Raw genomic sequence first — 72089 nt, forward strand, 5'->3', positions numbered from 1 at the left:
CACCTGCATTCCAAGGGGCAAGGTCTTGGCCCCAGTAAAGATAGTGATCAAAGCAACGGGGTATGATGGCAGACAAGACAAAATTTAGAGAGGGCCTGTGCATTTCAAAGGTGGCCTTTTGAACTGAATGGATCTTCAAAGTCCAATGTGGGAATAACTACTGGGGTTCTGTCTACAAAAGCAGAGATGCTTTTGGATTAGGAACCATACTGTGAATTGGAATTTTATTTGTTTCAATTTAAAACAATTGTTACAAAAACCATATGCAATCTGTCCTTTCAAAGAACTTATTTGACATTACTTAAAACATTGACGTAAAATTTTATTTATTCAGTTTAAAATTAATGCAATTATAAAATAGAAAGCATAAACCCTTAAGACTGTGGGTATATATTCCACCTGAAAACAGTAGTTACATTTTCATCAATATTGCCTTAGCCCATGGCTTGCCTTTTACTTAGAAACCTTTGGAGTTGCCTTGCAAATTTTGCTTGCCTTGTCAGTTCCATTGGGGGTTCCAGATTAAAAAGGAGTTCCATTGCGTCTGTACAAGTGTGAGTGCCGTATTTTTTAAAAAGTGGTTTTAGTAAAGTGTGAAGTGCATACATCCGATATGAACAAATGCAGAGAAAGTGGGCCAAAGATTCTTCATGTTGATTGCACAGTCTGCCTGAGTAAACATTCGCAAGGAATTTCCAGTGGACATTTATATCTTTTATTGGCAAGGACATGAGTGTGACTAAGAAGATCTGTTTTAAAATTGATTTATACAGTGCACAATTTAGATATGGCTGACTTGATTTGTCCCTATGAGAGCTGATTACAACCCGAATGTTGCTTTCAGAGGTTTCGATTGCGCCCAGATTTTCTTGCCTTGATAAAAGTCTTACTTGTTTCCATAGCACTGATTTTTGTATTCCAGGCTAATGGATAACTGTTCCCCAGTTAGCCATATCAAGATTTAGTTTAGTGCACGCAGTCGACAGAAAGTCAGAACAGGGATTTTTGCCTTTTGTGAAAAATTCCTTCAAGAACTCTTTAATAGTATTAGGAGGAGCTGTGCAAATTCCACTGTAGTATCGGATAATAAATGTCCACTTTTCATAAGATTGTTTGTTTAAGCTGAACTCTAACCGTACCAAGGCATTTTTTTAAGATCTGTTTAAAAGCACGGCAATCGGCGGTCTTCATGATATTCACTAGTGCTCCAAGGAAGACTAATTGCCTGTAAGAAATTGAAGGCAGTAGCTTAGTTTTTATTACCTTTTGAATTGGCTCAGTGGATGGACTGTACAATTTAGCATTCAGTTTACACATGTCATACGTAACCGCCTTCGCCTTTGCTTCTATGGAAGAAATGTGTTGATTGGGCTTACCATTACTCATAAACCAAATCCCCAGATAGTTGTACTTGGAGATGAACAAGACTACCAAGCAGGTAGGGTATTTACTTTTGCCCGCAAATTTGATTACTTATTCCCTAAAGGGCAAGGAAAATCTAGAAATACTACTCCCTTAAGCTCGGCAATTAATACCTCTACTAGTAGTCTATCAACGAATGATGACAATACTGAAGCTCCCACTGTACCTACTGGAGAAACCCTCACTTCTACAAAAAAAATTTTAGTGGAAGTTCAAAGAATCAGAAAGAGCAATCGGAATATAGGAGAGAGATTTGGTACCAACCAAACAGGAAGACCAGAAGGGGTAAACGGGGTAAACGCAGAAGAAACAGCCCCGGGGATGAGAGAGAGACTGAGATCTTGGAGGAAGTGACCACAGGTACCAGTGAAATTGAGGTAATTAACCTTTCCTCTATAGAGTTGTCAGAAAGCATGAATAATGTTCTTAGAAAAGGTTTTGGATTTTGCCCTACTAAAAATATAGATTGGTATAACACTAAGATTGATCTGTATAAATTTGTCCGTCTACTGAAACTTAAAAAATTATTTTCTAATAAGGAAGATACTGTGGTTAAAAGTTTGAATAAACCAGTTTTTAGTGATCTTACTATTCGAGAATTGCATGATACAAAACTTTTGTTATCCCTAACGGAGTCAGAAGAAGACCCTATTACTATGCACTCTTTACTACAAGATCTTGAAATTAACCCAGGATTATCATCTAAAAGTGGTTTTAAAGAAAAATCTAAATGGACACCCCAGTTAACTTCAGGTAATGTGGTAGACGCTTTCTACAGATCTGTAAATCTAGAGATAGATAATTTGATTAGAAGAGAACATCACCACAAAAAGTACTTTCTTGACAACCTAAAAATAGACGAAAGGGAAGCGCTACGTGAACTGACTGATCACCCACAACTTATGATTCGTAGAGCTGATAAAGGAGGCAACATTGTTGTTATGAATCGAAAAGATTATAATGACGAAGTTTTATCACAACTAAGAGATGGTAGATATTATGAGAAGATCGATTCTAATCCTCTAGAAATGATTAAGAATCAAATAAATATGAGACTGAAAGGATGGTATGATGAATGTCTTTTAGATCTTGATGAATATACTTTTTTGAAGATTGACTCCCCGAAAGCCCCTTGTATGTACTGTCTTCCAAAGATACACAAAAATAGAGAAAAACCTCCAGGAAGACCGATAATTTCGGGCATAGGGGGGCCGACAGAAAAACTCTCACAATTTATAGACTCATACCTTAGACCATATGTACAAAACCTGCCATCTCATATTGAAGATACGAAACATATTTTGAATATCATGAATGATATAAAATGGGAGAATGACATGATTTTAGCAACTTTGGATGTTGTATCTCTCTATTCTAACATAGAACATGAAAAAGGAATAAGAGCTGTTGAGACCTTTCTGAATAATAGACCAGTGGAGCTCTTCAATCATACTAACATGTTATTAGAGATGACTAAAATAGTGCTTGAAAATAATTACTTTCTTTTCGAATCTACCTGGTTTAAACAAAAGATTGGGACTGCTATGGGTTCTAAATTTGCTCCGTCCTTCGCTAACCTCTTCATGGGGAAACTGGAGGCGGAGCTTATTTGGGGCCCAAAAGGCAGCCGATGGATCGATCACATATACTACTGGGGTAGGTTCATCGATGATTGTTTATTATTTTGGAGAGGTACAACAGATGAATTAGACCAGTTTTTTCGATATCTGAATGCGAACGATATGAACATGTCATTTACTACCCATTACAGTAAAGAAAAACTGACTTTTTTGGATATAGAACTTTATGTAGAAAATCATAAATTGGAAAGTCGAATGTTTCGTAAAGAAACTAGTTGCAATGCTCTACTTAGAGCAGATAGTTGCCATCCCAAAAGCCAAATTAACCCAATCCCCTATGGGGAAATGATCCGAGCAAGAAGAAACTGCTCTAAAGATGAAGATTTTCAGTCTAATGTTAAAAATATGATGAAAAGATTCAAAAACAGAGGATATACTAACACTGTTATTTCTGCAGCTGCCTGCAAAGTAAAGAAATTGAAGAGAAATGATACTCTGAAACCTAAAAACAAATCAGAGGTTTCTAAAGATAAACAAAAAATTCGAATGGTTACTAATTTTGGGATAGGAAGTCATAAACTTTTCAGTATAATGCATAAATATTGGCAAATGTTAACCACAGATAAAGACTTGAAACCTTTTTTAACAGAACGCCCAAGCATTACTTACCGAAAAGGGAGATCTTTGGCTAATATTGTGAGTCCAAGCTACCCAAAATTACCAATATCGACAAGTCAGAGTGACTGGCTTCGATCATGCCCTAAGGGCTTCTACTACTGTGGAAATTGCAGCTCATGTAGATGGGCAATGAGGAAAGTAACGACATTCAATTATAATAATACTGGGACATTCCATATTGATTCATTTATTAATTGTGAAACCTCATATGTCATTTATGTTATTGCTTGTTTATGTGGTAAAATTTATGTGGGCAGCACAGTAAGAAAACTTAAGGAACGTATGATTGAGCACTACAGGGCACTTAAGAATGGGGATACAAGGTATCCTATCTCCTCACATCTAATACAGAACGAAAATACCGAGTCTGTAAAAGCATATGTAGGTAGCACATCTTTGAGTGCCGCAGGCCTTTCAGATTCGGTATTTTACCACCCAATCCAATTGGGTGGTAAAATACCGAATCCAGGTGTGCATGCACATGTGTGCATGCACACCTGTGCCATGTGACACACAGACATGCCCTTAGGGCATCTCTGTGTGCCACATGGCGCACATGCCTATTTTTGGGGTGCCAGAGGGTGTCAAAGTGACACCCCCTGCACCCTTGCAAAAATCGGTATTTACCGATTCTGTAATTACAGAATCGGTATTGCCCATTGATTTCTATGGGCTGCAAGGCCCATAGGAATCAATGGGCAATACCGATTCGGTATTTACAGAATCGGTAAATACCGAATCTTAACGATTCGGTATTTACCGACCCTGAAATACCTACATCTCCCCCCCTCTATTTTACCACCTCTTAAATACCGATTCGGTATGAATCGGTATTTAAGAGGTGGTAAATTAAAATTACCTACATCTGGCCCCTAGTGCTGTAATTCCTGTAAAGAAGACATGCATATGCCTTAGCCACAATATCCAGCTGAGTTATCATCCTATAGTTAGTAGGATCTGAGGTGTCACCTTTTTATGCCTTTCCAATCTTAAGGGATTATTGCATTGATAGCGCAGAACTGGTATAACGGGGTAAGTAAAGTCGCCCAAAAGTCATAGTCCTCTTTGAATAATTGGCCTGGTAGACCGTTTGGGCCTGGGGCTCCATTGCTTCTAATGTTCTTTAGTGTGGTTAGCACGCGGCTGTACACATCTGTGAGGTCATGTACTTCTTCATTGGTTGTTTGTCTTGCCCCGGTTTCAGTTCCGGTAGTGTTCTGTTGACTGCTACTTCCTAAGAATGGTTGGTTCTTTACACAGGCTCTGACGCTTGACTTGCAGTAAAATGTTGTCATACGGTTAATCCATGTGTAACTTGAGACTCCATTTTGTCTATTGTGGCGATGCCCTTCAATTGTATTAATGTATTGCAAAAGTTCTGAGTGCCTGCTTTGTTTCAAGACACTATAGATGTGTAGCCATTTAGATTCTTTGTGTTATTTTTTAAAATGCCATACGGTTCTCTTGTGCACGTTTCTAGCTAAAATCCACTTACAGTGCAACACTTCTCGCCCGGACCATTTATAACAGTGGCTTGCTCCACTCAGTGTTCTTTTACTTTGTAACATCTTTGTACAGTGCGGTTGACGCCAGCAGCACACCTTTTCTTTACATGCGGGCTGAAAATTAGGTGTTCTGACGAGTAACAGATGGTACAAGTCTGTCACCATGCGTGGCCATTTTAAAAATATGTTTGTCACCAAACCTGATGACTGGCCCGGAAGTCAGGCAAAAGGGAGGGTTTACGCCATCACGTCTGGCCCCAAACAAAAGGAAGACGAGGGGTTGCTCCAGTCATCGAGAGAAGAAGAAGGAGGCCAGTAACGAAAGGCGGGAGAGCTCAGGACAGACGGAGAAACTGATTGCATCACCTGGAAAGGAGCATGTGAAGAAAGGGCACATTGGGAGCCTGATTCATCCAAGGAGGAGAGTTATGCAATGAAGGAGTCTCCTCCCGCCGGTTGACAACAAATTCCCGCTGCATCCCAGGAGGGGCGTGGCTCTCTCAGGTGCATGCCCATTTGTTTGTTAAAAGCCAAAATTAGTAAGAAGGTACAAAGGGAGTCAGAGGGGAGGAAGGAAGGGGTAAAGCAAGAAACAAAAAAGAAACAAAAGGCAAAGTCAAGGAGAGGAAATAAAAGTGAATAAAAAGAGAAAGATCAGAGTAAAGATTAAAAAAAGAAAGAAAAGGGAAGAGATTATTATTAATCCCTTTTGTATAAAGAAAAGAAAATAAGGGCAATAAACAGTTTAGTAGTTATTTTAGGGCTGCCCAATTCTGTTTGTTTATTAGCTATTTTTATTTGCTAAAGGGCACCCTCCCTAAGTAGTAGCACAACAAGTCATCATTTCCACAAAACAAGGGCCGACACTTACCTGCTTCTTTGTTTCTATCAAGGGTGCTGGGGGAGAGGAATTCCAAAGGACCTGGAAGAGAAGAAGACGCTTTGAATAACATGAGCAAAACTGCATTAATTTGACAATAAGATAATTGTACATCTCTAAATAAAAGAGTGATAAAGATCCTTATAACTATCCTAAGTAATCCTTAGGGCAACGAAAACTCGAGTGGAGTTTAGAATGCCAGATGACTTCCACTCAAGCCAACCGAGAGTTGCTCCTTGACACATTAAAAACCTAGACCGGACAATTGGCCAAAATGGCTCATGAACAAGTACAAGTGACCTCGGAATAGTGAACTATAAAACAATCCTACCCAATGCCCCGATGGTGACTTTGCAGAAACTAATACCTGGTGACGATCTTGGCGCCTGTCTGACAAATTTCTAACGTACAGCATGTGCATGGCCCATTGAAAGATGGCCTTTTTATCTAGCCCCCATGTTGTCTGGAGATGCCCAGGCAACGTATCAAACTGCCAATTCCCATGGAACTGCCACCTACGAAGAAGTGAAGATAGTAATACTAGACAGGGCAGGCCTAGACGAAGAAGCACATAGACTATGATTCAGGTAAAAGAGGGGTAAGCCAGGTGACACCCCTAAGGTGTTATATTTCAAGTTGAAAACGGCTGTTGACAAATGGCTAAAACCCTATGACCATACCAAGGAAGAAATAGTGGACAAGATTTATCCTGAACAGTTTATAAAAGTTCTTTCTCGCCAAACTCAATGGTGACTATGCCAACATTAAGGACTCAGTAGCGAGCAAGCTGTTGAAATGGCCACTTAATTTTCACGGGTTCAGCCCCGGTTTTCCTCCCATGGGGTAGAAAGACCCCACAGGAATACCTCCAGAGCTGCTAACCCTAATTCCAAAAGAGAAACAAAACAGAACAACGAATGAGGGTAGAAGAGTCAACCAAAATAAACCTGACCTCCAGCTCCCGTCTAGTCCCCAATGTTTTGAATGAGGCGAATGAGGCCATATTACCCGTTTTTGTAAAAACAAAAAAGGGTCAGAAGAACCAATGGGGATTAACTATGCCCCAAGCTACATTTACTATACCCAGGAGATGGGCCCGTGTTTCTTGTAAATGTACAGATCAACAAGAAGTCGACAATTGCCTTGTTGGACTCCGGCTGTAAGCAATCTGTCAGATCCTGTCCGAGAGATATAAACATATCAGATGTGTGCATGGAGATGTTAAACAGTATCCTGTTGCTAGACTGGAGCTTTCCGCGTCTAGCAGAACCACCGACGTAGAAGTAGGAGTATTCCCTAATCGACCCGAAGACCTCATTATAGGAACTGATAATCCACATTTCATAGGAATTTTTACACCTGGCTTACCCAAATGAAAAAAAAACAAGACTCCATCCCCAAAAATACACTTCTGACTCCCGAACTATGGATGATTGATCGTAATTTTCATTTTACTCAGATAACCGACGTGCTCCTGCAACCTATTTGGGATAAGGCCCGACAGAATAGTACCCAGGTGTTTCCCCATTTACAAATAAGGAATGGACTTTAATATAGAATCCCTGGACCCACTGATTCCGCTCAATTATTAGTACCAAAGGAATTTCAGGACAAGATCATGTTTTAGGCCCATTAACATTTACTGGCTGGACATTTAGGCCCAGAGAAAACAACCAAGGAAATATTTACACATTTTTACTGGCCTCGTATTTTCACCCGTGTTAGACCTGGCACCATTGGTGTGGGTCTCCCTTCCGTTTTTTTGCTGTTGCCTCATGTATTTTTGCTATCCATTGCCACAGTGCAAGTGCTCCCTATTGTAAATTGATGTATTAATCAGTGGTTCCACGTTTGGCTATTTGGTTTACTTGTCAGACCCCAGTCTAGTGCATTGAGTGTGCCCGGGGCGTGTAAATCCAAATGCTGCTGGTGGGCCTGCAGCACTGGTTGTGCCACCCACAGAAGCAGCCGTGTAAAATGCGTCTAAGGTCTGCCATTGCAGAGCCTGAGTGCAGTTTGGTAATGTCATGCTGACTGGGCAAGTGCACCCACTTCCCAGTCCCTAAACCTTCCCTTTTCTTCATATCAGTCACCCCTATGATAGGCCCAAGGGCAGGGTGCATTGTAAGTATAAGGTAGGACAAGGCCTGATATGTGTGGCATGTCCTAATAGTGAATTACAGCCATTTTCTTTTTTCACTATTGCAAGGCTACCTGTTCTCCATAGGCCAGAATGAGCTGTTAGAGTTATTACATTTTATAATCCTAACGGTCTCAGAGAACATGGTAGAAATTCAAGCTTAGTATGCCTGAACTCAGAATAATAAATACATATTTTAGTAAAGTTTATTTTAATATTCGGTGTTTGCAAATACCACTTTTAGAAAGTAGGTATTTGCTTGTCTAACCATTCAAACCTGCCTCTCCTAGGTTGTGTATTCCTATGTCTGTTTTTGTGAGTGACAGGGCTGGGGAATACCAGGAGACAGGCTGAGTCACACAGTGGTGAATAGAGAGATCTGCATCTAGATGGGAGGGAGGAGTTGCACCTGAACCTTGAATAGGGCTGTGCCTGCCTTCCACAATGCTGGCTCCACCCCCTGTGGAGCGGCTGATGTCTCTGTCCTGCACACTGAAAGAAGAGAAGGAGTCCTGTAAACAAAGTGCTCCAGGACTGTACTTGCCTTCCACAATGCCGGCTCCACCTCCTGTGGGGCGTCTGATGTACCTGCCCTGCACTGTGAAAGGAAAGGAGAAGTCTGGTAAACAGAGTGCTTCAGATCTGGTTTAGACTGGGCAAAGGGCCCTCTCCCCTCAGAGAACAAAGGATTTTGGGGTATAAATATTGGGACCCTGATCCCATGAAATTAGATCACTTTGGACTACAAGAAGAAACCTTTACTGAGGAGAGGAACCTGAAGAAACTGAGGAGAGACTATTCCCAAGCTGAAGTGCTGCTTGGCGGATTGGCCTGCAGTGGTTGCCTTACTGCCAAAGGAAGGAGATAGGAACTTTGTTTACTTTGCTTTCAACTTGTGAAGGATCTCCAAGGGCTTGGAAAAGTGCTTGCCTCCTGCTGAAGTCTCAGGGACAACAGACTTCACCCCCCAGCTCCCCAGCTCCCCAGAATTCTTTTGGAAGTGCCTGCTGCTGTTTTGGGCCTTCTGAGGAACTGTGTGTCACAAGGAGCTGGAAGCGCGACTCAATGCGAAGAAGCATGTCGCCGTCGTTGTGCCTGCCGTCGCAACTCCGAAGGAGGGTGTCACCGCTGGAACTGTCGCATTGCACCGCATCGACCAAGAGCACCTCGCATCCCCGAGAAGCGCACCGCCGTCGGAGCTGCTGCCGTCGAATCTTGGATGTCACCACTGTAGTTGTCGCATTGAGCGGAAGCTTCACGCATCATGGAGAAGAGCGTTGCCGCTGGAGCTGTTGCCGTCACATCGTAAGGGTGTCGCCGCTGCAGTCCACACATCGAACCGAGGACTTTTCGCATCCCCGAGAAGTGTGCCGCATCTGGAAGATCTTCACGTCTTTATTTATTTGTATCTGAACTTTGCCGCAGTTCCCATCGCTGCGACATTGCTTGTTGTGGAAGCGCAACGCAACCTAAGGTACATTGACGCAGATTGTCACATCTAAGAACGGAACTGAACTAAGCTTAAATCTACCATCTTAAAGTAATCATAGTGTGTATTTTTGTCGTTTATGGTCTTGTGGTAACTCTATATAAAGTCTTCTTATTTTTTATATAAAACCTGTGTGGTGTCCATTTGTAGTGTTGTCACTGGATTACTGTATGTGGTCACAACTGCTTAACTTACAATAACTCTGAAATAGGCTTTGATTGCTCCGCCACGCTACCTAGAGGGTGAGATGGGGTTATTTTAGGAGTGTAATCCCCTTATCCTGACTAGAGGAGAGGGTCCCTATTTGTCACAAGTACCTACCTGTGCCAACTAGAGACCCCATCTAACATTGGTGGTCAGCAGAAGGGATTCTGGATTTGCATTTGTGACTCATGTACAGTGACTGGCACTACTTAGTGAGTGCAGACCATAACGATACCGCATACTTTTTGGTAGATTCCTTTTTGGATTTTTTGTTCTATTTTTGAAAAATGCCTGATTCAGTTGAAGTAGAGAGAGTAGAATCTGTAGCCTCTATTAATTGTGAATGGGAAGAAGAGAGGCTGGAATGCTACACAGTAAAGCAGCTGAAGTACTTTTGCAAGAAATTCAAGGTTTCCACTGTTGGGTGCACCAAGAAAGAAGAATTCTACAAGGCGCTGAGGGCCTGGGTAGAAGCAAGGAAAACCCCTGAATTGAGGAAGGGGATGACTTGGCAATTGTGCAACAGAAAGGGCCATTGGGCCCAGGAGGAAGGAAGGCACCTTCCCCCGCAGGTAGCATTGGGTCTAACAAAAGTCTGTCTCAAAAGGAGTTGGAGGACAGAGAGAGGTCAAGAAGGCATGAAATGGAGATGACCAAGTTCAAGGTGAATAGGCAACTGGAATTAGAAAATAGAAGATTAGATATTGAGGAAAAGAAGATGCAGTTTGAGCATGAAAATGTTTTGAGGGAGTTGGAGTTTAAAAGCAAACGTTTAGAAGTTACTCCCTCTGCTGGTAGCGTACCGTCAGTACATTCAGAACGTTGAGTGTATATTCCCAAGGATGTGGTGAAGGAGTTTTACAAAAATTATGATATTGGTCAGTGGTTCGGAGCCTATGAGGTCCCTGAGAGAGATTGGGTAGCGGGGTTGTGGGGAAGGTTCTGTAGTGAGGGGCGGGACACATTTTTTGACTTGCCTTCTGAAGTCCACAATTCATACAGCCACATGAAAGGTTTATTGATGTCTAGATATGGTTTGACACCTGAGCTCCGTAGGCAGAGGTTCAGGAAATGCAAAAAGTTAGAAAACAGTACTTCGGTTGAATATGTCACTTTCTTTTGCAGAGCATTGGATGGTTGGGTAAAAGGCAACAAGGTTAATGATTTTCAAGGTCTCTTTGATTTGATTGCATGGGAGCACTTGTCTGATAATTGTTTTCCAGAGCTGCACCAGCATCTGATAGATAGCAAGCTGACTAACCCTAGGAAGATTGCTGAGGAGGCAGACCGCTGGATGTGCACCCGGGTCCACAAGGATCACGTGGGAGACTCAGCCAAAGGTGGGCAAGGTCCCCAGCGAAGAGTGGGGGAGACAAGGGCAAACAGAAGGAGTTCCGCAAAGGGCTCCAAAGTAATCCCCAAGGGAACTCCGTGTAAGGTTCCCAGCCTCCCCCTGAGAGAAAGCAAGGGGCCCGACAGGTAGTCATGTTCCCAAGGGGCCCCTGGGTCATAAGGCGAATGATACCCAGTGCAGCCTGTTTGGTAAACCAGCACCCACTGGTGCTCCGTCCTGGCAGATGGCTAGTGTAGCCTTGGGGGAGGAGATTGAAGTCCAAGGTGGGTGGGGTCCCGCACAGATGACCTTAGTCTCTTTAGGAGACAGTGAGATGGTCTCAGAGGCTCAGCTGCCCAGGAACACTACGAAATATGGGCAGTGAGTGACCGTCAATGGCCAAAAGGTGGAGGCTCTGGGAGATACAGGAGCCAGTCAGTGTGACAGCTGTCACCTGGTGTCTCAAGAGCAGATTGTCCCTCATGCATTTTGCCGAGTTGTTAATGCCGACAACACAGAGAGTCATTGTCCAATAGCTCAGGTTCCTTTGAGTGGGGGGGTCTCTGGTACTCTTCAGGTAGGTGTGAGGCCCGCCATGCCTGTTGACTGTTTGTTGGGAAATGATTTGGAGAGCTCCCTTTGGGAAAAGGTGGAGAAAACAACTCACTTGAAGATGATTGGACTGCCTGACTGGGCGTGCGTGACCACCTGGTCAATGTCAGCCAATATGTGTTCTCAAGAGGACCTGGAGCCTGAGAGGGAGGCCCAGGAACCTGCCGAAGACAGAAGTGGCGAAGGGCGCGGAAAAACAGCCCCGAATTTCCCACGGCCCAGGAGGAGGTAGACCCTGAGGGGGATGCCCCAGAGCCTACCGGGAAGAAAGTAGCTGAACTGGGGGACCTGCCTGAGCCGACCCATTGACAGCAAGAAGGAGGCCCCTCCAATGAGGAATTTTGCAAGGAGCAGAGAGAGTGCCCTTCTCTTGTGGGCTTGCGGCAACAGGCTGCAAGCCAGGCAGCAGGTGATCAGTCAGGGTCACACTTGACTTACTGGGAGAATGGTCTCCTGTATAGTGAGCCTAAGGTTGCTGAACTTGGGTCAGCCCGTGTGCTGGTGGTACCCCAGAAGTTCAGAGCCTTCCTACTGGGGCTGGCTCATGATGTGCCGTAAGCAGGACATTTGGGGCAGGACAAAACCTTTGAAAGGCTTGTCACCCACTTTCATTGGCCCCAAATGCGTAAGAGTTCTGATACCCATTGCAGAACTTGTCAGACTTGCCAGGCAAGTTGAAAAAGTGGGAGGAAGTACAAGGCTCCTCTCCAGCCATTCCCTGTGGTCAGTACCCCCTTTGAGCGGGTGGGGGTTGACATTGTGGGGCCACTGGACTCCCAGACAGCCATGGACAACAGGTTCATCCTGGTCTTGGTGGACCATGCCACCCGGTCACCCGAAAGCCATACCTCTGAGGACAGTGACGGCCCCCGTGGTGGGACAAGCACTGATGGGAATTTTCTCACGAGTAGGATTCCTTCACGAGGTAGTGTCTGACCGGGGAGCAAACTTCATTTCCAAGTATAAGAAGTCCCTGCAGCAGGAGTGTGGTGTGACTTACAAGTTCACAACTCTTTACAACCCCCAAGGAAATAGGTTGGTTGAAAGGTTCAACCGAACCCTAAAAGTCATGATTATGGGTCTTGAGGAACCTATGAGGCATAAGTGGGCGTCCTCTTACCATGCCTGTTGTTTGCATACCGTGAGGTGCCACAGAAATCTCTAGGGTTCAGCCGCTTTGAGCTTCTCTATGGACACCCAGTCAGAGGACCTCTGAGTTTGGTTAAAGAAGGCTGGGAGCAATCTCCCAGGAAACCTCTCCAGGATGTATATAGCTAATGCTGGCCTTCAGGAACCAGACTAGGCGTTTCAGGCAACTCACTGAGGCGAATCTGGAAGCCAGCCAGGAGCAGACGAAGCACTGGTATGACCAGAATGCCACTATGGTAGAGCTTCAACCTGGCCAGAAAGTGTGGGTCATGGCCCCAGTGGAGCCCTGCGTGCTCCAAGATAAGTGGACCGGACCATTTGAGGTTGTGGAGTGCAAGAGTCCAGTTACCTACTTGATAGACTTGCGGTCTTCTAGGAACCCCTTGAGAGTCCTACATGTCAACCGCCTTAAACCCCACTTAGAGAGGTCCGAAGTGGGCATGCTCTTGGTAACAGATGCTGGGATGGAGGAGGAGACTGAGCCTCTTCCTGACCTCCTGTCAGCCTCCGAGCAAGATGGGTCAGTGGATGGTGTTAACCTCTCTTCCACCCTGACCCATGAGCAACAGAATGACTGCCGCCAGTTGCTGGGACAGTTTTCTGATCTGTTCTCCCTGGTTCCTGGTGTCAAAGATTGGTGCGTCCATGATGTGGACACAGGAGACAGCTTACCTATGAAGCACAAGTCTTACAGGGTAATTGACAGGGTAAGGGCTGGCATTAAAGAGGAGGTCTCAAAGATGCTTGCACTTGGGGTGATTGAGTCATCTAGCAGTCCTTGGGCCAGCCCAGTGGTCTTGGTCCTGAAGGCTGCAGCGCCGGGTCCCACACCCGAACTAGGGTTCTGTGTGGACTACAGAGGGCTCAATTCAGTCACGAAGACTGATGCGCACCCCATCCCCAGAGCTGATGAGCTCATAGATCAGCTAGGGGCTGCATGGTACCTCAGCACGTTTGACTTAACGTCTGGGTACTGGCAGATCACCTTGACTGAGGGGGCAAAGGAGAGGTCAGCATTCTCCACACCAGATGGGCATTTCCAGTTCCGTGTTATGCCCTTCGGTATGAAGAATGCCCCTGCCACCTTTCAGGGGTTGGACTGGAGGATTTCAGTGCCACCTACCTGGATGACATTGCAGTGTTCCGTGCCAGTTGGGAGGAACATCTGCGCAACCTCTGGGAAGTGTTGATGGCGCTGCGGAATGCAGACCTCGGGATCAAGGCGAGTAAGTGCCAGATCAGGCAGGGTTCAGTGGTGTACTTGGGACACCAAGTTGGGAGCGGCCAGGTGGCGCCCCTACAACCCAAGATTGAAACCATCCTGACTTGGGAGCCACCCAAAACCCATACAGAGGTGAGAGCCTTCTTAAGTCCCACCAGGTATTACAGGAGGTTTGTCAAGGGGTATGGCAACATTGTTGCACCCTTGACAGAGCTGACTTCCAGGAAGCAGCCCAAGAAGGTGATTGGGACTGACACCTGTCAGAAAGCTTTTGAGGCCCTGAAAGCTGCCATGTGCACGGCACCCATGCTCAGGGCACCCAACTTTTCAAGTGAGTTTATTGCTCAGACAGACGCTTCAAAGCATGGTGTGGGGGCTGTTCTGTCACAGCTGAATGAGGAGGGCCTAGATCAACCTGTAGCCTTTATCAGTAGAAGGTGGAGTGCTATTGAGCGCGAGGCATTTGCTGTGGTATGGGCCCTAAAGAAGCTGAGACCATACCTGTTTGGGACTCACTTTTGGGTTCAGACAGACCACAGGCCCCTCAGATGGTTGATGCAAATGAGGGGTGAGAATCCAAAGCTGATGAGGTGGTCTATTTCCCTACAGGGTATGGACTTTACGGTGGAACACCACCCTGGTACAGAACACGCCAACGCTGATGGTCTGTCCAGATGTTTCCGTCTTAGTGAAGAGAACTCCCAGGAGTTAGGGTAGTTCTCCCCACTTTTCAGCTGGAGGGGACACGTGTTAGACCTGGCACCATTGGCGTGGGTCTCCCTTCCATTTTTTTGCTGATGCCTCATGTATTTTTGCTGGTGTTAGATGCTTTGGGCACTGTGCCATTGCTATCCAGTGCCACAGTGCAAGTGCTCCCTATTGTAAATTGATGTATTAATCAGGGGTTCCATGTTTGGCTATTTGGTTTACTTGTCAGACCCCAGTCTAGTGCATTGAGTGTGCCCGGGGCTTGTAAATCCAAATGCTGCTGGTGGGCCTGCAGCACTGGTTGTGCCACCCACAGAAGCAGCATTGTAAAATGTGTCTAAGTTCTGCCATTGCAGAGCCTGCGTGCAGTCTGGTACTGTCATGCTGACTGGGCAAGTGCACCCACTTCCCATTCCCTAAACCTTCCCTTTTCTTCATATCAGTCACCCCTATGGTAGGCCCACGGGCAGTGTGCATTGTAAAAATAAGGTAGGACAAGGCCTGCTGTGTGTGGCATGTGAATTACAGCCATTTTCGTTTTTCACTATTGCAAGGCTACCTGTTCTCCATAGGCCAGAATGGGCTGTTAGAGTTATTCATTTTTATAATCTTAACTGTCTCAGAGAACATGGAAGAAATTCGGGTTTAGTAAGCCTGAACTTTGAATAATAAAACACATCTTTTAGTAAAGTTTATTTTAATATTCTGTTTTTGCAAATACCACTTTTAGAAAGTAGGTATTTGTTTGTCTAACCATTCAAAACTGCCTCTGCTAGGTTGTGTTTTGCTATGTCTAGTTTTGTGAGTGACAGGGCTGGAGAATTCCAGGAGAGAGGCTGAGTCACACAGTGGTGAATAGAGAGATCTGCATCTAGATGGGAGGGAGGAGTTGCACCTGAACCTGGAATAGGGCTGTTCCTGCCTTCCACAATGCTGGATCCACCCCCTGGGGAGCGGCTGATGTCTCTGCCCTACACACTGAACGAAGAGAAGGAGTCCTGTAAACAAAGTGCTCCAGGACTGTACTTGCCTTCCACAATGCTGACTCCACCTCCCGTGGGGCATCTGATGTGCCTGCCCTGCACTGTGAAAGGAAAGGAGAAGTCTGGTATACAGAGTGCTTCAGAACTGGCTTGGACTGGGCAAAGGCCCCTCTCCCCTCAGAGAACAAAGGATTTTGGGGTATAAATATTGGGACCCTGATCCCATGAAATTAGATCACTTTGGACTACAAAAAGAAACCATGAGGAGAGTAACCTGAAGAAACTGAGGAGAGACTATTCCCAAGCTGAAGTGCTGCTTGGGGGATTGGCCTGCAGTGGTTGCCTTTCTGCCAAACGAAGGAGAAAGGAACTTTGTGTACTTTGCTTTCAACTTGTGAAGGATCTCCAAGGGCTTGGAAAAGAGCTTGCCTCCTGCTGAAGTCAAAGGGACAACAGACTTCACCCCCCAGCTCCCCAGAGTTTTTTTGGAAGTGCCTGCTGCTGTTTTGGGCCTTCTGAGGAACTGCGTGTCGCAAGGAGCTGGAAACGCGACTCAATGAGAACAAGCGTGTCGCCGTCGCTGTGCCTGCCGTCGCAACTCAGAAGGAGGGTGTCGCCACTGGAACTGTTGCACTGCACCGCAACGGAGAGAAGCGCGCCGCAACGAAGAGGAAGCGTGTCGCCGTCGCTGCTGCTGCCGTCGCAACTCTGAAGGAGGGTGTCGCCGCTGTAGTTGTCGCACTGCACCGCATCAGGAGAAGAATCCTGCAACGAGGTTGCAGCGTGTTGCCGTCGCTGTGCCTGCCGTCCCAACTCTGAAGGAGGGTGTCGCTGCTGGAACTGTCGCATTGCACCGCATCGACCAAGAGCACCTCGCAACCCCGAGAAGCGCGCCGCCGTCGGAGCTGCTGCCGTCGCATCTTGGATGTCGCCGCTGTAATTGTCTCATCGAGCGGAAGCTTCAGGAATCGCGGAGAAGAGCGTCGCCGCTGGAGCTGTTGCCGTCGTATCGTAAGGGTGTCGCCTCTGCAGTCCACACATCAAACCGAGTACTTCGCGCATCCCCGAGAAGCGTGCCGCATCTGGAAGATCTTCACGTCTTCTCTTTGCATCTGAACTTTGCCGCTTTTCCCATCGCTGCGACATTGCTTGTCATGGAAGCACAACGCAACCTAAGGTACATTGACGCAGAGTGTCGCATCTAAGAACTGAACTGAACTAAGCTTAAATCTACCATCTAAAAGTAATCATAGTGTGTATTTTTGTCGTTTATGTTCTTGTGGTAACTCTATATAAAGTCTACTTATTTTTTATATAAAACCTGTGTGGTGTCCATTTGTAGTGTTGTCACTGGGTTACTGTATGTGGTCATACCTGCTTAACTTACAACGCCTCTGAAATAAGCCTTGACTGCTCACGCCATGCTACCTAGAGGGTGAGCAGGGGTTATTTTAGGAGTATAATCCCCTTATCCTGACTAGAGGAGAGGGTCCCTATTTGTCACAAGTACCTACCTGTGCCAACTAGAGACCCCCAAATCTAACAGCCCATATAAAACAAATACTGCCTAGAATGTGAGGTGTGTCAACAGAAAAACCCCTACTTACCTCCTAAGGCACCCCTTGGACCCTTACCGATAATAGTTACTCCATTTGAGAGAATTGGGATGGACCTAATTGGTCCCTTACCAGAAACCAATAAAGGATGTCAATATGTTCTCGCTATAGTCGATTATGCCACCCGTTATCCAGAGGTTTCCCTCTACGTAGTCCTGATACCAAGTCCATTGCAAGACACCTGATCGAGCAGTTTTCCCATGTTGGGTTTCCTAAAGAAATTCTAACCGATCGATGCACCCCCTTTGTGTCTCAACTCATGGGCCAAATATGTAAAGAGTTGAATATTAAGCATCTAAAAACCATGGTATATTATCCACAAACCAATAGGTTAGTTGAAAGGTATAATGGCTCCCTTAAACTTCCTCTAAAGAAAATGCTATCTAGGGAAGGAAGACATTGGGACCGAATGATTCCATTTGCCCTCTTCATGTTACGAAGCCAAGTTCAAAGTAGTGTGGGCTGGTCCTCCTTTAAATTGCTCTATGGCCGAAAAACCCGAACCCTTCTAGAAATCACTCAAGAGGCATGGGAGAATGATATAAAACCCAAAGCAGACAACTTATTAGATACACACAACAATTGAAAGCCTGTATTGGAAAACTCTGTGAATTAGCAACAAAGAACCTAGAGGAAAGCCAAAACAAACAAAAACAATTGTACTACAAAGGTAAAAGGTTATGGGTATATCAACCAGGTTCTAGCACTGTTGCCAACCTCCTCACATTAAAAAAGTCTGAATGGAGGGGCCCTTTAAGATCATAACAAAAGTCGGTAACCTCTCATACAAGTTACAAATGGGGAAAAATAGGGAACAGAAGTTTCATATAAATCTCTTTAAAAAGTGTATTGGTCCCTTGCCCCCAAAACATCAACCTAGGGCACCTAGAACATGGTTTTCCATCCACTCTAGAACAGCTTGGTATTACTGAAGACCTATCTGGGGAACAAAAGGAAGAACTAAATAGATTTTTGCAAACGTTTGCCTCGGTCTTTTCCAATGTATCCAGAAAAACACATCTAGCTCAACATTCTATCTTCACTCTTGAAGGAAGTGTGATAAAACATAGTCCCTATCGAATCCCCACAGCCAGAAGAAAAGCAGTACTGGCAGAAATAGAACAGGTGTTACATATGAAGGTGATAGAACCCTCCCAGTGCAACTGGTCTTCTCCCATTGTTTTAATTCCCAAACCTGATGAGAGTATAAGATTTTACATAGATTTTTGGGCGGTCAACAAAATCTCTAAACTAGATGCTTACCCTCTCCCCAGGGTCAATGAATTAAATGAAGGGATAAGAGATGCCAAATACATCACCACAATAGACCTCACAAAAAATACAGGAAGACAAAGAGAAAAACAGCTTTCTCCACACCCTTTGGCCTGTTTCATTTTACAGTGTTCCCTTTTGGACTCCATGGGGACAACACTACTTTTCAAAGGCTAATGAACGTAGTCCTTAAAAACCATCTTGAATACTCCTCTGCCTATTTAGATGATATTATCATATTCAGCCGTTCATGAGACGACCATTTGAGACATTTACACTCAATCCTAACTGACTTCACATAAATGCAAAGAAATCCAAAGTAGGGTTCAACAAAATTAAATACCTGGATTATTTATTGGGAATGGGCTGATCGAACCCCAAGCCGAAAAAATTAAGGCCATCACTGAGATCCCTTTTCCAAACAATAAAAGGGCACTCCGATCCTTCCTAGGATTAATAGGATATTATCGTAGGTTCATTCCAAAATACTACATCATAGCAGCACTCCTGACTGATCTTCTAAAGAAAGGGGCATCTACTGCTGGCTTCCGAAAAACCAAAAAAGTAGTGTAATCTTCCATGCCCTGAAAAGAAGCATCACATCTGCCCCGGTTCTCACCGCCCCAGACTTTACCAAGGTCTTTATCCTACAAACAGATGCCTCCAAAGTAGGTATAGGAGCTGTGCTCACACAGAAAGATAATGAAGGAGTTGAAAAAACAATCTTATATATCAGCAGAAAACTATTCCCCCGTGAGACTCCCTACTCTACAATAGAAAAAGATTGCTTGGCCATTAAGTGGACAATTGAAAAAATCCGATTTTATCTTGAGAGTAGACGTTTTGTTTTGTATACGGACCACGCACCTCACAGTTGGCTAAGTAAAAACAAAGGGAATAACCCCAGGGTACTTAGGTGGTTTCTCTCGCTACAACCCTTTCAGTTTGATGTGTTCCATAAATCGGGGAAATACCTTATAGGACCGGATTTCCTGTCACGTTTTCCCTTTTTCCCGATCAGGAAAATCCAGGGATGGGGATCTGTCACCAATCTGATGACTGCAGTACAGTGGCCAGCCTGTTTTTCCATTCCTGGCACGAAAGTCAGCAAAAGGGAGGGGTTATGCGTTCATGTCCGACTCCGAACAAAAGGAAGACGAGGCGTTGTGCCAGTCGTCAAGAGAGGAAGAAGGAGGCCAGCGATGAAAGGCGAGAGAGCGCAGAACAGTTGGAGAAACTGAGGGCGTCACCTGGGAAATAGAGTGTGAAACAAGGACACATCGGGAGCCCGATTTGTCCAAGTAGGAGAGGGAAACCCGCGCCGTGAAGGAGTCTACTCCTCGCCAGTTGACAACAGATTTCCAAAACGTCCCAGGAAGACCGTGGCTCCGTCAGGTGAGTGCCCGTTTATTTGTTAAAAGCCAAAATTGGTAAGAATGTACAAAGGAAGTATGAAGGGGAGGAAGGAAGGGGTATAGCAAGAAAGGAAAAATAAATGAAAGGTAAATTCAAGGAGAGGAAATTAAAGTGAATAAAAAGAGGGAGATCAGAGTAAAGATTAAAACAAAGAAAGAAAAGGGAAGATTTGTTTATTAATCCCTTTTGTATAAAGAAGAGGACATAAGGGCAATAAACAGTTTAGTAGTTGTTTTGGGGATGCCCAGTTCTTTTTGTTTATTAGCTATTTTGATATGCTAACATGCACCCTCACTAAGTAGTAGCAAAACTAGCCATCCTTTCCACAAAACAAGGGCAGACACTTACCTGCTTCTTTGTTTTTAACGAGGATGCTGGCGGAGAGGAACTCCAAAGGACCTGGAAGAGAAGAAGACGCTTTGAATAACATGAGCAAAACTACAATAAGATAATTGTACATCTCTAAATAGAAGCGTGATAAAGATCCTTATAACTATCCTGAGTTATTCTTAAGCTTTGAATTCCAGCAGTCAATCACAATGTTCTCCCCAGAACAGTTATTATCTTAAAAGGCCATTGTGGGTATAACTGCTGGGGCTCTTGCCTCCGAAAGTAGAGATGCTTTTGTATTTGGAACCATACTACGCTGGTTAGATGCTGGGACATCAACACAAGGAATCATTAGGGCAGGAGGGACTGAAACTGGGCTATCCTCAGACGTGTGGTGGCCTGGAGCTTGTTGTGCTTCAGGAAGGGGACTATCATTTGGTGGATTTTGCCTGGACGTTGCTGTCCTGCAGCTAAGTGCCTACTGTTGTGGTCTGGGTCCCTAAGTACTCTCCAAGGGCCAGTTGGCTGGTCTTCTGTTCACAAGATCCCAGGGACACAAAGGATCTCACTGTTTCCATTGCATCATAAAGGACCGCACCGGGTGCGGCAAAAATGGGTGGAAGTGATCGCTGGTGAGGTAAGGACTGCCCTGATGTACAACGTCATCACAATGTGCAGAGGAGTGTGCTCGTAAAGATTAGCAGCCACCTGAGGTGCTAGGATATGAAGATTTCAAGGAGTGCGGGAGAAGCGTGCAGAGTCCAAGAGACCTGTGCTTGCAACCAAGGGGACCTGTGCTAGCTTGCACTCTGGAGCGTGTGGTGTTCTAGGGTTGTTGGGAACCTGATCTGGGAGCTTAGACTGCTTTCGAACTCCAAATCAGAAGAACGACAGTGCTTGACATCATGAACTCTGTCCGAGGTAGCTGGCTCCCTTTCCCTGGACCCACGCCACAAGGTACTCTGTTGTGGAGAACATCGTGATGAGGCCTGAGTGGTTTCATGTGCCTTGTGGGCACCTACAGCTGAAAGTCAGCACCCACAGCAGTTCACACCTTTGCTTGAGAGGAAAACATTTCTCCAGACTTGGAATCCTGCCAGCGTCCTAGGTCACAATTTTTGGTCTATGGGGGATATCGATCCTGCACTCGTGCAGGTGCATGGAGGTCCAATACAGATGGACGAAACTAAGTAACTGTTTCTTTCAATGTTAGGTGGTTCTAACTGTCTAGTTAAAGGGGTGCCAGCAGGGGCAACATGTATAGTTGGCTGGTGTAGTTGAGTGACTGAGGGGCTGGGTCACGCGGTGTAGTCAAAGACCTGTGACTGTTTAACATTCCTGCTTATGGGAAATTTTGACAATTGAATATAATTGTAAAGTGTATATCCATTGTGTATCTCATTTTGCTTTCACTGGGGAAGTATGACAATTGCATAGAACTGTGAAGAGTATATACAGTACGTACCTCATTTTGATTTCAGTGTGTGCAATACAAAGATCAGTGTTTTTATACATACGGTGCGGAGTCTTATTGAGGCGTATACAGTGTGTTGCGAGGGTGGTGTTGTGCCAATTCTTTGCACTTAAACCCTGAGGATAAGCCTAACTGCTCGTTGCAAGCAATCCAAGGGTCAGCACAGGTTATCGGACACATGTATCATACTCATTCTATCTGGAAAGGTGGATTCTAACTAGCTTTGATGCGACCCAGCCAGCCCAAAACCACTGGGTCTAACAGAGCATTCCCTATTGCTACAGAGAAGTAAGCAGGTTCATCATGGGCTTATCGGTGTCATGTCCTCAAAAGGAAAGTGCTGGGTGACAGAGAATCCTGGGATTTGATTGCTGAGATAGAGACCAAGAAAGGCAGAAGGACAGCTAAAGGAGTGGAGAGGTTGCAGATGTTTTTTGTAATGGACATGGAGGATCACTAGTGTCCTGATGACCTGTAGATCGCAGTGAGTAAGACCTAATCAAGGGTTTGGGTGGCATCTCACACACAGGTTTGTTTAAAAAGGGGGGGGGGTGTTCCCTTTGGCAGAGACAAGCTCAGGTATCAGACGAGATTAATAAAACACAAGCATTTGCATGCAATAGATCTTGCACTTATGGGAGTTTAACAACTGGCATTGTAAATGACAATGCCTCTTATTTATTTGTTGTTTTAACAGATAAATATAAGGTATTGTCATTTACAATGCCAATAGTTTAAACTCTTGTAAATGCGAGACCTATTGCATTGCAAATACGTTTGGCGTCCGTGCTATAAACATTTTAAAAAAGCAATAGGGGAGCATGTCCTGCCTGCAACAGCAGGTAGGACAAAGCTATTTGAGAAAATAGTGCTTGGAGGTTGTAATTAAAGCCTACCGAATAACAACACAAGTAACAGGGGGTGTACCATGGGAGGTTACAAAATGAGACAAGGCGGTACTAAGGAGGGACTACTGAGCCCATTGACCAATGAATAATCACAGTTTACAGTGCATAATGACACAAGCCAATAAACCTGCTGCTCATCCTACCAAAAACCAGAAGGAAGAGAACTGCGGACTGCTCTTTCTCAGGAAATGCCCCCAAAATATGGAACGCCATCCCCCCGCACATCAGAACTCTACATTCCTATGCAGAATTCAAGAGCCAACTTAAATCCTTGTGCCTGATCCGCTCCCTTGGTTATGGATAACTTGCTGCAAACGTCTCAGAATCCATGCGGTATTGTTGAATCCAGTACTGAGAAGCCCTGCAGTCCGAACTTTTCTTCTTTCCAAATTGTCTCTCACCGATTGCTTTTATTGGGTTTGTTTCATGTTGTTCTCTTTTTCATGCCCACTACTGTGAAGCGCTCTGATACCTTCGGGTCTTGTTAGCGCTATAGAAAACCTCTAAATAAATAAATAATAAATAAAAATAATAAAAATAAAAAATATGGGTGGAGAATGGGCGGAGCTTCACGTCCCTACCTGAATACAGCACATGAGGTGCCCAGGCTCGTCCTAAAAAACGTGGGACCTCGACTAGACTGACAGCTCTAACTGATAAGCAGGGGGTAGGAAGTGGTCCTGAGTGCAGAGATGAGGGAAAGAAGTAGGGAGATGTTCTATGGGAAGAGTGAAGATAACCAGAACAGGCTCTTTGAAATTTTCTCTTTGGTGCCAACATTTGAAATGCAATGTAAAATGGGCTGAGCCGTGACCAAGAGCCAGCACGCTCTTAAGAGGTGAAAAAGTAATTGCCAACTGACTGTCCATCATTTTTACAAAGAAGAAAATCATCTATGACAAAGTCAGGGATGGCTTTCCAAAGTGTATGGACAATTCAAGATGAAAGAGCAGAGCTGAGACATGGTGGGCGGAATTCAATGCCAATCAAGGGAAAGATGAAAGGAGTCCTAACCAGACAGCCTTTGTAGTAGCAGTAAAAGTGCACCGGCTTCCTATTGTGGTGTGGTGTGGTCATGTGGAAGAAAGGTCAGGACAATATGTACCTCGATCTACAAGGCAAAATTATTCTTTGCATTGAACTACCAGGCTTTTAGATGGAAAGGAAGCTGGTCTAAAAAAGGTGTAATAGTATTCTTGATCCCAGCTATCAATCTTTCTTTTACTGCGTGGTAGATGAGTTCTTGAAGATATTTGGGGGACCTGTTATTTCTTCATTTCCTAGAATGATTCTGGCTGGTATTGTGCTTGCTGAAGGCATAACAAACACCCCTGTAAAGGATGCAAGTGGCAGAGACCCAGAAAGGCAGTGAGGCCAATTTAATTGAAACAATGTGCAATGCTGTAGCCTTAATAACCATTGGTCTTACAAGTGGTTATCTGTTCTTCAGTGTACACAGCACATTTTTAACCAAACAAAGGAGAGGTTCCACACCCTTGCAGAAACCTCATGTGAGAGGTTTTATGTCACAATCCAATTTAAGACATGTATGCTCCCCCCAAATGCATGTCCTGGGTACCTGTGTTTCCATACTGTATTGGATTTCCCCTCACCCATCTTTAAACGAAGAAGCCAAGCAGGACCAATCCATCTGCACAGGAAGTGACCACTAGAATTTCCTTTATCCATCTGCACAGAAAGGGATATCACTGGATTTCCCATGTGGACACGCCCGCTCACGTCCAGCATCAGGTCCCCTGGTCCTGCTCCCACCCACCTCTCCAGTTGCTACTCCACCGCGACCCTCCATGCCCTGAAATGTGGTTGCATCTGCCAGTGTTGCTGCCGCTCTGCTGAACACTGAGGTGTGTATTCCTGTACCACATTTCATTTACATGCACCCTCCCGCACTAATCTCACTTCCTCCTACTTCTCACAAACCCAAAAAACTCAACGCACATGCCCACACACACCTGAAACCCTCTACAGCTGTCACACTCTTACTCACAATCCCGCAGGAACTCCATGCAAGGACGATAGTTCCCAAATTCCCCAGGTCACTGATATACCCAACTGAGTCAGAGTAGAAGCAGTAAACCAGGGAAACAAGGGAAAGTAGGGGTGGAAAGAAAACATTTCCCACATTGTCTCCCACTCATGGACAGGACCAGGCAACCAGGAGAAAGACCCTACCTGAAAAGAGATAGACTGTGTAAGTATAAAGGAATATGTAACAAGTTAATACTGATAGTTAAGAAAATGTGTTATCAAGTACCTAGATATTCCCTTCCGCTAAATGATAACAGAGTGTTTCACGTGGTGTTATAGCTTTTGTCTGAAAAAAGGAAAGGAAGAATCTCAATAAGGTACATTTACAAGTTGAGAACAGAAATCAAGATGGGAACACTCTAACATCCACCTTAGACTAATAGCAACACTTGAAACAGGTATCTTGATTAGGAATTTTAGTGCCTAAATAACTGGTCTAAAAATAATTTAAATGCAAGCTCAATTTCTTGAGCCTTACTTAAATCCTCCTTATAGTCAGGAAGCAATAACAGGGAATTCCTATGTCTTTCAGGAATACTCTGGTGCAATCCATTAACGGAAAAAAGAAAACATCAAATGGAAAAAATTAATCTACAGGGACCAGGTTCCCAACAGATAACTATAAGGCACTTTAAAGAACTGAAGTGCAGTGCAATAACGCTGTTATTGTATTGCTGACAGTGAAGGCTATGTCTTTTTGTGTTGCAGGGAAGTCAGCAATACAGCACCCGTGAGAGATGTAGTGGAGGAATACTACTGAACCGCCAAGGGACTCGAGAAATGCCTGGGGTCACAAGAAAGATGAGACAGGATGAAGAGCAGGAACGCCGAAACCCGGCCGTGAACCGGAAGAGCAGCAGATAAGTGACCTTGAATTGAGGCACGCACGATACTGAGCACTAGAACGTGAAACGTTTCAGCGCAGGATTGGAGGAGTTTTATACTCCTCTGCCGGCAACCGCGATTGGAGAATTGAAAAAAATGTGAATTAAAAATACTCGAACAGCCAGATAATGGATTTAATAGGTCTGGATTCGAGATATTTATTAAAAATTAGAGGCAGTTCATAATAAGATTAGTTAGGGCCCTCCCGCACTTAACGTGTCCATAAAAAGTCGATATGTTTCAGCCCTCGCACCGACCGCTCTCACTTTGCTGCACTTAACCGTCAATGCACCATATGAAAGGCACGATTCTTCCACATGTGACGTGTATAGCGCCGAACTCTGCAATTTGTGATTTAAGAACTGGACGTAAATTACCACCTACCACACCAGAAGTAGAACGGGTGAAAGATAATCACAACCTTAGTATTTAAGCATTAATCAGAATAATCCTTTTTAACCACCAAAGAACACAGAGAGATCTTTTTGCCATAAGTTAATAGTTGATTGAGTCTTAAAGAATTGCTATTTTATTGTTACTTTTCCATCGCCAAATGTAGACAACGTAAACTTAGAAAGTGTACTTCTAACACTTCCCCACGTGTTTGTGTTTGTCTCCTTTCCACCCTCACCCCCTTTTTATATTTACAGGTACCACTGTACCTCAACAGAAACAGATTACTACATCTAGTTTCTCATAATTGCTTAAAATCAAATGGTCTAAACACAGTGAGACACTCAGTCTCACACCACACTTTTCACTCTAGGTCCTGAAGAAAGCCCACCTGACCCTCAGGGGCAAAAGCAAGGGCTGAAACATGTTGACCTTTTTATCGACACGTTAAGTGTGGGAGATCCCTAACTAATCTCATTTCACACTGCCTCTAATTTTTAATAAATATCTCAAATCCAGACCTATTAAATCCATTATCTGGCTGTACGAGTATCATTGATTCACATTTTTTTCAATTCTCCATCTACCCCTGTATCAATGATCACTACTGCACTAACCAGGGGTAAACCTCCGGGTGTAGGAATCATGAGAACTAACCCTAAGATGATGCTGTCACATCTCTGAGAGTCAGGCGGAGAATCAAGATATACCGCCAATTACATCCTCTTTACGTGAATGAAGGTTTTTTATTGGTACACTGAACGAAAAATTGAAAACCCTGGTTACGCAGGACAAGTGATCCGTTCCCCACTTGATTTTTTTGCAATACAGTAAAGAAGCTGAATGGATCACAGCCTCTTCTTTCGCCCTCCTCTTTGATTATATATGAAAACCAACTTAGTAAAGGTCAACAGAGACAAGACAAAAGTAGCAATCTTCAGCTAATACACCTTGCACTGGGACTCCACCAAGTGACCTGCCAAACTCTGACCCTCATCCCTCCTTGCAACCCACTCAAAGAACCTTGAAATACTAATCAACAGCCAACTCACAATGACCGGTCAAGTGAAGGCAGTCTCTGTCGCCTGCTTTCACACTCCCACGGTGCTCAAAACGTTCTTGAAATGACTCTTCACCAACACTCGCAGAACTCTCCCCCAAGCTCTCATCACCATCAAGCTGGACTACAGCAATGCACTCTATGTTGCATGCAACGCTCAACTAACCAGAAACTCCCAGACCATACAAAACTCAACAGACGGGCTCACCCTCAACCAGCCACCCCACATTCACATCACCCCACACCACAAAGAGGTCCAATAGCTACCAATACACAAAAGAGCACTCTTCAATCTCCTCACACACACATAATAAAGCCTTACTCAGCACTGGCCCCACCTACATTAGAAACAACGTAAACTTCCACAAACTTGCCGGACCCCTCCACTCAGTCAGACTCCTACTAGCTCACACCCGCAGCATATGCAGAACACAATCTGGCGAAATTTCCTTCTCCTACCTCGCTCCTAAGGCTGGGGACAATCCGCCCCTGCATATCGAAGCCCCCTTCTCAGTTCTTCATCCACAATAAACTGAAGACCTGGCTCTTCACCTAGTCCTGACCTAGGTTTGGCCTATACAGCTCCTGCTACAGCACCAGCATACCCTCCCAGGTGAGTTGTGCACTATACAATTACACATAAAATAACATACCTAAGAGCAGAAAGTACCTGCGTAATGGTGGAGTGTTTTCTCATGTCCAGAGTAGCCATCAACTCTCTCCTACACTTTGTAAGTCATGAAGAAATAAATAAAGAATAATGACAGCACAGCAATATTTGGAATATGAGAATACATCTCAACAATAAATGTCTAGGAAAGGTTATAACGTTTGTCTTTTATTGACAATGATTTGATGAACCCACATTGTTTAGCATAATAAGAATTTTCATATTGAGTCAAATACAGCTAGGCAGCCGACACGTTTTGTCCAATTAACTTTCTCAAGGCCATTGGAAGGACCTTTTTGTAAAATGAGGATCAATGTTTAAGAATAGTCTGATGGTCTGAATAATTTGAATAATCTGAATTTTCACCTCAGAGCAAAAGTGGAAAGTATCTGTACCGGCCATTAGTGTGATGTGGGGTAAACGAGCGATGTGAAACCATCAGTTGGTTACTAGGTGGATTGAGAGACAGTAGATGTAATATATGCACATGTGTTACACGCGCTCTCACACGAGCGCAAGTCAGTAATAGACTACACGCGCATTTGCATGCGCGCATGTTTTCCTTCAAAGTCTAATGTATGTTATGTATTTATGTTTAAATATGCATTCTCGTGAGGGCGATCTAACTCTCTGGCATGGACAGTTTCCTTTGTCAGTTGCTGTTCATAGCCCGGAGAGGAAGGACGCACTCCCGTGGTGTTCTGCTTGTTTACTTAAATAAATCCAATCTTTTAATCTACTATTTCCTTTGGATTGCTCATTCTTGGAAAACCTCACCTTTACATTTGGCGACGATTTTCGGCGTTTTTTGTGGATTTAACTTCAGGATTTAACATCACCATTATTTGTGCTGTGCCTCCCTTGATCTGCTTCTTCAACTGCTCACTCGGTTCAACCGGAAAGAAAACACGTGATCAGCTCTGAGCTTCCGACTCTCGTTTCTCATAAAAAGGCCTGCCTGCTTTAATAAGACTCCTTCCAATTGGGTTTCTTCGCATGGTCACGCCCCCTAATGAAACGATTGGCTGTTCACCTTTCCCTGCTTGTTTAAGGAACTGGAGCACGATCCTTTACCAGAAAACGATTTTACTGGCTTTAAAAAAAAAAAAAAAAGGAAATAAAAGAATCCGGAGGACATTTCTTCTCGTTAAAGGAACTGTAAGTCTAAATATTTTTCTACTTACTCCCTATTTATCCAAGAGAAACTAAGCACTTTTAATTAATAACTTAAGTAAAAGGAAAATTTAAACCTCATTCATCAACTTAAATTCCTGTTTTTCAATGGCAAAACAAGAAATTTTTCAATTAGAACATTTTTTACCTCATCAGGGTAAACCCAAAGAACCCTGGAAACTATGGATAAAATCTTTTGAAAACTATTTGGTAGCCATTGACGCAGAGGATTATTCTGCTAAGCGCAAACTTGCTATTTTATATAATTTTTTGGGAAGAGTTGGACGTGAGACTTTTAATAATTTGCCAGTCACTATTCCACCACCAGATGGAGGTGAAGGATGGAATGTATATACAGATGCTATCCAGAGATTAAATAAGAAATTTTTGGAAGAGCCAAGTGTGATGCTTGAAAGATTTAACTTTAGAAAGAAGAAACAAAGTTCAGATGAATCCGTGGAAGACTATATATCAGTTCTCAGGAATTTAGCATCTGAATGTAACTTTGGTGCAGAATTAGATTATCACATAAGAGACCAATTTGTTTACTCTTGTTTTCATAAGAAGATACAAGAAAGGATTCTCAGTTGCAGAGACCCAACCTTGACTGAAGTCATTATCATAGCAAAAGGAATAGAGAGGTCCATCATCACCTCTTCTTGCTTGAATCAAGACAACGTTTCACATATTAATGTTGTTGAACATGATGCTTCTGTTAATAATATTGCTTACAGATCACGTTTTTCAAAACCTTTTCAAGTGAGACAAAACAAAAATCCATCATATTGTTACAGGTGTGGATCTAAAACACACTTAGGTGATAGTCCCATTTGCCCAGCCTTAGGCAAAAAATGTACTAAATGTGGAAAAACTGGTCATTTTTATAATGTGTGTAAAAGCAAGAGACTTGTCAAAGTCAGTTCTCTAGATACTAGAGAAATTTCAAATGAAGACTCTACTGAACATGGTCTCATTCTTTCTAATAGTATGGAAAGAATGATGCTGTCTGTTGACATTGATATTATAGATTTAAATTCTTCTTCAGAGAAAAAGGTCAAAGAACCGTTAGCTGAATTCATTATTGGTGATTTGAAATTAGAAATGATGGGTGACTCTGGAGCACCAGTCACGATCATTTCTGACACTTTGTTTGAAAAACACTGGCCCGGTAAAGTATTAGAAGAATTAGATATCATTCCCAAAGGTTATACGGGTAAAAAAATTGTAATGTATGGGTATTTCATTGAGTTTGTGTCTGGTTTTGGGAGAAAAATTTCAACGAAAGTTTATGTTGCACTTAAAGGCAAACTCATTATTGGATGGCAAGATTTAGCCAAGATGGGCTTAAAATTAGTCCCTGGTTCTGAAAATCCCATTCAAATCAATGATGATGTTACTATTGATGTCATAGATAATGTTACTATTGATGTCATAGATAGTTCAGAAACAAATGATGCTTCTTCCATCACAAGTAAAATTTTAAATGAATTTGCAGATGTGTTCACATCACGCATTGGTAAGATTACCAAAGTAGAACATTTTATAAAGCTAAAAAAGAATGCTATTCCCATTGTACATAAAGCTAGGCCCATTCCCTTGAGCGTGAGAACCGATCTAAAAATTTTACTTGATAAATTGGTGGAAGAAGGGATCATAACTCCTACAGACTCCTCTGAATGGGTGAGTCCCATTGTTATTGTGCGAAAAAAAGATAATTCGATTCGTTTGTGTGCTGACCTGCGCTCACTTAACAAAAATATAGTGGTAGACTGCCATCCACTGCCCAAAATTCAAGATCTTTTATCGAATATTGCAGGCTCCACATGTTTTTCTATCCTGGATTTGAAATCCGCATACCATCAAATTCCTTTATCCACTCCTTCTACTGACCTGACAACCTTTATAACACCTTTCGGTGCATTTAAATATCTAAGGTTACCCTTTGGTTTAGCCTCTGCGGCAAGCGTGTTCCAGAGGTTCATGGATCACATGTTAGCTGGTATTGCTTCAGTTCAGGCTTACCAGGATGATGTCCTCATTTACTCAAAAAACAGAAATGAACACATTACTACCCTAAGGAAAGTACTTGAGAAATTTAAGGAATTTGGAGTTACACTTGGTACAGATAAGTGCAAATTTATGGTTCAGTCACTAGATTATTTGGGGCATACCATCTCAGCTTCTGGAATCAGTCCCAAATTTTCTCTTACAAAGGCCATTGATGAAGTAGCTATTCCCAATACCAAAGATCTACTTAGGTCTTTTCTGGGAATGACAGAATATTATTCTAGATTCATTTCCAACTACGCCCAGGTGGTTCAACCATTACGACTCCTATTGAAGAAAAACATTCAGTTTACATGGAATGATGATGCACAGAATGCCTTTGAATTAATTAAAAAGTTAATTCTTCAGGCTCCTGCGTTATCACCATTTTCACCTGGTTACAAATGCATACTAGCGGTGGATGCGAGCCAAAAAGGTTTAGGAGCTGTCTTATCCCAATGGGTGAATGGGAAAGAGTACACTGTTGGTTTCTCTTCCAGATCCCTCTCTATTGCTGAATCTAACTATAGCACAATAGAGAGGGAGGCCTTGGCTTGCACTTGGGCTGTGGAAAAGTTTAGGACTTTTATTTGGGATACCCAATTTGATATTCTGTCAGACCACAAACCCCTAATTCATTTACTTTCAGGCAATGTAACGGGTAAAGCTTCCTCAAGGCTGGTAAGATTATTATCACGCCTACATGAGTACAATTTTATTATCAAGTATATCCCGGGTGGTCGAAATGGCAGAGCGGATTGTTTGTCAAGACTGTCCTTAAAGGATGACTTTTTACCTTCAAGGTTTGATGACGTGGAATGTGTAGTTGCCACCATAGAGGATGTTATCACTGATCTTCCTCACATAACAAAAGATGATTGGTTAAAAGCGGTTACAGAAGATTCTACGCTTCTAGCTGTTAAGAATATGATTTTAACTGGCTGGCCTAAAGAGAGGTCATTACCATCTCCACTAAAATCTTTTGCACAAGTTAGTGAAGAACTATCTATAGTTGAGGATTTAGTTATGCGTGGAGACTTAGCTGTACCTCCTTTTTCTTTACGGAAAAGAATTTTTGACATAGCACATGAGGGCCATTTAGGTATAGGTGCGACAGCTAGAAGATTGAAAGAAAGTTTTTGGTGGCCTGCCCTAGAGTCTGATGTTACCAAATGGGTAAATGCTTGTAGCACATGTCTGGTCTCAGACAAGCACTGGAAGATTGCAAAACTTCCGTTACACAACGTACCAACGCCTGAAGAAGCTTGGTTGAAAGTCGCAGTAGATTTTGCAGGCCCCTTTGATCTACTTCCCAATAATAAAAAGTACATCTTAGTATTGGTTGACTATTACTCAAAGTGGGTGGAGTTTGAGTTTTGTTCTTCAGCTTCTTCTAGTGCTGTGATCAACTTTTTATCTAGAATTTTTATGACTGAGGGTTTTCCCAAGGAGGTAGTAACTGACAATGGTTCTCATTTTACCTCGACAAGTATGGAAACATTTTTTTTGTCTCACGACATCAAGCATTTGAAAGTTGCTTTATATTCTCCAGCAGCTAATGGTTTAGTCGAACGCATGAATAGGGTCATAAAAGAAGGAATACAGACAGCTTTAGCTGAGAGGGTTCCTGTGGATGTATTTCTAAAAAAGAAACTTTGGGCATATCTCACTACCCCACACACGACCTCTGGAGTTTCCCCCTTTAGACTTTTAAGAAAAAGGGATCCAAATGGTACCTTGTGTCCTTCTTGGATCAAGGATTTAAAGAAAGGCGACAACTCATGTTTGGTTTGTAAGGACAAAGAAAGAATGCTCAAGAGTGTGTCTTTCAAGCAAGCTGCTCAGAAAAAAAATTATGATGGTAAGAAATGTAAAACTGATTCTGATTTTGTAATAGGAGATTGGGTTTTGATCAAGTCTCCGATGAAAGTAAAGAATGGCCTTTCCAGGTTTTCTCTTCCAGTACAGGTATTGAAAACTTCAAAGGGCTCTTTGTTTCTTGGGCAAAAAGGTTGGTGGAGTAAGAGAGTTTTGGCGAAATTAACGCCAGATCAAGCAAGAATGATAATTGATAGAAAAGAGGTCTTAACTGATGATTTACACTTTTCACATTTTTTGGAGGATTTAGGTGTGCAAAAAGAGTTTCCTCTTGAACCTAATTTTGAGCCTGAACTTATAACTGTACAAAATGAATTTCCTCATAATCAGCTTGAACAATGTCAGAATCCAATACCGTCAATTGATTCCTTTAATACCGATGTTGAGTGTACTGATCAAGCAAGACCAACACGTAATTGCTCCTTTCCTTCTAGGTACAAGGATTTTTATTTATCTTAACTGTCTTCATTTCTTTATGAAAGGGGAAGGGTGATGTAATATATGCACATGTGTTACACGCGCTCTCACACGAGCGCAAGTCAGTAATAGACTACACGCGCATTTGCATGCGCGCATGTTTTCCTTCAAAGTCTAATGTATGTTATGTATTTATGTTTAAATATGCATTCTCGTGAGGGCGATCTAACTCTCTGGCATGGACAGTTTCCTTTGTCAGTTGCTGTTCATAGCCCGGAGAGGAAGGACGCACTCCCGTGGTGTTCTGCTTGTTTACTTAAATAAATCCAATCTTTTAATCTACTATTTCCTTTGGATTGCTCATTCTTGGAAAACCTCACCTTTACAGTAGATAATAAGGGAAAAAGACTCACGGAATGCCCTTGTCATCCATTACCATATATACCATCAAAAGACTCCCCTTAGTTTCATTCTGGTTCCCATGAGAGCATGTGGAATATATGTACTTTATTTTGAAAAGGCTCATGTGAAATCTGAGTCTCAGGAATCGTACAAAACAAGCACTGGAGTCAATTGAGAGGGCATTGAGGTGACTATGGCGTCTAATAGTTACATAAGGCATTAGACAAATAAGCAGTATATCGTATATCGTATTACATGGACAGCAGTCAAGTGGCCCCCTGCCATTTGTGACCTCTTTCTTCCCAGTTGCTCTTTTCCTGCTGAGCCCATGCGTGTAAATGGTAAGAGCAAAACTACAGAACGCAAACACCCATTGGCTAAAAAGCCGTACGGGCTTGATGGTGTCTTATGTGATTTGAGGTCAGAGGCGCAACTAGAGCCAATTTTCGGGGGGGGTGGGGGGGGGGAATTTCGGGGGGGGCTGAAACTTAAAGCAGTAGGTAGAGTGGCGCTGCAGGGGCTCTTAGAAGGGGTGAAACATCAACAAAGCCTCTTTAGCATGCACATGGTCTTTTAAAGACCTGTGAAGTGCTCGGGTGCTGCTGTGTGTGTGCCCGGGAGCTGTCTGAGCCCGGGCTGCCACACACGAGGAGGGGGGGGGGCTGGGGGGGTGAAGCCCTTTGATTCCAATGCGTGTTGCGCGCCTGCGTGAGGTTCCTCGGTAGCTGTGACATGACATACTGAGGGTCCCCGAATGAGGGAACAGCCAGGTTTTGTGCCACCCTTAAACACCACTGGAAATAAACCGAGAGCTATATTTTCTTATTTAAATGATATGTTAAACGCTAGATTGTGACTGAAACAACTTCGCAGCGATGTTGAAACTGATGAAGTTCTTTAAAAACCCAGCGCAGCATTCAGAGGGAATTAACAGTTGTATCCATTTCTGCTGTGTTTGTGCAATATCCTAATTTATATACACTCATACTCGCACAAAGTCTAGTTACAATAAAACACCTTCCAAGTCCGACTGCATTGTTTCACCGTGTGAAATCCTCAATTTTTGCTGTCGGTCTGCTAGCTTGGGGAAAAAATTTAAAGGTTGGGTCGCTTGGTGTACGTGTCACTTTTGGGAGCATTTGGACAGGAAACGCTCACCAATAGAGGGCGATAGAACTCCACGAACTGACTGGTGGGCTGTTCAAATCAGCTACGGGAAGCGTTAAAGACTGAGCCGTGCTGCAAGAAACAAGCGCCATCCATCCACGGACTTTTTTTTTTAGTAATCAATCCGAAATATTTGATGTTTTTGCATGTTTCGCTGTCAAAATGTGGTAACATACACGAGAGGGAATGTAATATCATTCCAAGAAAAATAAGATAATCTCGGAATCTGCAAACATAACCCCCACAAATCTCAGAAAAATGGATGTGAACAGACAAACATGCATTTTGTTGCTCCTTCCACAGCCCACCAGCGCTGGGCAGAAGCGACACGTGCTGTCTGTGTGGGCACCCGCCTGGAAAACAGAGACAGGCAACTCGTGTTCTGCGGCCATGTCTGCTGTAAAAAGCACTGTTGGCACCGGAGGCTGGCTGGCAGTCCGTCTGCTTTTCTGTATTCGTCATTTTACACTCGGTTTTCTGCGGTCTCCTGTAGCTGAGCTGGAAGGTGAATGCGCCGGCGCCCCCGGCCGATCACTGTTCCAGCCAGAAATGTAGCAGCCAACCGCGTGCGATACGGCTGTCCATCAGCCGGTCCAGTCTTTTTAGCCAACACTTTGCTTTACGAGATTTAAGTCGCGTGGTTAAAGAGGAGAGGATGTAGTATGACGGCTAGACTGCCCACTTTGGAGCTGGGCAACCAAGGTTCGAGCCTCTGGGTGTACTCCACATCATGTGATACTGGGCAAATCACTTAATCTCCCTGAGCCTAACGAAAAAAAATGAATGTGTCCTTGTGTAACGTAACTGGTGCTCATGTAAAGCGCTCCAATACCTTCGAATCGAGTTCGCGCTTTATAAATCTACACAAAAAAAGCTAAACTACAAATGCGCTCATGGCAGAAAACGACAGCTCTCAATCACCCCCTTGCTCCCTCGCCTGCTGATCCTGCTAGCCAGCCAGCCTCCTTGCCAGCCTCCTGCCTGCCGCCACCGACACCGTCGCTCCCCCAGCACCCCCGAGCGGCCCAGCCACTGCTGAGCCGCCCGCTCGCCACTTTTCCCGCCGCTGGCCCCCTGCGGCCCCGCCCACCACCGGCCCATTGGCCCAGCCGCTCGCCCAGCCCAGCAGACCCGCCCCCCGTCCCCCTTCTTATGACGCCCCCAGAGCGACCGCGCAGCGGACGCGCGCAGCGGGAGCACCGAATGAGCGCCGAAGGTGCGCCAAAGGTAAGCCCGTCTGCGCCTGGACCGCGCCCAGTGCCAGGACCCCTGGCCCCCGCAGACCCCAGCCCACCCGCCGGACCTACGACGCCACCGAACTCTACGCACACAACGCCGGAAGAACCCCGGGGTGCTACCGAGCCACCCCGAGACGCACCCACGGACCCTTCTGCTGCAACACCTGCAAGTTCACCTGCATCCAGACCTCCACTACACCAGCACCGACCAAGACCAAGACGAGCAACAGCCACAGCCACCTGAAATGCATCCTGCTCAACACCTGCTCCGTCCACAAGCACGCCATCGAGATTTGGAACCTGCTCGACTCCACAGCCCCAGACGTCGCCTTCTTCGCGGAAACCTGGATGAACGCCTCCTCAGCGCCCGACATCGCCATCGCCATCCCAGACGGCTACAAGATCATCCGAAGGGACCGCATCAACAACACAGGAGGAGGCATCGCCATCATCCACAGGAACACCATCCGCATCTCGACCAACACCGATGACACCCTCGCACCCGCCGAGCACCTTCACTTCCAGGTCCACATCAACCCCAAGACCACCCTCAGAGGCACCCTCATCTACAGACCCCCGGGACCACGCACACAATTCAGCGAAGACATCGCCGACTTCATCAGCCCGCACGCCCTCTGCTCCGCTGACTACATCCTCCTCGGGGACCTCAACTTCCACCTGGAGAACAACAACGACCGCAACACCACCACCCTGCTGGACAACCTCGCCAACCTCGGTCTCAAGCAGCTGGTGACCACCCCCACCCACTACGCCGGACACACACTCGACCCCGTCTTCTCATCCAGCAAGGACATCGCCTTCAGCCACGCCACCGGACTCCACTGGACGGATCACAGCTGCGTCCACTTCAGCTTCAGAAGGACCACGATCCACCACCACCAGCAACAGGTTGCACGCAGAAGCTGAAACAAGATCACAGCCGACCAACTCGCGACCTCCCTGAGCATGAACCCTCCCACCTGCACACCGAACCCAAGCCAGGCGGCCACCAACCTCACCAAGTGGATCAGCGACTGCGCAGACGACCTCGCCCCCCTGAGGACCCCGCCCAGCAGACCCGGCAGCAAGAAAGCCCCATGGTTCACCGACGAACTCAAGAACTCCAAGAAGAACTGCCGAGCCCTCGAGAGAACCTGGCGCAGAGACCCAACACCGGACAACATGACTGCCCTCAAGCTCGCCACCCGAAAACACCACCAACTCATCCACGCCACCAAGAAAACCGCATTCAAGGAACGACTGGACAACAACGCACACAACAGCAAGGAACTCTTCAACATCGTTAAAGAGCTCTCCAACCCCAACGCCGGAAACAACGACATCACCCCTTCGCAAGACCTCTGCAACTCCCTCGCCACCTACTTCCACAACAAGATCGCGGACATACACAACAGCGTCAGCACTCAACCGACGCACGCCACGACCGAACCCCCGCCCCCCACCACCACCCTCCGCGCCTGGACTCCGATCAACACCGAAGACACCATCCGCACGATGAACTCCATCCACTCCGGATCTCCGACCGACCCCTGCCCTCACCACGTCTTCAACAAGGCCGACGCTGTCATCGCACCCCACCTGCGGGACATCATCAACACCTCCTTTGACACCGCTACCTTCCCGGAGAGCTGGAAGCACGCCGAACTCAGCGCCCTACTCAAGAAGCCATCAGCCGACCCCACCGACCTCAAGAACTACCGCCCCATCTCGCTGCTCCCGTGTCCTGCAAAAGTCATCGAGAAGACCGTCAACAAGCAGCTGGCCGCCTTCCTCGAGACGAACGGATCCCTCGACCCCTCGCAGTCTGGCTTCCGGGCAAACCACAGCACCGAGACCGCCCTGATCGCAGCCACCGATGACATCCGTGCCCTGCTCGACAACGGAGAAACAGCGGCCCTCATCCTCCTAGACCTCTCCGCGGCCTTCGACACTGTCTGCCACCGTACCCTAGTACAGCGCCTCAGCAACGTCGGAGTCCAGGAGAAGGCACTGGAGTGGATCATCTCCTTCCTCGCCGGAAGAACACAGAGAGTCCGCCTCCCTCCGTTCAGATCGGAAGCCACCGAAGTCATCTGCGGCGTCCCTCAAGGCTCCTCGCTCAGTCCAACCCTCTTCAACGTCTACATGGGCCCCCTCGCAGACATCGCACGCCAGCACAACCTCAACATCATCTCCTACGCCGACGACACCCAGCTGATCCTCTCCCCCACCAACGACCCCACCAACGACCCCGCCACCGCCAGAGACAACCTACACGAATGGATGAAAGAGGTAGCCGAATGGATGAAGAACAGCCGCCTGAAACTGAACTCGGACAAGACGGAAGTCCTCATCCTGGGATCCTCACCCTCCGCCTGGGACGACTCCTGGTGGCCCCCAGCCCTGGGCACCGCACCCAAGCCAACCGACTACGCACGCAACCTGGGCTTCATCCTGGACTCCTCCCTCTCCATGACCAGACAAGTCAACACCGTCTCCTCGTCGTGCTTCAACATCCTGCGCATGCTACGTAAGATCTTCCGGTGGATCCCCACCGAGACCAGGAAGACGGTCACCCAGGCCCTCGTCACCAGCCGTCTGGACTACGGCAACTCCCTCTATGCCGGTACCACCGCCAAACTCCAGAAGAGGCTCCAGCGGATCCAGAACGCCTCAGCACGTCTCATCCTGGACATCCCCCGTCGCAGCCACATCTCCGGACACCTGAGAGACCTGCACTGGCTCCCGGTCAACAAGAGAATCACCTTCCGACTCCTCACCCACGCACACAAAGCCCTACACAACCAAGGCCCGGGATACCTCAACAGCCGCCTCAACTTCTACGCTCCCAAAAGCCAGCTTCGATCGACCAACAACGCCCTCGCCGCCGTCCCCCGCATCCGAAGAGCCACCACAGGAGGACGGTCCTTCTCCTACCTCGCCGCCAAGACATGGAACTCCCTCCCGACCCACCTCCGCCGGACCCAGGACCACCTCGCCTTCAGGAAGCAACTCAAGACCTGGCTGTTCGAGCAGTAGCGGACCCCCCCTCCCTAGCGCCTTGAGACCCTTCGGGTGAGTAGTGCGCTATAAAAATGCTGTGATTGATTGATTGATTGAATCAGTATGATATGCAGCAGCGCTCAGAAGACTAGCTGCTAAGTGGATCCACGTCATCAGGGCACAAGTCCTAAGAAAAGAAGTGGGGGGACGCTGACGTCACGACAGGAAGTGACATCACGAAAGGTGGCTTGCACCATCAGACTCATTGCCTTTCCTCGCTCACCCCTTAGATGCGATTGCATCAGAGAAGCCAGTGCCTTAGCAGTGTTCTGAATGGGCTCCGATCTCGCCCCAGAGAGGCCAAAGAGTGAATGTGTGGCTCCATTTGCTCCAGTTATCGAGCTCCCCGTGTGGTACCCCGACTCGAGCCCTGCACGTCATGTATGCCACCAAAATACAGCTGTCACTGCCCCAGCACTCAGAATCCTGCTGAGGCCCTTACCAGCACAACTACCAATGTTCTCCTGTCCCAACCCCTGACAAAGTCCCCCAGTGCCTGTCACTTCTGGTCACCCCTTAGTTGACACAGTCAGGGTGTGTCCTGCACCCCAAGACAGGTCCCACTGTGTCCCTGCTGTATACTTCTCAACCCCGACATGGCCCTGCAACTTTACCCCACTATGCAGCAAAGTTCAGTAGCAGCCAGGAGAATAACACAGGCCCTGCAGGGAGGGGAGGCAACCCTTCAGGGACCCCCAATCCTAGATGAGCTCCCATTCACCCCACGACCAATACATATTTGTTAAATAGTGGCGACTCAGGGTCTTCTCTTCATATTCAGCAGAGGGGGCATTATTCTGCGTTGCACCACTGGCAGCAGCGATGCTCCTGCACACAAGGAAAATTCTTGGTCAGTGGCGTAGCCAGTGTGTCACGCCCCGTGCAAGGAAGGACATGGGCCCCAGGTCCGCCGTCTGAACTGTGAAATACAGCAATATTCAAAGTTCACTGGGCCCTTATGCCACTGCACCTGTTACCAGTGGCGGCTGGCATCTACAATGAGGGGCGGGGGCACGCGCAAATAAAATTAATTAAATTAAACATGTCCCCAGTCCTCTGCGCCAGACCTCTTCTCTCTTCAACTGCAGCCCAGCCACCAGGAAACTCCATTGACCAATCCTGGCGAGGCTGCTCTCATGCATGAGACCAGCGCCCTGATTGGAGTGAGCGGCCTCACTCTGCACTCCACAACACTCTGGAGGCCTGCACTTGCTCTAATCCAGCTATCTTAAGACAGCTGGGTTAAAGATGTTTAGGTTTAAAGTATTTTATTCAGCACATCATACAAGGACCAGCTTACAACATCATGGGACATTCTGTTCATGTTTAAAGTGCGCATGTGTGGCTTGCCGTCATGAGACGGCCGGCCGGCCGGCTGGCCGAAAAGACATGCGCACTTTAAACAGTGCACATACAGCCCACCCTCCTCCCTGCTGCTGTGACTCAGCAGGCCCTGCCCCGTCCTGATGCTCTGTTCAGGACGTGGATAATAAATAAATTGATCATGAATCACCATGTTATTTTTCATCTCTGGGGCTTTGGGGGTAATTTAAGTGTGGCAACACTCCTCTGATCCAACGGAGGAACCGTCGCACCAATAGAACTTACACTTCAGGTCTTGGCGGTGTCCTAACCCGAAGGCAATCTTCCACTGCCCTCAACCCCCAGCAAAGTCTTGCTGCACTGACCACTTCAGGCTCCTTTCCTAAGTCAAACAGCTGCTGTTCCACGACTCCTCGAAGGTCCTGCTGTGCCCATGCTCACCTGCATTCCTCTTTGGCCTACCTAGAGGTAGCTGGGGGCAAGCTGCAGTGAAAACGGTCAGTCACAAAATCGTGAACTGCACCAAATCTCAAGTTCTTTGAGAATTCATTTATCATGCAAAACAGTGTGATGAAAGGAATGCCATGCGTGAAAAATGCCCCACGGATAGTTTTCACTCATTATTACTCATTGCAGGAAGCAACGGTTGTAATCGGGCAACCACTCATCAACAAATGGTATTTCGCAGAGAGGTTTAGGGCCTGAGTTCAACTTAGTCCTTGAAATAAGGCCTTGGTCTCCCACTAGGTAAACTGAAAACTGCCAATGATACATGGGGTGAAACACACAAAAGGAGATGGAAGGAATGCTTGCAATTTGTCTAACCACTGGCAATCGCTCGGAATAACATCCCAACCCATCGTTATTTTGCTTACCATGTTATCTCTGGTTGGACCCAGTCATATACAAATCAGTCTTAACCATGCTCCTGATGGGAACAGTACAGTGGCAGACAACAATCGGGTGCAGGGAACACTACAAAAAAATCCATATTTATGCACTGAGTGTAAAATATTCTATGTTTACTGACAACGTTCATGCATTTCTAGATGTTTACTGTGGCTTAAAGCACATTGAAGCAAAAAAGCACGTGCCAGCGCTATACAAAGCACGTAACACAGTATGATCAAGTCTACATACAGAGCCAACTTAAGGGTGGTGCAACTGGTGCAGCGGCACTGGGCGCTGACCTTGAGAGGGGTATTGACTCAGGGGGCACTGTGTTTAGCAACATCATATAATTTAAAAGCACCTGCTGCAGAGTTCCTTGTGCGCCCAGCTTTCAGGCAGCAATAAAATGTCATAACTCTTGTGATTATCATTAAAGTTCCTGCTAGAGAGAGGGATCAGAAATGTGCCTATCTGCAGTTTTAACGTGCCATAAAGCAGTGCAGAGGGCCTGCTGCAAAGAACATATCTATATTGTATGTGGATAGCTGAGTGGACGTGTAAACTCAGCCTTTACCAGTGCTTTACAACAAATGAAATTTATTTGAGAGAGGGTCGATGAAGGGCACTTTTGCCGGGTGGTAGTGAGGGAATCAGAGGAACCAAAGAAGATTATTGCACAGAGTGCCATCACCGCTAAAGCCCGCCTGACTACATATGCCTAATAGACATGAGCTCAGGATACAGATATCATGCATGGCAGGTCACGCCATCATGTCACACTTCTAATTCACAATTCTGCCATACTTCCTAGACGAAACAGGCACAAACCAGTGTTGAGGCTACGTTTTTTTACTACAAGCTAGCTGTTAGCAAACACGGTCATAAAATATGATCCAATTATTTCTAGCCTTGTGTGCAGAGCTAAAACTGTTTTGGTCATTTTTTTCTGCTGCATTCAAATGTGAACCAGGTCACACACACATTTTGAGTGGTTCAAGGCGTCACGTGCAGAACAGCCGCACTACTTGTGCCGGTGATTTCCGGTGCTCGGCACCAGCATTTATTATCAACACCAGCACATATGGCTGTCTGCCACATTGTGGCACAGTTTGTCCGATTTAAAGATGAGCACAACAGTTGTTTATTAATTCAAAACATTACAAATACCGTGCTTCCAGGCTTTGGGGCCTGGAAGATTCAAATTGTCACAGTTGTATGAATATGATTTAGACGTTGGATTGGTACTGTTGGCAGCACTGGCAGGAGCAATGGGTAGAGCGAGCTGCTGTAGCCTCCTGTCGAGGACCCTGGCACTTGTTTTACAAATTAAGCACTGAATGGCCGTCTAGCTATGTAGAAAGGCTTTGGGTGCTGGTGGGAAAGAAGATGCATCGACTGTCAGTCCTGCCCAAAGAAATCAGGGCAGTGACTAACCAAGGAAGGTAGCCGGTGACCCGAGTCAGTGGTTGGGTATAAACAGAAGATACAGAAGTACCTCTAGGGAAGTTGGCACAGGGTTTCCCCACCGAGGTGCTGGATGAGTGCTCCTCCACTTCAGGCTCAGAACTGTGGTCGCTCAATATGAAAGAATATGGACTGAGGAGGGCACTTGCATGTGAGAGCTGGGAGCAATACTAACAACCCAATATACCATACTTCCCAAACTATCCGCTTAGCACAACGGAAGCACTATGAACTACCAGTTATAAATAAACACCACTTTCTTTACTATGCTGATGAAATACCTTGTAGCAGTCACAATATGCCTACCCTACAGTGTATTCCTGCTGGAGTAGCCAGGCCTGGTGGAGCCACTTTAAAAGAGATGGCATCTTGGAAGCAGAGACCCAGATACTAGGAATACCTAGATAGAAGAGCCTGCACAGAGGGTGGGTTGCTGGTGATTAAGACACAGCCCAGTGAGAGATGGCAGACTGTGGCGGTAGTCGAGAGAAAGGGACTGAGGAGGCAACCAGTGTGAAAGAGCGGGCAGAGTCAGGATTCGGGCAGCATGCTATTGAGCAAAGACAAGACAGCACAACATTCTGAAAGAGTGGCATCTCTCCGTACAAGGCTCTGGGACAAATGCAACACTTTTGAGTCTCTCTACGGTCTGCGAATCCCTTGGAGGCTGGATGACCTTTCCACGCACAGCAGTTGGGGATGCCAAATGTATGCAGCCAAGATTTCCAGGGCAGTAAATGCAATGGCATAAGCTGGATGGAGAAACTGGCGGACTATGGGCAAACAATCTAGAGGGAGTGCAGTGATAGTCGTTCGACCACAGCAAGGTGTCCAGTATTCCACAAGCACTCTTCGGTATTCCAGACTGGTGTGAGTTAGTGTTCAAGGCCTGCAGTGAAACAGCGCTCCTCCCCAGTTTGCCTAATGCACAGGAATGGAGACATCCAGGCAGTATACCATGCAGGCATGGTATACTTTCCATTTCCTACACGGACATAGTTGGACAAAACATGATATGGGGGGGGGGGGGTGTTAAGCAGCCTTTCTTGGAGGTCATGGCGATGTGTCTAGTTCTCAATCAAAGCACAGGTGGGGCTGTGCTGTGTTGGAAGGTTAGAATAATCCATTGAAAGTCTATGAAGTGGTGAAAGATAGAAATGGGGCCTTTAGAAGCAATTTTAAGTGCAGGGCCCAAAGATGCCTGGTTTCCACACACTCAGAAATAAGACCAATTTACCGGTCATAACAGGCAACGTCTATAACTGCCCCCTAATCCACTAGTGTTACATTGTTCAAACACCCACAAACGAAACACAAACACTGAGAACTAGCTGTAGTGCTAGGTTAGCAACGGGAAGGTTTGTGGTGTTAAAGCTAACTAGGGAGGTAAATCAAAGGGGACTAGCCAATATACATTACCTCAAGTCAATTTACATGCCAATACAACATGATGTGCTGCATTTACAACTGGAAAAGCAAAACGTCGTTCCATATAGCAAAGAATAAAATCCGGTTTAGATGTGCAGCTCGTGCATGATGTGGAATTTCAGCGCTTGCTGACTACTCCCCACTATGGGATATCATTTAAAACAGAACAGTGAACTGCCTCTGCAGGTTTAGAGTTGTATCAAGCATTATCTTTTCATTGCGGGTTAACCTCCGAGGCCTGGTTATTTGTTTGGCACAAATGCACTGTGCTCCAACGTTTCTTTTTGGTAGTTTAGGCTACAGCATGCACACATCAGCACAAAAATATGCTACTTTTCCTTGACGGTGATACGAGTCTGGTGTAAAAGGGGTCTGCCATGCGCTTTAACCTGGAAAAAAGTATTAAACTGGACCATAAGTAACCCGTTAGGCTAACACAATCAGCGGTGCAGCTTTACAGTGCTTATGTCACTAGCGACAGGTTATAATGTGTACACACAAACGCCACTCTAAACTTGATTTGATAGTTGGCAGTTTGACCACTAATTGTATTTGTGCCTTTTTGGCCTCAATGCTGTGGAAGAGAAAAGTGCACAAAAGGCAGGCTCCGGTGCTTTAAATTAGCTTGTGGTCCATAGATTTGTGGAGGGAGAATTTGAGAAACTTGTCCTTCATCCAGTCTGACAGGTATTCTCTTGGACACTGGCTCACTTAACATGTTTTCAGGGTTGGTGTATGCTGCCCAAGAATATAGACTAAGATGGCTGTGAAGTACAAGAAAATGGTCTTTAAGAAGCAACTATTTTATATCAACCATGACCTTGTAGTAAGCACACAGCAAGACTATGAGTAAGCACAGTAAGACAATTTTCGTTTTCCAATATACTTCTCTCGATATAGCTACTAAAGAAAATTGAAGTGTTACACAGGTACTTGACGTTGGCTTGACTTTATTATCATACGTGTGCGAAGGGACCCCTGTAAGTTCCCATTTCTCTTTCCACCCCGAATACATGCCCAGTAGCAAGCAGAGAACCTCGCACACAAGGAAACGATGGCGTTCAGTCAAAGTGCCTTCTGGGCTTTGTAGAAGTGGAAAGCCTAAACTTCAACATATTACCATTTGGACACACCTAAGGAGAGTGGGTGGGGAGGTTGCAAGATTCTCTCTAGGACCTGGAGCACAAACAGCTTTCAGGGAGTAAACAAGGTCTTTGATCAAAATGTTGATTGTGGTCAACTGGTGTGCCGTTGACAAATGGCAAGTCCTTGCAATGCTGCTTTCTACTAAAGCAGACATTGTAAGCACAAAAACAACTTAATCTGTTCACCTTAAACACGTGATGCTGGCCAACACTATCCCAGATATACTTGCAATAAAAGAAAAGGAGTTTGCGAGAAACCCAAATTTTCCACAATTAAGGGGAAAGTCAAGTCTAAAATCAACTCATTTACAGTGTTGTAGTTGGAGGAGGTGCTGGGGGGGGGGGGGACATCTTTCAAACTGTAGCCATGGAAACAGCACTCTTGGTCACGTGGCTATGTATGAAGAACCCATGCAAGGTTCCTCCTGCCTTGAAGAGGGGAAAGGCAGCCCTCTTTAACAAATCCAGTAACAGTCACTGTCAAGATCCATTCTAGAGCGATCCGTCTTTGATGAGATCTGCTTGAGTTTGTAGACGTAGTACGCCACTCATTGAATGACCCCTTTAACGCAAAGAGCAGCAAGCTTCAGACACCATTCAAAGCTACAAAATGCTTCAATCCCAGCAAATTGAGTTCAGTATAAACATTCTATACAAAAGTTTTATTGAAATACCTGTATAAAAAAATATGATCCATACATTTTCACACAGTTAAACTGAAAAAAATTCAAGCTGCCTTGCGCAACTAGATCACAGAAAACAGCTATTAAAATAAATTAGGACTCGTTCGAGTCAATGCATGAAAAATGTACAATGTCAATAATTTAAAATCCTTCCAAACATTACTTTACATTTCTGGTTGAAAAAAATAAAAGTCAATACCGGTTAAAGGAAAAACGTGACTAACAAAAAAAATCCAATTCCCTTAAATTAGACTTTGTACAACAATTTTAAAACAAACTGGTAAAGAGCAGGAATACATTTTTACAAAAGTTAACAGGAACGCAGAAAACATGAGAAATGTTTCGAGCGGGGGACCAGCAGAGGAAAGGGATAGCACAGTGTTGGGTATTTCTAAACAAATAAATTAAAATAAATATATCTTTCAGATAAAACTGTGGGACCGGTCCAAATGTCATAATAAATAAACCGTATAACAGAAGATAACCGAGTGTACATAAATACATTATACAGGCATGGGGAGAAAGTCAAAGTCCTCGGGTATTTGCATTGGTTGTGCATTGAACATGCTCACACATACTTAAGACTTGCGGGTTAACAGAAAGGAGCGAGAGTCCAGATGAAACAGGGGCTTTTGGGACCCAGTGGTAGAGATGAAATGGAGGAGAGTGGCTGTTCCTGATAAAGCGGATATCCCTGTTCATACTTCTGTGCAGGCTATAGGAAGTATCTGAGCAGCAGAAAGTTGGGGTGAACATGTCTCTTCAAGTATTCCATCACTGTAGGATGGGAAAACTTCTTTTTACCGAGCAGGTTCCAGTGCGTTATAGGCCTCGCTCGACAGCCAGTCCTATAACCAAAAGGGATCTTCTTTGGACATAGACAGCTCAAAAAAGAAAACGTCCCACTGAAGCAGCTTTCAAAAAAAGGCACTCAAAAGCAAATAAAATCTAGTCCGGGCTCTATGAGAGCAAAAATGTTCATATTCAAGAGGTCACTGCTTTCTTAAATAAAAATCAGTCTATTTTGCCCAAGGAGTGGCCTGCAGCTTACAAACATCAACGCCGCCAAGAAGTCCCATCCGGAGCAGAACCAGATAGAGGGAGTATATATCAGACCCTCACATAGATTCAACTACAGAATAATGAATGCATTGTCAATCAAGCCCCTCCCAAACGTTGGCAGCAGCGCTGTGGTGTGTCTGCAAGTACCTCCCCTCGGAGGGGTAGGTTTCAGAGGCTCTCGCTGCTGGAACTTGTGCTTGATACATCAGTGTCTATGGTCCGGAGCCTCAGATCACAGTCCTCCGATTTCACATCTGCCGATTTGCGCATCCATGCGTGGTCGAAGATCTGTTCCAGCGTTGGTCGGTCCGAAGGCCTCAGCGAAAGGCACCACTTGATCAGCTGTTGGCATTCTTTTGGGAGGGGAAAAGAGAGGGAAAATTAAATCACTGCAAATAAATCGAAACATCGCACAAGAGGAACCTAACGGAAAATCGTAGAAGAACAAACCTGGGGTAATTCTCCTTCTGAAGTAGACCCGCCCTCGTAGAATCTCGTCATCTTGTTCAAAAGGGATGTCGCCGCACACCATGTCGTACAGGAGGACACCCAGTGACCAAACGGTAGCCGACCTCCCGTGATACCTGTGGTATTTGATCCATTCCGGTGGACTGTACACTCGCGTCCCTGAAAGACACAATAAAGCGATTATTAAACTAACATGTTTAAAATAACAAAAAAATGCCAAAACGTCAAATAGTTATAAACTGAAAACCAAGAGCTAAAACAGTGTATATTGCAAAAAATAAGTAGGCTACGTTAGGACATTTACATTGTCACCCTACAAACGCACATCCTTCAGACAGGGCTGAATGTTTACAAACACTGAGCTCGCTGCCCACGTGGCACAGCACACCCAAAATAGACACAAAAGGAGCACTGGGAGACAGCTGAGCTGCAGCCTTCACCAGAAGTCCTATCCTCTCGAATTTCACGGTGGAGAACCAGACACCTCCTCCCCAGCTCAATAAGCTGCTGCTAAGTAACGAAGCAGCAGCGCGGTGGGGGCGGGGAACCTTTTGTTAGTGGGCTTATTCAGAAGAGGCGTGGCAGCCCTCCCCTCCCGCCCGCCCTCCCCCCCCACCAGCCCCCCTCCCCATCCGGCTATTCGGATTGATTAGCCGACCACTGGCGTCATGGCGGAGGGTGCGTAGATCACACTTAAGCTACGTTTACAGTGCATTCCCATTGCGGAATTTTACAGGCCAAGCAAGAGGGGCAGAGTGTCCGATTTCTCAAAAGTTTTCCACTTAAGTATTTATTTTTTAACCGGAGGGAGGAAAAAGTATAAGGGACATATTATCGGCAAATATGGCTCGGGATGCATTCTCTTAAAGGAAAATTGTAGCGAGTACCATTTCAGCCCGCTCTCCCAATGCCCATCCCTTCTCGCCGGCTGGCTTTGCCATCTGTACGCCCTCCCCTCCTGCGCCCCCTCCCCTCCTTGGAAACAGAGCAGGCCCCGGCAGCTGACGTATGTGGTCACATGGCGGGCGTTGGGTTTCACAACAAACAGATGCGAAGTGTTGGGGAGGCTCTTTTACATCGACCGACAGCAATTCCCTCCAAAACCTGCCCCACCCACCACGGTGCAAGGATGGCGGCAAAAAAAAAGACATGAATCTACAGCAACCGCACTGAGGTGAAGCCACAGACCCTCACAGAAACCAATCCCCCCCCCCACACAGATGAGGCACAGTGCCGGGCGAGAGGGGTTCATGCGCCAAGGTACCATGTCACAAATATTAAAGGTTAGGAGTGCAAATACCACTGGGCAACCTATGGTGTGCACCTTGATGTCCCAGCAATGGCAATGCCAATTTTTCAATCACTATGAGACCCAAGAAACCCCAAAGGGTGATGTGATGAGCAAGGAAAGAATCATACACACACCAGAGGCTTGCCTTAGCTTTCAAAACACTAGGTCCTGGCAATCCACAAGAACATGCATGCAAGCCAATCCGAGGGGAGGAGGGGGTTCCCCGACAGCCACTAGGGAGGTACCTAAGCAACACAACAAACTAAAATACGGCTGTTTCCCTAGACGGTATACAAAAGCACTCTTGTTGCCAGTAAACAATGTCGCACCATCACCTGGGCACATGGGTCTGCCCGACACGCCACACACAACACAAGCAGTACAATTATAAACGCATTTTCATAAGACAATCTGTAGCATTAACAATTCAAGAACGAAACAATTGGGCGGACTGACTGACGAGGGCAGAACACCGCATGTAGCAGGTTAACCTACGTGTGATAAAAAAAACATGGGACAACCCTGACATAAGCAGTGCGCGACTGCAAAGGGGCCAGAGAGGGAGCTTTAATGGCAATACACACATAAAAAAAAAAAAAAAGGAGGCACTGCGCGCATACCATGCAGACAGAAATCCCCGGTGCTAAGTTAGAAGTGGAGGGAAAAGGGGAAAAAAACTCTAGGGCAAGGGACCACATTGTAGTCCTATTTGCTAACACATGGCGAGCAGTAGACACCAGCAGCAGCCCCCCCCCCCCGACCAGGCAGGGCACGTACCGTCGAAGTCCGTGTAGACGGTGTCCTTGAGCAGGGCCCCGGAGCCGAAGTCGATGAGCCGCAGCTCGCCCGTGCGCAGGTCGACCAGCAGGTTCTCGTCCTTGAGGTCGCGGTGCACCACCCCGCAGCTGTAGCAGTGGCGGACGGCCTCCAGCACCTGGCGGAAAAAGGCCCGCGCCGCCTCCTCGTCCAGCGCCCCCTTCTCCGTGATGAAGTCGAAGAGGTCCTTGACGGGCTCGGGGCGCTCCAGCACCAGCAGGAAGCCGTCGCTGCGCTCATACCAGTCCAGCAGCCGGATCACGCCTCGGAAGGCCGGCGAGCCCACCTTCTTCAGCAGCACCACCTCCAGGGGGACCATGGAGCCGTTCTGTGGAGAGGAAGAGCGATTAGAGCACTGCTAGAGATCAAATACCCACCCACCCTGGGGGCAAACACCAAACCCTGGGAACAAGCCATGCACCCACTCATTCTCAAAGTCACCCTGCCCTGGCGGACCCGAACAGCCAACCCTGGGGTCAGACGGCCAGCCCTGCCATAGCCTAACCTTCCCTCACCCTTGGGATAGGTACTACTAAAGATCAACCGCCCACACATGAGAAAGGACAACGCACTAACAAGAGATTAGGGATCGCAGGGACATTCTGGAGGGGAGGGGGTACCAGGTAGCCAGTGTATTAAAGAGCATCCACCTGTGGGCAACGCCCGCCATTACTGAGGGCGAACTACATTTTGGAAAGGACAACTGCACTAACCAGGGCACTGCGGATAGTGGACACCGACCGGACAGCCACGGTGATCCGCAGGGGCCGCCTTAGAGGCACCCACAGCCCAAACTAACAGTCGCGCCAATCGTGATAGCTGCAAATAACCGACACCCCAGAGGACGACCAGTCGGTAAAAGTGATTAAATGTTGCCAGTGTGCTGTACGGGAGGCTGAAAAACCAGAGCCCACAGGACCTGCAGAGAAGCCCAGCCGCATAACCTCATAACTATTCATGAAACTAACTACAGGGAAACACCGCAGCCTAGCTACCGACTCGTGGCTAGATATCCCGGGGGAAATGGGCACTCGAGAAGGATATACTTACTAGGGTGCCCCACTCGGTGACCCGTTCCTTGCAGACGTGCTTCACCGCAACCTGAAGACAAGAAGACAACATTAGATGGATGACACATGAGCAGCAGGGGCTGATCGCTGCGCGGGACCTCGGACATGAGGGATGCGGGGCGGTGAACGATCCATAGCAAAGAGGTTTAGTGGTGGTGGGCAGGGAAAATGCAGTGACGCAGGGGACGCACAGATCGCAGACACCAGACAGGCTGGTTTAGTGATCCTGGGCACGGGGAACACAGGGCGTTGAAGGGCTCTGGCAAGTGGCAAGACTGTCTGGTGAGGATGCCAAGAAGGGAGAGCAGGAGCATACATGCCGGCTCTGTGGAAACCGAAGAGGCGCATACTGCAACTGAAAGAGGGAGACAGGATGTAGCCATACAGATAAATTTAACGATAGTAACAGAAAACCTAATTTACAGATAAATGATGAGGTAACACTGCCGTGAGGTTGGACGGGCAAATTGAGCATAATATTGAGAGGATGTCAGGGTTCTAGTAGTAGAGCTCCAGGCAGGGCTGGAGGGGTGCACTGTAGGCGCGGCAGGGAGAGAAAGGAGGCAGGAGCGTGGAGATATGGCATCCTCGTGCCGGCGAGGGGTGAATCACTGGGTAGGCAGGGAGCTGCGGAGATCTAGGCGATGCGGGGATATGTTCGCTATAGAAGCACGACTGGGAATGGGTGGGGGCGGCATGAGGCAGGACGCTGATGGGAATGACAGTGCTGCAGTGCGATCGCCGGGGGTGTGGTGAGTACTGCAGGGCACTGCATGGATCCGAAGAGGCACGGATCCAGGGCTGTTAAACTCACGACTCTGGGTAGATCAAACCCTGGAGGTCTGCATGTGAAAACAAGCATATGTGGTAACAGTTCGGGTCCAATGCAAGGTTGGGATCCGGTGCCGGGCAGTGTGTGTGTGGGGCAGGATGCTGCATGGGTCATGAGGAGGAAGGGTACGGATCCGATGCAGGGCGCAGGGGGGGTAGCTGTGGGAAGCCGATCCACTCGTCCTTACCGGCAGCCCGTCGGAGATCCTGCTGCCCGCGTAGACCGTGCCGAAGCCGCCGCTTCCCAGCACCGAGCCCACCTGGTAGACCTTCTCGAAGGGCTCCTTGTCCAGCTTGGCTGCGGGAACAGAAGAGAGAGAAAGTGAGCCACGACGTCCGGGCAAGGGAGGCGCCGAGAGGCAGAGGCCGGGCGGGGAGACCGCGTCCAGGAGCCGGCAGCCGTCCTTACCTGGCGGCAGGATCTTGGCGGGCAAGTGGTCCACGCTGCTCGGGTTGCAGATGTGAGCCAGGGAACCAAACTTAGACAGTAACATGTTCCAGTGACAACCAAAACAATCCAGTGGCAAAAGGGTCCTCGGGTCTTCGCGGTCCGATGCCGCCCGCACAGTAATCCAAACAAAACTCCTCCCAGACCCGCGCCTCGACAGCACTGAGCGGCGCCCTTCCCGTGCAGCCTCTTAACTTGCAATGTTTTGGTGTCGTCGAGAGAACCCTATGATATCCCTCCGCGACCAGCAGCTGAGGGGGGATGGCGCTACGCCCCCTTCCTCCACCCACAGCAGATAACTCCTCCAGTCCCCTGGAAAAACGGCTGTGGGTGGTGCCAACCGACGTGACCAGCCCTCCCCACACCTGAAACCGCGGGAAGCGCAGCCAAGAGAGGCGCCTACGGAAAAATAAACACTGGCACTACTTTACTACGAGATTTCTAGACGCGCAAGGTTCCCCTGTCTGAATTCGAGCCACCGGCGTGTTACACACATTAAAGCGAATCTAAATGGGCGGTGGTCAAATTTACATATGCATCAGTAGCCAACCTATCGGTGTCGGGCGTCGGGACAATTGATGCCAGAGTCTCATCCAATGGGGCGAGAGGGCGGTTTGCATAACGCCTGGGCGGGAATCCCTGGACGCGCCTCCCCCCTGAGCAGCAGGAGACCGGGAAAGGTCAGCGGCTGAGAGCGCGAGACACTGCAGCACGCTCTGAGGGGAGGAGCGGGGCTTCGGCCCTCCCTGCCAACGCATCACGAGGCGGTGCTGCTGCATGCAGCCAGGGCCTCCCGCCCTAAACCGGGATTGCTGTCAACGCTATCCAGGAGCCCGATCCCGCCTACCACAACAATAACACAAACACTGACATTTTACCGCGCGATACCGTACCCGGGATCCTTCAGTAATAATATATATGACTCCTTGCCTTTAATTACCACCAACATTTTCATTGAACAGGGCTTTTCAGTATCTAAAATAGACACGATTCCCACTTTTACGCATTCCTAGCTATCTATGGCATTCGATTCATTACTTGCAACTTGCACTTATATAAAGACGCATTTATTTCGTAACCATCAGAAAGTTGACTATTCGAGTTGTATTGTGCCTTTAATTGATATTGTATAAGGAAATTTTTTTTACGCGCCTGCGTACGAGCGTTGTATAATGCCCGATTTCAAGGTGACTGGAAAAAACCTTCAGAGGAGGGAACCCAGGATTCCCCTTTCATGTGGGTTGCGCTTGTCGAATTTATAATATATGTTGGCACATTCATCAAAGAGAGCCGCCCCTGCGTCGCACGCGCTTCATTTTTTTTATTTCAGGGATGGGTGGAGGCTGGAAAACGAAGGTGGGGAAAGGACGCTTTTTAATTTTAATTGTTTTATTAATGAAGTAAATATTTCGAAAATTATTTATAAGGCTTTTGCTTCTGCTTGGATCCTGTTGGAACGCCCGTTCATGTGCGAGTTCCGTGCACCGTCGGCGCGGTTTGCCGCGGTGGAAGCCCTGCGAAGGCCGTAGTTGGCGGGCGCCCGTGTCTGCGGTTGGTTTCTTGGTGGCTATCCGCCATTTTTTCTGTGCGGGTCTGTCAGGGAGACGGCGCATTGCCGCGAGTCGCCGAAGACGGCGCTGCAGACACAGGGAAGACACGGGGCTTCCCGCCTCGCCCCCACACTAAAGCTACGCACCACAGACTCTTTATTGCCCGTGCATGAATTACAAACGCGGAGCTCCGGTGAAATGGAGGTTTATAGGGCGAACCTCCTCCTCTTGCTGGCTGCGCCGCTCGGAGTCTCATCTCTGCTTCAGTCAAAGAAAAAAAAACGCGCAAGCGTTGGACGAGCCTACAACACCACAGCGCCTGCAAAACCCTCCAACTGCGTTTTTTTAATAACCCTTCTACTAAATAATGGTTCGACCTTTCTGTCGTAAAAACATGCTTTTAAATCATTGCCTTTTATTTCTGTTAATACATGTGCGCCTACGCACGAAGTGATGAAAACTCGTCTAAAAGAGGAATTAACACGACAGTAGAATGCAGCATGGTTCGATACACTTCCAAAAACGAACACAGTATGGCCACAATCAAAAAGTGTGCTTGTGGGAAGTCTGGTGTGTGAGGCGAGGAGTTGGCGCAGCGATTCCCGGAGAGATGCATCAGGCTCCACACACCTTTACACTGCTTCCCTTTTGGTGCAGCGCAAACTGGGGTTAAAATAATTGTCTTAATTGCACACGGCCAATTTTCTCTAACGCTGGTGCACGGCCTGAGTTTTAGTTTACGGGATTTAATTTCAAATCCAGAATTCGGAGTACTAATTAAATGCTTCTCGTTTTCCACTCTGAGGTCCAGTCACACAATTTGCTCCCTTGCCCATGTGGGTAGATGGCCTGGGGATGCTGGCACATGCAAGCATCTGACCCCATCAAGTATATGAGAGCAAACGAATACTAAAGCATAGGGATTGCTCCCTCTGTTTTCTATATATGAAGTGCCCATGCTTCAAAGGGCTGTTCAGCACTTGCACAACCGCCACTGATACAATTGAGTTCCCTTTTGTGAATAGGTACTGCCATGCACAGAATCTAGGCTCAAATTTTTATTAGGAATTTGCCGCAGATGTTCTGCTTTGCCTTTGTTGGAATGTTGGAATTAACCTGGGCGAAGCAGCAGAAAATGGGAGAAGTCATAGGAACCATGCCTTTTTTGGACAAAGTGAGTTACTTAGCCTAACACATCTCTTTCCATCGTCAAATTAACCAGAGTCATCATAATTATGGAAAATGGTGGAAACACACAACTTCGCAACCCAATCCATAGTTGAAGGAAAGCATCAGAAGCCAGGCCCTCTACTTGCTGATACAGGAAGCAAAGAAATCCCATCTGAAAAAGAAACCAAAGCTTGTTGACAGGAACTCACATTTCCTGATCCAGATGACAATTGTATCCTTGCCGAAACCTTTTAATGCAAAGGAACCTGCAATAAGCTCTGAATAGTTAATGATATTTGAGGCCTTTCCAAAAATGGATGTTCAATTCAATTTGTCCATATGAGCAAGCCATTATTGCAAGCTCCTCCTCTCTTTTAAAAAAAGGGAACATAGTGAACCTTAAGTCTCAGAAGAATCATTTAAATATAGAAGTGCAGAAAAAGTAGCCAAAATTGATGTCAAGGCCGAACTATTAACCCTGGCAAGCCCAATGAGCGAGAACAATCTCCTCTTTAACTCTAACTATATTTCCTTCTTTTTTCTCTTGATTATCTGATTGGGAAACTGACATGGAGCGTATCACAAACCTCAAAATGTGCATTTTCTGTAAAGGAAATAGAATCAGTTTCTTGTAATTCGCTATAAAGCCGGCGTCCTTCGATAGTGATATCGCCTTCTTTGAAAACCCTGTGTGGGAGAACTTGTCCCAGACACTCTGATTCCAGAAAATTCCTTGTTTGAGTTAAACATGATAGTTTTTACCCACAAAATTAAAAACTATGCTCTGGACTCAGAGGTAGTCCATTCACAGGAAGAGGGGTGTTGGATCACGCTAGGTTTAATAATGCCCCAATAGAGAATTTAAGTCTGAAGAACTGATGGTCCAGGCATCCTTTCCGTAGAAAGGGAAAAGATGATTTGGGTATCATCTGCATAAGAGAAAAGGCACAACCCAGCCTCCTCTGCATTTGTCGCCAAAGGTTTAACATACAAATTAAATCGAAGAGGACTTAGGATAGAACCTTGGGGTACCCCATAAGAAGAAGAGTGAATTTCGGAAGTGGATCTAGACGAAAAAACTTGAAATGCCCGTTTAGCTAAAAAAGATGAAAGCCAATCGAGCGCTGAGCCAGTGATGCCAAGAGATTGCAAAGATTTAATTAGCACAGTATGGGACACTGTGTCAAATGCGGCGCTCAAGTCGAGCAGTATAAGAGCCACAGTGTCCCCAGAGTCCAGTCGTTCTCGTAACATTTCTGATACTCCAAGAAGAGTTGTCTCGGTGGAATAACTGGCCCTAAAGCCGGATTGAGAGGAGTGTAGAAAGTCAGCAGATTTGACAAATTGAGTTAGTTGCAAATTAACATGCTTTCCCAGAATTTTTGAATAAGTTGGAAGTAAAGAAATATGCCTAAAATTAGAAGGCTGGGCCAAAATTGGCCTTCTTTTAGAGGGGAAGGACGATAGCATGTTTCCAGTCCGACGGACAATAGCTTCTTGAATCGAGGCATTTAGCAGCTGCATAATTAACATGAGAGAAGGTAAATCCAACTGCTGCAACACAGATATGGGGATGAGATCGGAGGGAGAGCCAGACTTAATTCTGTTTAAAATCTTTTTAAAAGAATTGATGTCAAAAAGTGCCCTTGTTTTTAATATGGTGGAGCTCTCCACCCTGTAAGCAGGTTCAGTCGTAGAAAGCGACATAGCAGATGCCACTGGCTGAGTGTTTTGCATTGTGGAATGTATTTGCTCTACTTTATCCACAAAGTAGTTAGCCAAACTATCGCATTGTTGTTCATTTAAAATGGGTGGTTTTGACTGTGTATCCGAGCCATAGTAAACAGGGGGCGCAAACAATTCTGGGCATTGGAATTGGTGGAGGAAACATAGTCCTTCCTTGCTAATTTACAGAGAGTTTGATAGTATTTTAAAGATTGCTTTTATTTTAATTCAGAGTACAGCGTGTAATTCCTCCTCCAACTTCTTTCCAAAAGGTTTACATTTGGTTTTTAGGTCTCGCCTCTCAATGCGCATGCGCATTTAGCGGAGCGAGACTATAGGGGCTTAAACAGAGTTTACCTAGCTGTCGATTTGATGCTGTGCCCGTGCGCTTTTAGGTCAATGCGCAAGGCCCATGCTGCATAACACTATCTCCCCGCTCCGCCCCCTTCTGCGGCCGTGTCGCATTTCTCCCCCCCCTTCCCCACAGCAATGCCCTCCGTCTTTCAAACAAACGAGAGAGAGAGCAATGCGTCGAGCTTGCAAATAAATGCTCCTAGCTGCCTTATTTTGCCGACAGGCACTTCATTGCACAATGCACACACTTCTAATTGCGAAGCACACCGAGCTTGGTAGATGCTGGTCGTGTCTGTTTGTATTTCACTGCATTGCGCTTTTGCATACCAGTCTACAGGACTGTCATGTTTTTTTACATATTTAACGTGCCCTGCATTACTTGGAGTATATAAAACAAGAGCTTTTCAATATCACTAACATGATTCATGCCGTACATACTATCACTGAAACGGCCACACGACAGAGTTCTTTGTTTAATTAAGTTGGGGAGGGTATATTTACCAAGTGCAGTAATGTGGCGTCGAGCTTGCAAATAAATGCTCCTAGCTGCCTTATTTTACCGACAGGCACTTCATTGCTCAATGCACACACTTCTAATTGCGAAGCACACCGAGCTTGGTAGATGCTGGTCGTGTCTGTTTGTATTTCACTGTATTGCTTGTGATGTGCTCTCTCATCCAAGCAGCAGCACACGATGCTCCAATGCGTGTATACACATTTTAAAGTAAATATCCCCCAAGTGTTTGTTTATGAATTCCCAAATATTGAATGCATGCATTTTTTTTTATTTATGTGCATGGTTTTTAAAGGATTTTGAGGGTTATTTTTTATACAGAAAATGTTTAACTTATTCAAATATCAGAAGGCCATTTCTTACAAATTGAAAGTGCGTAGTAAAATGTATGCACGGTTGCCATGATGCAAGCATTTCTCACACATAGCATTGTGCTTTTGCACACCAGTCTAGAGGACTGTCATGTTTATTTTACATATTTAACGTGCCCTGTATTACTTAGAGTATATAAAACAAGAGCTTTTCAAAATCACTAACATGATTCATGCCGTACACACTATCACTGAAACGGCCACACGACGGAGTTCTTTGTTTAATGAAGTTGGGGAGGGTATATTTACCAAGTGCAGGAATGTGGCCTAACGACCAGAGCTGCCATCTAAGTCACGTAAATACAAAACATGTTGCATTCCAAATGCTATAGGTGTCACATTCGCTAAAGTTATAACTGTTGGCATTGTAAATGACAAAGCTATACATTTTGCTATTTTAAAAAACAAAAAATAAATAAAATATTTTTCTTTTACAAGACCAATAGCTCCAACTTTTCTAATGCGAGACCTATTGCATTTCCAATGTTTGTTTCAATTTTTAACTGCTCCGTAAACCAAGGTGCTGGAGGACGGTGATTGTATGTTTTTTCAGTAGATAGTGGGAGACAATGCTCAATTGCATTAAGAATCCATTCATATATTATACTCAACAAAGTAGTTGACATATGATCAATAGTAGGAGCACTATTAGCAACAAGCGTATTAAAGACTTCCATATCCAGTTTACTCCAGTTCCAAGATGTTTGTGGAGTACTAATGGCTGCTGCGATTGGAGTCACCGAAAAAATACAGTGAAACTTAACTGCAAAGTGATCAGACCAACATAAAGGAAGAGCAGGTTCGCACTGAAGACAAGATACGTTGGAGAAAATGGGATCCAACAAATGGCCAGCAATATGTGTAGGGCCAACATTACAGAGTAAGAGGTTCAATGTTGCAAAATCAGTGATCAGTGTACTGCTGACCCTACATTCAGGTTTATCAAGATGTAAATTAAAATCACCCAGAATAATGAAGTACACCGCTTTAAGGAGATTTGGAGTAACCAAATCTGGAAGTGAAGAAGCCCAGGAACCTGATGTTCCAGGGGGCCGATAGACAAGAATGCCAGAAAAAGTAATTTGCGGGGTCATTGTGATTTTAAATAAAGCTGCTTCGCAACTTTGCCAATGTAAATCTTCCAATTTACATTGGTAGGATTTATCATAGATTATAGCAATTCCTCCGCCCTTCCCACAAACTCTGTCCCTTCTAACTATAGCATAGTTGGATGGTAAAGCTAAAGCTACATCAGGGCTGGAACTGGTATGTAGCCACGTTTCAATTAGAAAGATGGCGCCTGAATGTTCACTATTTAAAAGATCAAATATGTCCATCTTATGTTTGGGGAGGGAGCGGCAATTTACATTCCAGAATGTAAAAGCCTTGTTAGTAGAATTCTTACCCAACAACAAAAGGTTGGTTTTTAAAGGCGGGGGAGTATTCAAAATTTCGCTTGGCTTATCTTTAGGAACTACTGTGCAAAACGTAAAGGTACAGCAAAGGAAGCGAAAGGCATAGTTTAACACGAGATTGACATTGTGTAATCAGGATCAGTATTAGGGCAATATTTCTTCAGTTGTTCAGTGGAGTATTGTATTACCATGTGAAAGTGTCCAAAAGTTTGGGCAGGGTTTGTGGCCCCTGGTCCCGAAAGGGCGTGGATGGGCGCAGACGGTCTTGCCTTTGGCGCGCCTGCTGTGAGCGTCTGCTGCACGTCCGCTCACTGTTCATTTAAATAGTAGATGAATCAGGGCGGCGTGCATCAACTAGTGCGCTCAGCAGGAGAAAAACACGTGGCACAATCAAAATGACAGCTGCAAAAAGTTCAGCGTTACTTTGAGAAACCAACAGCTGAGTTGAACACACTCAACACAAAACAGAAATTTAAAAATCAGGCTAAAATCATTTGTGCTTCTATGCTTGATTTTAAAAATAAGTAAATCAAAGTTTCAGCAGCAGATTAGAAATATACACAGTGTGCAATACTGTTATTGTGCAAAATTCAGCAAGAGATAAGCGTAAGTATAACCTGTAAAACCTCTATGCCCTGAACTCTCTGCAAACGGTTGAAGGCCATAGAAGTAGTTTCTGGCAGTAGGGGCTAGGCACACATGAGGTGAAAGGAGAAAGGAGAAAGATTTGATATGGGGAAGCAGCGGTTATCAATTATATTTGCCAGATTTTGGCCTCCAGGTTAAATAAAGAAATGGGTCTGAAGTTTGTGTATGTTTTGAGCACTAATGATTCTAATCATAAGTAGGTGTTGGGTTGGTGTTTGTAGTATTTCTGTGGTTAGAAGATGTAGAACATGACACAAGCCCAACTTGCGCACATAAGGGAAAGGAATGATGACGTTTTGTTAAAATTAATTAGAATAAAGGAATGGTGTTTATGGAGCTGGTATAACCAATGTACTCTTACCCAGCAAATCAAAAGAATTAGGGCCCAGATGCATCAAGCTAAAAAACCCTCGCAAAGGGGGTCTGCCCCTTTGCGACCGGTATTTTTGCCTTTGGGATGCATCATCCCAAATGCAAAAATCGCAATTTAAGATTTCGCAAAATTGCGATTACTTAAATTGCTATTGCATTTAAGGAATCTCAAATTGAGATTCCTTAAATGCAATGCATTAAAGTAAAAAAATTACCGATTCCGCTAATAGGGGACGCAAATTACCATGAAGTTGAACTTCATGGTAATTTGCAAAAACTTTGAAAAATGCACTGAAGTGCATTTTTCAAAGTTCCATTTTACACACAGACATGCCCTTAGGGCATGTGTGTGTGCAAGATGTACCCATATGCAGATTTCAGGGGTGCAGCAGGGTGTCCTTTTGACACCCTGGCACCCTTGAAATTGCTATCTCAATTTGCGATTCTCTAATTGAGAGTTGCAAATTGAGATTGTCTTCCCATTCATTCCTATGGGCCTCTAGGCCCATATGAATGATGGGGAGGTATTCCTTAATTGCGACTCGCAATTTGCGAATCGCAATTAAGGAATTTTAAGAAATGGCTATTTTTTAAGCGAGAGTTTCATGCATGGCATTTTGCTATTCCTTATTAGTGAATCTTTATTTTTCGCTAATAAGGAATCGCAAAATGGATGCTTGATGCATCTGGGGGTATGTGTTTTTGCTATCTCAGGCTTCCACACTATGGGGCTCTCCGTCCACCCAACCCCAAAAAGAGCCTCTTTTCCATCCAGCTCATAAGGGTTTTTTGCTGTTTTTTATTTTCCCAATCCAGCCTTAGAATCTATGACAAGTCTTCTTAATACAAGTTATAAACATATATATGGTTCCAGGGGAAATTGAGGAGAAAATACATGGAAAAACATCCTATGAACAAAAAGGCACAATAATTGGTTTTGGTCTTATATATATTTTTTTTACGTGAAATGCTAATGTGCATTCCAGTATTTAGAAATACATTTTCTGAACATCAGGGAATAAACATCCAACACTTTCGGAGATGGGGACAAGGTAGATACAACAGGAACGGCGTGTCTCTGTTGTAGTCAGTTTAACCCAAGTATCATTCATTATTTCTTTATTCGATCAATTTTAAAAAGATCATAAAAGCCCAGAATAAATGCATAATAACAATTTCATAATCATAAATTGTTTCATATCCCATCTATATATATAATAAGAAAGTAAAAGTGTAAAAGAAAAAAAAGTTTGGCCGCAAACTTGTATAAGCCACACTCTAATAAACAGTACAGATTAACTTGCCATCGGACCTCAAGTACAGACAACCTCCCTCCTCCTTTTTCTTATGCAGGCCCAGAGAAACCAGACTAATTAAAAACATATTAAAAGGTTGGATAGCGATTTAAAAAAGAAAAGTGCAACTCGGCACTGCCTACTGTTCTTCTGCTTTAAGAGGGACATAAGATGGTAATTCCTCTCTTTCTCGTAGAGCCTACAAACTAAAACCAAGTGCAATTCAGTTTGTCTTGAAAGGCTGTCACATAGACATAGACTAAGCTCTGCATGATTATATGTTTTCTCCGGGTAGCCTAACATTAAAGGAATCATGTTCATGCGGAACCGTAACCTTAAATAGATCTTTGAAGGCCAATTTCCTTCAAAACTGTTTCCATATAAACAAGCCACAACAACATTCTACTGTTTTCCATGTTCAGACAGTCCCTTAATATTAGTTGTGTAAGTGGCACTGTTTACCTCCGCCAAATTGAGTGCCACAAAAGGATTGGAGCCAATTGAATTGTATTGTGTATATAGGGGAGGCTCAATTCCAGATATAAGGTATAATTTGATGAGGAGGAGGGGAGGCCAACCAAAGACTTGAAGAAGTTGTTTTCAGTGGATTGGAGAGTGTTTGTAGTTACCCGGCCCCATACTCCCGCCCCATATGTTACCGCCGCCTTAACCATGGCTTGATAGATTTTTTTTAATAGTATCAATAGGATTGTGTTCGAGAAGTTGCAGCAGCCCTCACATGTCTTGTAGAAAGTGTTCATGGGGACAAAAAAAAAAAGAAAATACATTCTTATTTTATCAACATTGCTATTAAATGTCCATGAAATAAGGACCTCATTTGGAGGATTGCAAACAGTCGCCATTCTGCTAGTTCAGAAGAGTAATGTCCAATGCAGACCTGGTGGCGGCTGCCCACCATACTGTCATCCTGGAAGGTGGACCTCTCTATACCTTCATCAGAGCCACTGCTGCTCCGCTGACAGCACAGAAGTTTGGTAAACTCATAGCATGAATGATACATCAACTCAACCACTTTTTTTGTTTTGTCTAAAATAAATTCCTAAAGTGGGAAAAAATAAACAAAAACATGTCTCTGACACACAGGGAGTTTTCTCCTTGCATGTGGCCTTCATTTCTTTGGTTTGATATTTGGGACTTCCAGGCTTTCCCTCATGGCTCCAAATAGAAAAAATGTATGACAGAACGACTGTCCTTAAAAGAACATCCATTCTGCCATTTGTGCACTGACGACCCAGTGGTTGAGGGGCTGTCTGGCAATGTTTTCTGCTGGCAGAGCAAGTGCAGACTCTGCCGTTGTAATTGTGATGCTTCCCCAAATTGTACACTGAGTTGGGTAACTGACCACTTTTTTGTGGATTTCTAACATCTGCCAAACTCTTAATGGGTCTCTAAATCAGGTTCATTACAGCTACCAAGAGGCATTGTTGTCTTGACTGCAAATTGGCCATCAACTTCATGGGGAGACTGTGGGGCTGGAATTAATGGCTCCTTCTGGTAGCTCCCTGTGACATAATGGGATTGGGAGTTGAAGTCCACAGAATGGGTAATAAACTGCTAGAACAGGATTTATCCGGTTCTTTACCACGGGTTTTGCCTGACCCTGGAAACCATAAGGCAGATAGTCACCACCGTGTCTGGTGTTTCTGAACCAGATAATTTTGGGTTAGGAAATGCTTGACAACTCGTAGTTGCATGGAGCAATATCCTCTTGAGGGATATTCCTTTAGGTAATTCCTAATGAGGGCCTATGTCTTTTGTGATATTTTTATCCAGTCCTGGGTGTTAGCCCCCAACGCTCCGTATCATAAAAACTGCCATTGTAGCCTTCTAAGACGTAGCACTTTATGCCTCAATAAAAATTGCCATTTCAAAATGCACAAGACTTAGGGCGCAAGGCCGTAAGTTCCCCCAACCGCCTCGCAGAAGTGATGGCCACCAGAAAGGCCACCTTGTAGGACAGAAACTTAAGGTCCACAGTCACCAAAGGCTCAAAGGGGGAAGACTGCAAAACACCCAACACCAAAGAGAGATCCCAAGGCGGATCCAGAGAACGAACAGAAGGGGAAGAAAGAGAAAAACTACGAAACAGCCGAGAAACCAAAAGGCCATCAGAAGCAAGAAAAAGCCCGGATGGCAGCCCACTGACCACGCTAGGAAGACACAGCAAAACGCTTCTGAAAACCATCCAGAAAAAAACTGAAGGACAGAAGATACAGGATGTGCTTCTAGTGGTTGGTAGTGATATAGCACCTGGCAGGAGGGGGGGTGGAGCCTAAAAGCGTTTCCTGTTTTGTTTCCTGTCGTGTGGAATACCTCATGAGTGATGACTGGGTCGAGGACGAGGGACGTAGAGGTAATAACCTCCATCATTAGCAAGTAAAACTTATGTATTCACTTTACTTGGTATAATGTGCATCAGTAAATTCCAATTTATAAAAATCATGCAAATAATTTGCGTTAAATACTACGAGCAGTTTCACATGCAATATCTCAACGTACCTCAATAGCTCATTCCTAACATGGATGTCTTACTGCAATACATCATGCTGCTTCTGTTAACAAGTCACACGTTCTGCACATAATTTATGATAGATAGTATGTCACACAAGTATCTAAACATTAAGGGGCAGATTAACTAAAGTGTTGCATAGCGCAGCAACACTGTATTGTGCGAGGGTGGAAATACAGCACAGAACCATATCCAGAAATGCAGCTGTCCTCCCGTGCGCTATCACTAAAGCAGCCCCCTAGCGCCACGCACACACCATTGCACCACAGTGCAAAGGTGTATGCATGATGTCTAGAGACAGTTTTGTGCTGGAAGGCTAACCGTTTTATACAAAATACCATGCCTAGGCATACTTTAAAGCGTTTTACACATTGTATGCGTACTGAATAGTGCAGCACACACACAATGTTGAAAAAGTTAGGAGAAATTAAACCATATGTCCTTATCAGCACCTGCCTCAGGGAGGCTATATTTTATTGGTGGAAAACCTTACCATTATTATTATTATCAATACTTGTAAAGCGCAACTGTCACTCAAAGGGTATCCTGGCGCTGTGATACGAGTGCCTAGGTAAGCTTAGATGTAGATGGAACGCAGTTACCAGAAGAAGGAAGTTGACAGAGGACATACTTGAGGATAAAGCCATGTCTTTATCCTTTTTGTGAACTGCAAGAGATCATCCACTTGTCTATTCTGAAGTGGAAGTTTGTTCCAGAGGCGTGAAGCTGCAGTGCTAATGGCCCTGCCTCCTGATTTAGTTTTTCTGACACTTGGGCACCTTCACCAGATTAGCCGAAGAGGAAAGAAGACTTTTTACATATTTTTTTTAAGTCATAAAAAATTAGACAGACCATCAGCCCCGTGGTTCACAGAAAAAATGAAAAACGTGAAATTGGGCTGTAACAAGCAGAAAGGAAATGGCATAGGGGATATGCAGATGAAGATAAAATCATCTGGAGGGTGGCAATAGCTAAGTATAAAAAAATAAATTTTTGTAGCAAAAACAGAGTTTTTTGCGGATACTTTTTTTAAGTCACAAACTAGTACTAAATGTGTCTTTAAGATAGTGGATGATATGGTCAACCCAGAGTGTTCAAAAACGAGATTCTGCCTAGCCAGGAATTATGTGACAGTCTAGCAACCTTTTTTGAGGACAAGATTAGTAATATAATTGATTGACTCAAAATGGGTAATACGCCTAAGGCATTACCACCTGCAATAGAAGCGAGACGGGTAGGGGTGGATAAATCATACTCCTTAGACCACTTTGACACACTCCCTATGGAAGACTTCAATAAAATGGCCTTGTGGGTCTCTTCAGGATCCCCCCTGGACCCGCTTCCACATAAGATCTGGAAGGATTTGGCTCCTGAACTCTTTCCGATACTTCGGCAAACCTGTAGTCAATCCCTGACTAGTGGATCTATGTTGACCTGCTGGTCTACCACTGAAGTAAGAATCCATATACCCAGTGATTTGGTACCCAGTTATGTGGTGGGAGGTGACATAGATAAGTGTTTTGCAGCCTATACATTGGATCTTAGAGTGCACAAGGTCCTAGAGGAGTCATGGGGTGATGGTTTATGGAGGTACATGCACACAGTGGGAAGGGACACACTCCTTACACTATCGGTGGAAGGCCAGGCATGGTACACTGCAATGAAGGCCATCTAAGTCAGCAAGTTTGGACGATCCCTGAAAAGTATAGGCAACAATTCAGGGCCAGCCACAAGATCTCATCACAGACATGGGTGGATTTAGTAGACTATACTAGCAAGGCACTGAAGGACAGGGTGAGGGGCAGCAAAGTAGAGGATTATTCAGGGTACCTAGGAGTGACCCCAAGAAGGGTGGATCAGGTTCCCCCTTGTGGATAATAAATGCAATTTGATTAAGAATATTGCATCAGTTATACTCTATTGAATTGAATTATATGTGATGTTTTTTGGTATAAAGTGAATACTTGTATATACATAATATTGTTAACTCGGACCGCTTTTCCTTTGAACTTTTACAAAGTGGACTTTCCTCTGCTCTTACAGCTCTGTGTACGGTATACAACCTTTACAACGCAACTTTTACAACGACCTACCATTACCACGCATTTTTTACAACGCAGGATCCATTACAACGCATACCATTACCACGCATGTATTTACAACGCAGGTACTTTTACAACGCACAACGTAAGTATTGGTAAGTATATTATTTTATTAAAAATATTATTTGGGTTTTTGGGTAAAGGGGTATTTTTAGGGTTCAGGGTCAGTTTTGAGTTTTTGGGTAAAGGGGTATTTTTAGGGTTCAGGGTCAGTTTTGGGTTTTTTGGTAAAGGGGTATTTTTAGGGTTCAGGCTCAGTTTTGGGTTTTTGGGTAAAGGGGTATTTTTAGGGTTCAGGGTCAGTTTTCAGTTTTTGGGTAAAAGGGTATTTTTAGGGTTCAGGGTCAGTTTTCAGTTTTTTGGGTAAAGGGGTATTTTTAGGGTTCAGGGTCAGTTTTCAGTTTTTGGGTAAAGGGGTATTTTTAGGGTTCAGGGTCAGTTTTCAGTTTTTGGGTAAAGGGGTATTTTTAGAGTTTAGGGTCAGTTTTCAGTTTTTGGGTAAAGGGGTATTTTTAGGGTTTAGGGTCAGTTTTCAGTTTTTGGGTAAAAGGGTATTTTTAGGGTTCAGGGTCAGTTTTCAGTTTTTTGGGTAAAGGGGTATTTTTAGGGTTCAGGGTCAGTTTTCAGTTTTTGGGTAAAGGGGTATTTTTAGGGTTCAGGGTCAGTTTTCAGTTTTTGGGTAAAGGGGTATTTTTAGGGTTCAGGGTCAGTTTTCAATTTTTGGGTAAAGGGGTAATTTTAGGGTTCAGGGTCAGTTTTCAGTTTTTGGGTAAAGGGGTATTTTTAGGGTTCAGGGTCAGTTTTCAATTTTTGGGTAAAGGGGTAATTTTAGGGTTCAGGGTCAGTTTTCAGTTTTTGGGTAAAGGGGTATTTTTAGGGTTCAGGGTCAGTTTTGGGTTATTGGGTAAAGGGGTATTTTTAGGGTTCAGGGTCAGTTTTGGGTTTTTGGGTAAAGGGGTATTTTTAGGGTTTAGAGTCAGTTTTGAGTTTTTGGGTAAAGGGGTATTTTTAGGGTTCAGGGTCAGTTTTGAGTTTTTGGGTAAAGGGGTATTTTTAGGGTTCAGGGTCAGTTTTGGGTTTTTGGGTAAAGGGGTATTTTTAGGGTTCAGGGTCAGTTTTGGGTTTTTGGGTAAAAGGGTACAGGGTAAAAATTAAATATAATTAAATTTAAATTACATTAAATTAAATTGATTAAATTAAATTAAATTAAATTAAATTAAATTACATTATATTAATTTTAATTAAATTAAATTAAAAAAAATATTATATACTTACCAATACTTACGTTGTAATTGTATGCGTTGTAAAGGTATATGCGTTGTAAATGTAAATGTAAATGTATTTCGATTTATATAGCGCACTAATCACCCAGGGGTCTCAAGGCGCTTGCTTAGGGAACCCGTCCTGGTATTCCCCTGTGAGATACCCCGGCAGGGTATTCACAAGGTGAAAGCCAGGCATCCCACCGCAAGGGGCCGTAGTGGAGATTAAGCAAGCTATTGCCCAGAGTCACAGAGTGTGACCCCGTGAGTCGAGTAGGCACCGGAGCGAGAATTGTCGAGTCAGTGGAATTTTTGAGCCCGAGACCCACCGAGGCGGGGAATCGAACCCTGGTCCACGGCTGATCTCAGCTTCCGGGTCTGCCGCCTCTAACCACTGAGCCACGCTTCTCCACGCTAATACATGCGTGGTAATGGTACTTCGTTGTAATGGATTCTGCGTTGTAAAAATTGCGTGGTAATGGTAGGCGTGGTAAAAGTATGCGTTGTAACGTCATACATCCCTGTGTACCTGCAGCATGTCTCCAATACACATCTGGGATGAGTGAAAGCTACACTTTATGCATTCCCTCTGGGCAGCCACAAACACAGGAAGGCTGTATGTGTCTGGGCAGGAAGGCAGGGGGGGCTGACACTTAACCTAAATAGGCTGTGCCCTGTCTCACACAAAGAGCTGATTACCCCCTACTGATAGTCTGGAGCCAGGACTGGGAAGAAAGGCCTGCTTCGTACTTCAAAGATACTTCTTGGAAGTCACCCCACTTCAAAGGCTCAACTGGGTACTAGGTTACTGAGCCCAAAATATCAGACACGTCTGGACTGGTATCTAAACTCTGTAAGAAGAACTGCTGTGCTGCATCAAGGACTGACTCTCTGCTGAACTGCTGATCTGGAAGATCTGTGTTTCTGCGGTGCTGCCCTGCTGCTCTCTGACCTGCTGAGGGAGAGCTGGACTCTGCCTTGCAACCAAAGTGATCTCCATGGGCTTATTGGGTTGCCCCATGGTGCCTGAGACTCAGGGATATCAAAGTCTCTAAATTTGCTCTTATGGCTGATTCACTGGAAGTACATCCAGATACTTGCACCCGAGAAATCAACGCATCTTCAGTCTGCATGTAGCAGAACCGATGCATCATCCTTGTTGCAGTAGTAGAATAGGCGCATTGCTCTCTGAAAACAACGCATCACCATGAGAGCCCGACGCATTAGAACCGTGCATCACTGCCTAAGCAGTGTGGAGCGCTCAACACATCCCCTCAAACGCTTAGAGAATCCCGGCCCATTACACTTCAGAACCAACGCATCTAGGTGCTTCATCTTAAGAGCCGACGCATCATCACCACTGTGTATAGAAAACAGACGTATCACCTTGACTGCGGGCTTGACATTGATGCTTCACTCGTCTGCACTCTACATCTTGCTGTTGTGAAAAAGATCAGGGATACAAGTGCGACCAAATAACCCTGTTCGCGCTTACTGCTACTAAGCACCAGATCTCTTTTTATTCTTAAATATTAATATCTTCGCTTCTACTTATTGGATTTTGTTGTTTTTGTCTTGATTTAATTATAAAAGATTTGTCTATTTTTGTAAACAAGTGTTCAGTCTTTTTGTGGTGTTTTCATTGTGTTACTGTGTGTGTTTGTGTGTGTTGCACAAATACTTTACACATTGCTTCTTTAGATAAGCCTCACTGCTCTGTGCCAAGCACCCTAGGTTGAGCACAGGTTATCTTTTAGTTTGTATCTGACTTACGCTGACTAGAGTGTTGGTCCCTACTTGGACAGGCTGCACACCTCTGTCAACTAGAGACCCCATTCCTAACACAACGAATGGCCTGCGCCCAGAAGTGCCACCTGATCTTTACCATGATCCAGACCATTGCGTTTGCTCTTCCACAAGTAATGGTTTATGCCTCAACAACATGCTTCTTCTGACAGAGAACAAGCAATCTTTTCAGTTTACAAAAAGCTCTGTTTAAAAATTGCTCTACCTAGAAAACACAGTGGGAAGGAATGATTTTGGCAAGGGTTGCCCCATCCTCATCAAGACCTTTTGCTCTTGTATGGCAATCACATGCCCCACGCTGCCTCTACTCACTTCACATACACCCCACCATGTAAAACTCCAGCATGAAAGCTTCATTTCAGATTTTCATCATCTCCTTTGTAATATATAAATGATGTGTAGTCTGCTAGGCATAGGGAAGCTCTGAAGGAGCAAGTGGACTTTGTCAAAATATGCATCGCTTTAAAAGTTTAGCAGATGGGACTCACCAACACTTGTATGTGCTTTTTATGGTCGAGTCTATGAAAGCATGCTCTAGAGCTTGCGTTTCTCTTGTGAGACACTATTGTCTGTTGCTTACTATTTGTTGGCTTGGATGGTACTCTTCTTTACATCATCGTAATTTGTCATGGCAGCCCTAGCATCATTTCCATTCCTCTCTGTGGAGCAGAGACCAAGCACAGATTGATTCAACTCTACGCTGGTCCGGATGTGATTGAGGTACTATTTTGTTCTTTTTAACTTTTGGTGCCCTGCTAGCAGAAGATGTGTGACTGGCAAAAACATGCCCAGCAGGACAAACAAATTTGCAAAGATATATTTTCTATAGTTACCTACTTTTCTCACTTTGCACTCAGGTTTTCTTTTGTTTTTGCTCTGGAGCGCTGTTCTCAAAACATGGGGATTATCATATTGCAAAGTAACATTGTTTAACATTTTATGTGCAAATTCTGAAATTATACTTTAACACATAATTGTGCAGTAAACCCTACCTCACCCCACACCAACCTGCCCCACTCAAGCCAATCTACCCAGACCAATCCAATCCACCCTACTACTGTCCAAACCATTCACTCCAATCCAATCCACTCTAATCCACCACCCTCCAATCCTTCCAACACACCCCACTCCAGTATGCCCCACTCCAATGTGCCCCACTCCAATTTTCCCCACTCCAATCCAAAACAATCTGCCCTACTCCAATTCAGAGCAATCTGTCCCACTCCAATCTACCGTACTACAATTTGACCCACTCCAATCCAAAACAATGTGCCCTGCTCCAGAACAATCTGTCCCACTCCAATCCAAAACAATCCGCCTAACTCCATAATAAACCAATCCGCCCCACTTCAATCTGCAGCACTCCATTCTGCCCCACTCCAATCCAAAGCAGCCTGCCCACTCAAATCTGCCCCACTCCAATCCTAAACAACCTGCCCCACTCCAATCCACACCAATCTTCCCCACCCAATCCAAAACAATATGCCCCAATATAATCAACTCCAATTTGCTCCACTCTTGTCTGACCCACTTCAAACTGTCCCACTCCAATCCAAAACAATCTGCAGCACTCAATCTGTCCCACTCTAATCCATCCCACTCCAATCTGCCACTCTTGAATCCAAAACAATTTTCCCACTCCAACCCAAAACAATCTGCCCTACTCCAATCCAAAAAACGTGCCCCACTCAATCCAAAAAACAATCTGCCCACTGCATCTGCCACACTCCAATCCACTCCACCTCACTCCAATCCAAAACAATCTGCCCCATTCCAATCTGCACACTCTAATGTGCTCCACTCCAATCTGCCCCACTCGAATCCAAAACAGTCTCTCCAGACCAATCTGCCCCACTCCAACAATCCGTCCCACTGCATTCCAAAACAATCCGCCCCACTCAATCAAAAACATTTGCCCACTCCAATCAAAAAATCTAACTCCCTCCAATGTAAAATAATCTGCCCATTTCAGTTTGCCCACTCCAATCCAAACCAGTCTGCCTCACTCCAATCTGTCCCACTCAATTCCTAAACAATCTGGCCCACTCAAATCCAAAACACTCTGCCCCACTCCAATCCAAAACACTCTGCCACACTTGAATCTGCGCACTCATATGTGTCCCACTCCAATTCATCACACGCCAATTCAAAACAATCTGCCCCACTTCAATCTGCCCCACTCCAGTCTGCCCTACTCCAATCTGCCCCACTCGAATCCAAAACAGACTGCCCCACTCCAATCCAAAACAATCTGCCCACTTAAATCCGCCCCACTTCAAGCCAAAACAATCAGCCCCATTTGAATCGATCTCACTCCAATCTTCCCAACTTCAATCAAAAACAATCTGCCCCACTCCAGTCTGCCCCGCTCCAATCCAAAATAGTCTGCCCCACTCCAATCTGCCACACTCCAATCTGTCCCACTCCAAGCTGCCCCACCCCAATCCCAAACAACCTGCCCCTATTGAAACCACCCCACCTCACTCAAATCCATTTTGCCCTCAATATAGTCCACCTCACCCCAATCCAATCCACCCCACTCCAATACCATCCACCCCACCACAATCCAGCCGAATTAAATATACCCCACTCCAATCCACCCCACTCCAGTCCACCCCATCCCAATCCAATCCACCTCAATCCAGTCGTCCTCACCCCAATCCTGTTCACCCCACCTCAATAGAATCCACCTC

The 72089-nt window shown here is 45.3% G+C and overlaps 1 protein-coding gene across 2 annotated transcripts; it reads right to left on the reverse strand.

Annotated features, from left to right (window-relative positions):
- Positions 1–46256: 46256 nt before the first annotated feature.
- Positions 46257–52790, reverse strand: PIM3 (Pim-3 proto-oncogene, serine/threonine kinase). Of its 2 annotated transcripts, XM_078679517.1 has the most exons (6): positions 52244–52790; positions 52023–52132; positions 50984–51034; positions 49895–50261; positions 47809–47985; positions 46257–47711 (listed from the first exon to the last, which is right to left on the reverse strand). In XM_078679517.1, exons 1-6 carry the CDS (start codon positions 52326–52328, stop codon positions 47527–47529), a joined length of 975 nt encoding a protein of 324 aa, XP_078535643.1. In that variant the 5' UTR covers positions 52329–52790; the 3' UTR covers positions 46257–47526. The 2 variants fall into 2 exon arrangements, with proteins under 2 accessions (XP_078535643.1, XP_078535635.1); XM_078679509.1 differs by having other exon boundaries at positions 52023–52754.
- Positions 52791–72089: the final 19299 nt, after the last annotated feature.

Source organism: Lissotriton helveticus, chromosome 1_1, assembly GCF_964261635.1.
Source record: "Lissotriton helveticus chromosome 1_1, aLisHel1.1, whole genome shotgun sequence".
NCBI classification, from domain to species: Eukaryota; Metazoa; Chordata; class Amphibia; order Caudata; family Salamandridae; genus Lissotriton; species Lissotriton helveticus.

Coding starts and splice junctions, on each gene's coding strand:
- PIM3 (XM_078679509.1), bottom strand. CDS start 52,328: ATGTTACTGTCTAAGTTTGGTTCCCTGGCTCACATCTGCAACCCGAGC. Junction 51,035..52,022: donor GGATCTCCGACGGGCTGCCG/GTAAGGACGAGT, acceptor TCTTGTCTTCAG/GTTGCGGTGAAGCACGTCTG. Junction 47,986..49,894: donor CGTCTACACGGACTTCGACG/GTACGTGCCCTG, acceptor TGTGTCTTTCAG/GGACGCGAGTGTACAGTCCA.